General features: G+C 43.2%; 1 protein-coding gene and 1 pseudogene across 2 annotated transcripts; one reads left to right on the top strand and one right to left on the bottom strand.

The window, feature by feature from the left end:
* Nucleotides 1-10,022: 10,022 nt before the first annotated feature.
* CAV2 (caveolin 2) lies at nucleotides 10,023-18,337 on the bottom strand. Of its 2 annotated transcripts, XM_075558583.1 has the most exons (3): nucleotides 18,089-18,332; nucleotides 17,581-17,768; nucleotides 10,023-12,276 (listed from the first exon to the last, which is right to left on the bottom strand). In XM_075558583.1, the coding sequence occupies exons 1-3, from the start codon at nucleotides 18,236-18,238 to the stop codon at nucleotides 12,126-12,128; spliced, it is 489 nt and encodes a 162-aa protein (XP_075414698.1). In that variant the 5' UTR covers nucleotides 18,239-18,332; the 3' UTR covers nucleotides 10,023-12,125. The 2 variants fall into 2 exon arrangements, with proteins under 2 accessions (XP_075414698.1, XP_075414699.1); XM_075558584.1 differs by lacking the exon at nucleotides 17,581-17,768 and having other exon boundaries at nucleotides 18,089-18,337.
* Nucleotides 18,338-58,922: 40,585 nt separating this feature from the next.
* On the top strand, nucleotides 58,923-61,804 carry LOC142456158 (thymosin beta-15A pseudogene; annotated as a pseudogene).
* Nucleotides 61,805-68,096: the final 6,292 nt, after the last annotated feature.

Raw genomic sequence — 68,096 nt, 5'->3', positions numbered from 1 at the left:
TTCGCTAGTCTGAAAGGTCTGGCAAAGCCGAAAGCTGGACCGATAGTCTACTAAGGGCAGGCCTCGTCCCCACCATAAGCTGGCTTTCTGGCAGGTCTTCTACTGTTGGCTGGTCCTTAGTAATGTCCTTCCTCCTCTCGGGTTTGTATTTTCTGGTACCAGCTTCAGAAGGCTGTGCTTTGGTCTCAGACTCTCCCATCATTGTGGGCGTGGTGTGAACTTCCTGTCGTTCTCCCCCCCCCCCCCGCCCCCGCGGTTTTGTGATGTCCATTTTCTCTGGCCTCTTCCATGGACAAGGAAATGTGTCCTATTCTGCCTTCACCTTCCTTTGTGCTCAAGGGGTGTGAGTGGAACTGTGTCGCCACCGCTCTCTGTTTTCAAGATTCCTGCAAGTTTCCTTCCATTCTCACCCCTTCCCCCTTGGCCAGCCTCTAACTAGCACACAAGGATGTTACACCCAACTCAAGCCAAGGGTCTCCAATGGCCTCATCTGCATGTGGAAGTTGGGCTTTAAATAAGGAATTCCAAAGGAAAAGCGGTGCATTTGAATTGTGGTGCTGGAGAAGAATACCGAAAATACCATGGACAACTAGGAGCCCTGGTGCAGAGTGGTTACGCATTGGTCTGCAAGGTATGAATTTCGAAACCACGGGCCGCCCTGTGAGAGAATGATGGGGCTTCAACAGTTACAGTCCTTGAAACTCACAGGGACAGGTCTACTCTGACCTACAGGTCTCTCCGAGTCTGAATCAACTCGATGTGATGAGTTTGGTTTTTAATGATGGACTGCCAGAAGGACAACTATATCTGTCTTGGAGGAAGGAAGTCCAGAGGGCTCCTTAGAGGAAATGATAGCAGGACTTCATCTTACAGACTTTGCACATGTTGTCAGGAGAGACTAGTCCCTGGAGAAGGACATCGTGCTTGGTAGAGTAGAGGGGCAGCCAATAAGAAAAAGGCCCACAAGGAGATGGAGTGACATAGTTGTTGCAACAATCGTGAGGCTGGCACTGTGTGTTGTTCCGTCCCACAGGGCCGCTACTGGTCGGAACTGACTGGACGACCCTTAACAACAAGGACAAAATGACCCCATTCCACGAGTCTTATGTCCACATTGTTAATGACCAAACATGTTTCCTCTTGTCTTAATAACACATGTGTACATACGTGTGCTCAGTTGTTTCTTCTTTATTGATGACCATTTTAAAAATATTTTACTTCCAACAGTTTGTTTGTGTTCCCCACTTTAATTCCACCCACTGCATATCCTGTTCAAACATATGGAATTGACGGAATAGACAGGTCACGCTATCCGTTGTCCGGTAGTTACCGTCTGGAAACTCACAGAGTCCCCATCTCTGGACGGCAGTGCGTGGTTTGGTTGTTCTGTGATTGCCTTCTAAGTGTATGTCTAAGCTGGCAAGAAAGGATAAGTTAGTTGCATGCTGCACTTATTTTTAGATATTCTTAGTTTGAGAATGTCCATGTTTTTTATATTAATTAGTTTATCACTGGAATTTTGTGAGAAAATGTACATGTAAATTTTTTTCCCATTCTGGACATTCTTGTTTGGTGATCTATTGAATTTGGCTGTAGTTTACAATGTTCCAATCAGAAAGAATACTAAAAGATGTTAACTAATTTGAAGAAGACGAAGTTCTGAAGAAATCGAGATCCTATGATGTGGTCCAATTCTATTTTCTTCATCCTATAACAGATCAAAGGAGCTCTGGTGGTGTCGTGGTTAAGCGATGGCTGCCAACGTGAAGGCCAGCAGTTCAAAACCACCCGCCTTTTGTTCTCCCCTAAGCAGTTACAGCCTCGCAAACTCTTAGGGCAGTTCTACCCTGGTATGTGGAACTACGGGTCAGTAGGCACTCAATGGCAGTCGGTTTGTTTTTTGAACAACAAATCACAGAGCCTGGGTGTGGTAGTGTCAGTTCTTGGGACCCACCAAGACTATGACCTTTCTGCTCCAGTGAAAACTTACAGCTTCGAAAGCCCATTGGCAGCTCTGCTCTCTCCTCCACAGTGACGAGGAGTCAGAAACAGCTCAATGAAAGTGAGGTTGGTTTATCACAAAACCTTGGAAAGGCTCATGTGTCGAAGTGATCTCTGGACATGTTTCAATTCCCTGGACATGACGACGGAAAAAGGGGGAGAAGGCGTGGAAGAGAAAGAGAGATGAATCGACCTGTACTCTTGACTGCTGAGAGTGGAAAATATAAACTGCACGCCCAGTGCAGTCCAGTCACTGAGGAGCCCAGTGCATCATTGTGGCAAAGTAGAGCATTACCGTATTGGACGGGAAAGAAAAAAAAATGTGGAAAAAAATTAGCACGAGTATCACAATATTCATTATCATGATAGAAAAATGCTCCCCACGTGGTTATATGTGCAAAATAGACATAGTATCAATCTATGTTGTCATTGTTAAGCTCACCCCACTTGAGGGATTCTGGTTGCTTGCCTGGAGTAAGCCAATTCATGAGACAAGCATGGCGGGGTGGTGGTGGGGGGAGAAGAAAAGGGGGAAAGATAGAGAGTTTTGTTGAATATGCTATTTAAGGACACAGTTAATCTAGTTCAACAAACAGCTATCTTCCTGAATGAAGAAAAGAGGAGCTTTTATACATTAGGAGAGGAGGGTGTGGCGGGGTGGGAAATGGACTAGTAGTCATCTTTTAATTAAGTTAGAGAGTATCCGTTATGTTATTCCATGTCATCTCTCCCCTTTCATGCTGCTTTGTGCTCAGGTGGTCAGTAGTCATGAACTTTGGGTGGCGATGGGACAATGTGGGCAAGTTACCTTGCGTTTTCCCTGGCACTCAAAAGAATACATTTCAATCTAGTTAGTCTTCAACAAACTTTCCTTTTTGTGCTTCCCTGTAACTATAAATGGATCACTTCCATGCTTGCTACTGAAGAAACTAAACCCCACTGTATTTAAATCACAAAAGTCATAATTATTAGCTCACTCTTGACTTGTTTTACTATGTCTCATTTAATTCCCCTATATTTAAATCATTTGGATAAAAATTATCTTAATCTCTACCTTCCAAAGAACACAACAAAGACAGGTTAATTTACCACAAACTTCAACCCAAACCACACAAAGTTCGACTTCAAAGGAAAGCAAAATGCAGACTTGTAGCGGTTCGCCGAGTCCTGATTCGGTATCAGGTTCCTAGAGTGGGCTGCAATTCATGACAATCCAGTGTACAACAGAATGAAAGGAAATGCTGTTCTCTAAGACCACTGTGCTAGGCCAGTTTCCCTAGAGAAGAAAACCAGCAATTCCTGTATGTGTCTATATAGAGCTGCGTTGCTTTGTTTTAAGATCATTTTATTGGGGGCTTTTATAGGTCTTATAACTATCCTGTATGTAGAGATTTATATCAAGAAGTGGCTTATCCAGTTGTAGTATGTACTTTCAATGCAGTTCAAATCTGTAAGTCAGATGTAAGCTGGAGGCTTCTCCTGGTTCATGTAGCTGTAGCTGACAAACAGGAAGCAGCAGGGCCACAGGCTGGTGGAGGCAGAGGTAAATGAACCCAGGTTAGTTGAATGAAGTCAAGGTTGGCCATCCATTGATGGATCCTTAGATTGGCAGTTGACACAACAGGAGTTTGATGAACTAGACAAAGGATCCAGATTAAGATGAGAGAGAAAGAGCAAGAGAGAGTTTGGCTCTGCCCAGGGTCTCTCTCTTACACAAAAGGCCACACCCTCAAGGAAGAATTAGGCTTTGGCCTGATTGATAGATTGAGTTCCACTCAGCCTTCACCCTGGTATGTATACCTTACAGAACTGTTACTGTCACAACCACCCAGTACCTTAGCAACAATTACGTTGATACTAACTACAACTACTAATGTACATGTATATATACAATGTAGATAATGTGCATAGAAATCACCAGGTCGACACTACAGGTTTAATGGTAAACTCCACAACACTATTGAACATATCGGATGACAATATATAGCAAAGCAAATATGATTAGAGATTGCCTCTTTGGAGTTTTTCTGCTTTTAAATATTGGTGTTAAACAGATTAACCTTTAAAAGGAAAACATTTGTATATGGTTTCTGCCTGTGTCTTCCAAGGTAAAATGAGTGGCATTAAGGTTGGACAACAAATTTAAAAATATTCAAATGAACAAAAATTTCTAGCCAACTGAAAACTGATACAAAGCACGTGCTTTGTTGAAAAAAATCACGTTCGGTCTAGACAGAAATGACTGCTGTAATTACACAACTTTTATGTGCCAAAGTGTCTGGTAGAACACCGCTTTTGGACATTCTAGGGAGGACCTGGCTGAAGGTAATATAAGTTAATGAAATTTAGAGAAGATAGGCGTTCTGGCACTTTGAGAAGCACTTTATCCTGCCTTGTCTAAGTGCAGGTAGGGTCTATAGCATAGTTCGTAAGGGGAGGAGAGGGTGTCTCCAGGAAAGCAGGGTGTCGGGCTGGGGAGAGACTTGGGGCCTAGGAGAGGGCGGAGGGGGCCTGGAGAATAGAAGTTAGCTTCTGAGGAAATCTTACTACTGAGCATGCGAACTGACTTCATCGATGGGATCATTTTTTAAAAAAAGGAGTTACTGCTTTATAATGTAGATCAGGAAAACCGTTATGATACTAGGTGAATGACGGCTGGAAAGAAAGCATTTGGCTTGAAAGGGAGAAGCGCAGAGGAGCGCAGGTCTCATCGTTCCTAGGAGAACCTAGTCTAGGAGAAGGAGCAAGTCCTCTCTCGCGCCCTGTGGGCACAGTGGGCTACACAGGGGCTCTCAAGCCTCCAAACTCACTGCCATCAACTCAGGGCTGACTCAAAGCGACCTTCTGTGGGTTTCCCAGCCTGTAACCCTTCACGGGAGTAGCAAGCCCAGTCTTCCACCCACCGAGCTCCTGGGGGTTTCAAATCGCCCACCAGGCAGATTGCAGCCCAACGCATAACCACTACACCACAGGACCCCTTAGACATTGAGCCGCTCACCACAATTCAGGGATTCAGACCCACTCACCTTGGGAGAAAGAGGAAGCTGTCTCTTCGTTTAGGAAACCCGAGGGAGAAGTCCTAGTCTGTACTATGATTGGAGTCAACTCAATGGAAATGAGTGTGTGTGTGTGTGTGTGTGTGTGTGTAAGAGAGAGAGAGAGAGAGAGAGAGAGAGAGAGAGAGAGAGAGAGAGAGAGAGAGAGAGAGAGACTGATTGATTACAGGCCTTCTCATGGTGTCAAATTCTCTTGGTTCAAATCCTGGCTCCTCAAGGGACCTTGGGCAAGTTATTCAACTGCGGGGCATCAGTTTCCTCATCTGAAAAATGGGGTTAATAGAACTTGTAGTGTTAGGTGACAAGGTGTAGATTGAAAAGTGGTGAGCAGCTAAAAAGTGCTCCATAGGTGTAGATGCTACCGTGTTGTGTGAACTCCCCCACATCCCTCTTCAGAAAAGCCAGCCCTTGCCACTAGCCTCGCCGGAATGGTGTGTGCATCCCTGCCGCGTTCCCAGGCACTCCTGCTCCACTGGCCCGGTTAGCTGGGCAGCACTTGGCTAGCACTGCAGCCTCATTGAGCTGGAGAAGCCTGCCCTGCTCGCTGCTGCCCTTCTCTCTCCTTTTGTTACCCTGGTGCCTGAGGACGAGGCTCCCAGGCAGGGGGAGAAAAGAATGCTCTCGGGATGACCTGCTGCTCCGTCTCTTCCTGATCCATTTATGTCTGAGGGAAATATTTGCCCTTGGCTACGTGCTGTTTCCCACAATGAGTCATGCCTCTTCCTTTCTCTCCTAGTTCTCCACCCCTACCTTTTCCTATAATGGCAAAACGACTTCTCCAGCCGCCTCTGCACGGAGTGACCGAACACGGCCAAGAGCAGGCAGATAGGTGGCCCTGCCCTATTTTTAGATCATTGTTTAAGTAGTGTCCCCCGATTTCTCTTGACTGCTGCACGATCTTCTTCCCGAGCCACAGACGCCCCGTAGCCAGCAACAGGATAGGGGTAAGGCCCAAGAGGCACAAAAGGTCACAGATTATACTCAAGTGTTTCTTTCAACGATTTCTCTTCTGCACTGTCTGCAGGGTCCAGGGCTCCTGCCTGCCCCCAGGCCCCTCCCCAGGTGTCCTTTCACTCATTAAGAAGAGGGCAATTGTTCTTTGTGGAAAAAAGGAAAAGCAGGGAGCTGACCTCATCTCCCTTCACCCCTATTCAGTTTCCACTGCCTTCTGTGTTTTCACGGCCCCCCAGAGAAATTGTGAAGGGTAAATGCCTGTCCTTGAAACCTGCTTTCCGGAGGTCTCTTTTAATCAGTGTGTGATGCTCTCATCTGTTTCCAAGGCCCTGCATGTCCAATACCCACTTCTGGGAGTCTCCATTCACAGTCAAGCGAACAGATGCCAGCTCACAGATTAAACTGATCCCCCACCCAAGGAGATCAAAATGATCTCCCACCTAGATAGACCTCAAAGGTGTCAGGTTCCCAAGGCAACATTCCACAAGTCATCCAACGCAAGAAGCAAGGGAGTGAACGCAAAAATAATTTCAAATGACAAGGGGTGACTTCTTTTGATCATTTCACCATTCTTGGCTGAAAGGGAGAAGGAATTAGGATGACAGGTTCAATAAGCCTGGCAATGTTTAGTTCTAAAAACGATAAAGTGGAGACATAGTATATCCTCACCTTCTGCTCCATCTTCTTCCCGCTCTTCGTTTCCCCATCCACACATGCACTAGGGAGCTCCCAAAACTTCCTGGAATGAGTCTGTTATCTTTTAATCCCATTACCCCCATGAACTTTTGGAAGCCTCCTTGTACTTCTTGAAAGGAGGAAATCTTGATTTATGAAAAATTACCTTACTGGTAGTAATTTTTCATGGACTTCTTTGCTCGCTGTATGTGTTTTTTCCTAAAGTAAGTATAAACCTGTGAAAAATCTGTGAGCTCTTGTCTTAAATAAAGACATTCTAAAGTGAGGGAGATGCAGGTTAAAAAAGAGGACAAAACACGTGAGCTGCGTGCTTTGTATTGCTTTACCACAGTGCTATTTAGCCACCCGAGGACTCAGATAAAGTATGGGCCTAGGTTTTCTAAAATGTAAAATTCTATGAAAATAGTGTTTGGTTTTTACAAATGTGAAATGAGAAGCAGAAGAGTCAAAGAAATAGCACCATTTAAAAACACTTGAAAATTTGTTTCCAGCCAACTGGAAGATGTGAAAATACATGTCAGGTAAGAGAATTGGGACTTTAGACAGGCATTATGCCAGGGGAAGAAATATATCAGACTTGGTTTATGTACATCTTAATTTCATCAATTTAATAATTCATGCATGAATAATAAAATGGTGAGGTGAAAATTTTTATTGGTCAGTCCATTTCAAATCCCTCTTGCAAATGAAGAGAATTATGCAAAGTGATACCAAGCCTACTCCAATCTATCCAATCCAATGCAATCAAGGAGATTCCAATGAATAATGACTCAAAGGACAGGGTAGCGCTGCCCCACCGGGCTTTCACGGTTGTCGTCTTACGGAAGCTCTCTCCTAGAGAGGGGCCCATGGGTTTGAAACGCCACCTTGTTGGTTTGCAGCCAAGAGCTTTAACTCTTCTGTGTTCCTTATTCAAGTCCTAGTAAAAATATTGGTTTTTCCCTATTATTTATTCATGTAGTCATTCACCCCAAGTTATTGGTTGAGAGATCATCAAGGGCTGGGCACCATTTCTGAATCCCAGGAGACAATGGTGAACTCATGTTTTTTTCTCTTCAAATATGTAACTAGAAGTCTGGAGATTTAGTTAATAGGATCACATTTGCAGTGTACTAAGTAAAGGAGCCCTGCTCTGCTTTGTGGGATAAGTATTGGGCTGCTAACCAAAGGTCAGTGGTTCAAACCCACGAGTCATTCCACAGGGAGAAAGCTGGGGCTAGATGTTCCTATAAAGATTTACAGTCTCAGAACAGCTATTTGGGCCACGGTAGAGCCCCGGGGGCACAGTGGTTACACATCGGGCTGTGATATGAAAAGTAAGCGGTTCGAAACCACCAGACACTCCTAGGGAGACAGACAGGGGTTTTCCCTCCTGTAATGAGTGACAGTCTCGGGGATGCTCAGGGGCAGTTCTCCCTGTCTTCCAGGGTCACAAGGAGTTGGCATCGATTTGATGGCAGTGAGTCAATGGCAGTCCTTTGAGTTTGTGAATCAGAATAGATTCTATCTCATTGGGTTTTGAGTGGAAAGACTGCCCCAAAGTGTGTCGACTTGGCGTAAGAGGAGGGAGCTAGGCTGACCACTAGGGAAAGGGGAGTGACATTGTAGGGAGGGAGTCGAATGGCGAAAGTTTATGATGGCCAAATCTCCCAAATGAATACAAACTGATGAATTGAAAACAGGCGCAGCATACTATTTTGTAGAAATCATCATGGTAATAAAGACAGGCTTGAACTTGGAGGAATCCTTGTCATGAAGAGCCAAAGCCACATATACTGTCTCACAGCCAGGGAAAAGTGCAGGCGTTGGTTCCTGTGTTTATAGCATACCAACTCTCGAATCGATACTTTACTGGTTTTTAAAGACATCTGAACATGTCAGCTACACTGGCTTGCACATACCAGCCAGACATGTGTCCTAGTGAAGTTGCAGAAAACAATGTGATGGGAGGTGTCTTGGAGGTTCGTTGACTCAATCCTTTCCTTGGCAGGTGCTATTGACTTGGTTGAGACTCACAGCGACTCTGTAAAGAAGAAGCATTGCCGGGTCCAATACTATTCTCACAACTGTTCCTGTGTTTGAGCCCAGTGCAAACATTTTGTCAACTGAGCTCATTGTGGTCCCTTTTTTTATTTCTATTTTTGCTGACCCTCTACTGTACCGAGCACGATGTCCTCTTCAGGAGCTGGTGCTTCCTGGTAACACGTCCTAAGTGCAAGAGATGGAGCCGCCCCACCTTTGCTTCTAAGGATCATTCTCCTTCCTCCAACACAGATTTGTTTCCTGCTATTATTTAATATTCTTCACTAACACAATTCAAAGAAATCAATCCTTTGTTGGTCTTTCTTCATTTTTGTCCAACCTTGACATACATATGAGGCATTTGAAAATAATATAACCTGGGTCTGGAAGCACCTTAGTTCTCAAAGCGACGTCTTTGCTCATTAGCACCCTAATGAGGTCTCCTGCAGCAGGGTCCCCAATGCCATACATCATCTTATTTCTCGACTGGTGTTGAGTGATGATTCCGTGACAAGTCACTCTTCTTGTTTATCACAATGTTGCTTATCGGTCTAGTTGAAAAGATCCTTTCATTAAAGATAAGAAAACTAGGGCTTAGAGGTAAACCATTTTGTGGTGGTGACACCCTCAATTATGATATTACTGAGAGTAGAATCCAGATACGAGATCTAACAGATTTCTGAGAAAGGAAATCTGTATTTCCTTTTTTGTTTATTAAAAATAAACCAATGGGATATGGGTCAGTATCCAAAGAAGGACTTCAGTTCATTTTAAAAATATAGAAAAAAGACAACGACCTGCTTTAAATTATTTAAGGTTGGTCATTTTCCCAGATTTCACTGACTGAAGAAAATTTTTGCCAAAATCAGCAATAACTCTTCACATGCTCACTTTCCAAGAATAATTTTGGTTTCTCCTCTGGATTCATGGTAAAGGTATCCAAGTGCATGTGATTTATATTGTTATTGCTTTATTATTTCAAACACTGAAAACAAATAATAAGTTTATTTAGGATTAGCAAGCAGAGACTACTTCCAAAGAAGCTAGAGCTTTGTGGGTTTCTGAACTGGCTATTTCATACTAACCAACAACTGTCAGCAAGCGATGTAGTGAAGCTCTTTAAATGTTGAAAAGAGGACTTAAATTAGCAATAATGTCATTTTCCACTAATACATCCCAGGATTAGCATTCACTCATGCGTTTATTATGTATGATGAGTTTTTAAGATGGTAAAAACTCATTTCAAAAGGTTCTTCATGATTTGTTCTCCAAGTAATAAAAGCATACAACACATTTTATGGGGTTTTTGGAATGTTTATTATGAATACAGAGGAAGCCTCCTCATTACCTACCCCTCCCCTCAAACAGTAAAAAGACCCCACGTGAAACCTGGACCTTCTTGGTATCAACTTGAGTTTTTGAAGACGAACAGTTACTACAACATCTTAATAAAAATTCTTTGTGAAGAAATCAATACTGTTCAGATATAAGGAAATCATATGATCACTTGTTAAACGTTAGGAAGTTTTGTTAAGGTGAATATATTTAGACTTTAACACTTGCTGGAAGCTATTTGAAAAGACAGAGTCATGATTTATTACAGTAACTATTTGATTCATCAAATACTTTTGGCCAATCACCACATCCAAACTTTTCACAAACCATTTTAAATACAAGGTGTAGCTATAAAGTCATGACACTGATGGACCTTTTGAATTCACACAACAGAACCTATGTAACGAAATGAGAGGCATTGCTCAAGCAGTAAGTAGGTAACAAACGACCTTGTGAGTCTTTCTGAAGATGCCACAATGATCTAAAGCATTTCAAAGGTCTCTTTTATAACTACCTTTAAAAGCTTAGCTTCATAATTTAACCATGTGCAGCTTGGTCCCTAAGAGTATTCCAGTTCAATAAACTTTTATATTGACCACTTGGGATATTCTGAAAAATCAAACTAGTTTTCATTGGATGATGCTTTCTTACTAATGAAGATCTCCAAAGGAATGTGAGTTCAGATTCAGAAATTTGAGCATTTACAACGTACACACATTCAAGATGCTTACGTTATCGAAAACTTGTTTCAAAAACACATGCCTCAAAGACATTTTTGGTAGTTGCCCGTTATTTCATAATAATGGGCCTTTTAAAAAACAACAATGACTTGTAACACAGAAATAGAACTATGCCATTCAAAACGTGATAGGAATAACTTTACGCCATGTCACAAAACTCGTATCAGATAACATAGGAAAGTCTGTGGTTGTTAGTTTTTAATTTGGGGGTGTAGCTCAGTAGTGTGGATTTAGCAGTCTCTCCTTGTAGCTTACAATTGTACTAAATGCTAGAAAGAGCCTTTTTTGTTAAATGTTATTAGACAGCACCAAAATCACTTGTAGGTAAAGTGAGACATTAATAGGAATGCAAAAACACAGGTTTCATTTCTAACAAGAGAGAAAGCATCGCTTCAATGACAAAATACCAATCAGGTATGGGTTATTTTCAGATTATGACTGGATGCACATTAGTTCTAAAAGGCTCCAGGATTTATAAACGCAGTCAGGTAAAGTTATGCCAGACATCATTGGATAGTGACCTTTTACATTCTGTTCCCAAATAAGATATCCATGCTGACAAAATCAAGACAGTGTAATTTCACCAGTGAAGCTCCTTGAAGGAGACAGATTTACTTGTTTTATATATTATTTCAACAAGGTAAGAAATATAATAAAAGTGCTTTAGAGCAATCTGATTAGAGCAACATTTACATTAAATACAAAATATACAGTGAAACGAAAACCTTGTTAAATAGGCCTGTAGGTTAACAACAGCTTAAAGGATACATGCTCACGAATCTATTTTCTCATTCATTCATTTGGCTCCACTGATAGCCCTCGCCACCCGGGAATGCTGCTGCGTCTGTGATTCCTAGGACCTTCATACATTCTCGCTCTCACTGTCACCAGACTATCTGAAAATGTAATTTAAAAAGTTCTACTCAGCGAGTTAAAAGAGAAAAAAGAAAGGTCTCATGTTTTCATTAGCAATTGTGCAGAAAACAATTATGCCTGGAGAGAAATGTCCCTTGATCACAATAAAATTACCACCATAAAGATGGATACTTTTGTAGGAGAGCAAGAATGGTCTGCCTTTAACATCAGAGATTTGCCAACCTACTGGATGATTCTGGCTCTACAGTTGGGGAGGAAATTCTTGTCCATTAATTAGAAGAGCATTATTTGAGAGGATCTGCCTATAAATTTTTCTATGTGCCGTTGCCCCTCTTAATGGTTTTCTTAATTAGACAGTTGGGAAGTGAACAGAACAGGAGTGCTTCTGTGTGATTACAACAAAGAAGTATTAACAGTTTCCAACTCCAGACCGGGGTCCAAGTCCTCAGTCCTGGCTCAGCTGCAGGCTGACAGACGAGAAGCTCCGTCCCACGCTTGTGCACAATGGTGCAATGACAACATCGGTCACGCTCTTCCATACTGTCTGCACTGAAGGCAGCACCATTAGGCAGGTCTTTACAAAAGGCATTATAATCCTGGAATGGAGGGAGAGAGAGGCGTACGTTATTAGTGCCACCAAATAAAGCCACGGACGAGTGTTCACGCATGGACAGCTTTTACAATAACCACATTCACCTAAATGGGTTTGAACATTCAAACGAATAAATGAACAATTCTCCCCCAGTGATAAAACATACAGAAACCCGTATAGATGTTTCCAGCAGCCATGTAGATGACTAACACTATTCTTCCTCTTGACGCACATGATGTGAAACAGAAAAACACAACTCACTAAAATGACATGAACTAACCCTATCGCTAACCATGCTCCCTATCCCTCACCATCAAATTTGCCCAACTCGTCCATTTCCCCGAGAAGCTACTTCCTGGAAGCTCTTTTGGGTGCTTCGCTCCACTGCTCTCCCTTTGGGAGCACAATGGGGTAGACACTCCGTATTGGTGCTTCAGAAACACCAGCTCCAACTTAGTTCTCCCATTTGCCAGCGCCGATCGTAAACGGGTGCTTAGACGCCCACGTTCCTCCGAGCAGGTGAGGTCTTACAGTGAGGACAGCCTTGACCTGTATGCAGTTCAGGTTCGAGCTGAAAGGCAGTAGCATTGTGCTGGGCTCTATACCCATAGTCCTTCATTGCCGTCCTGCACACTGGAAGGGGCTGTGAGGTGGAGTGCACAGAGCCCTGAAGTTCATGTCAACGTTCTTAAACAAGACGAACTAGGTTTTCCTGCCATTCTTTTTCCTGTATGCCTTGTCCCAGGATAATTGCTTATACTTGTCTTCTCCTGTCCCGTTAATTTCTATGTAATCTTCTTAAAATTTTTACTTGATCTTAGGTGAAAGTTTACACGGCAGACTGGATGCCTACTCGGCAAGTCACACACCAATTGTCCTGTGACGTTGGTTGCCAGCCCGCAGTGTCAGCACTCTACCTCCACCCTACCTACCCCATTGTCATCCAACCCGTTTCCCTACCTCTCCTTGGCTTCTCGTCTTCATTTCTGGGTACATATTGACTGGGTGTATAGCTTATTGCTTAAAAGATCAGATGCCCCACAAGGGTTATTGTTTATTTTAGAAGTCAATGTATTATTTGGTTGAGAGGCAATCTTCAAGAGCGGCTAAATTCCAGGGCAAAAGGGTACCGCAGGGTGATAGTCTGGGGACTCCCCTAGTCTTTTTTCATCCAGTTAATCTGGCCTTTTGTACGAATTTGAGTTTTACTCTATTTCTTATTTTTGGGGTCTCTTGTACTGTGTGTCTGATCAGAATGGTAGGTAGTGGTAGCTGGGCACTCTCTAGCTCTTCTGGTCTCAGGCTAGAAGAGGCTATGGTTACAAAGGGTCACTAGCCTGCGTGCTAGCTTCCTCCTCGGGTCTTTGGTTCATTCTTTAGTAAACTTCTATGTGGGAAGACACCAAGCGTTGTAGCTCAGCTGGCCGCTGGCAAGCTCTTAAGACCCCAGATGCTACTCACTAAGCAAGGATGTAAACGTTTATGATCTAAGTTATGCTAATTGTCCTAGTTGTCCCATGAGACTATGATCTTGAGCCTTCTGACCCAATAAATCAATCCCATGAATTGTTTGGATGCTTCTAGGAAATAGCCCCGACTGTGCTCACTAAGTACTCGATTGTATATGTAAATAGATATGCAACACAATCAAGCGTGTATATTCACATTCCATCTATCTATGCACTAAACATACCTATATATGCACATGTGTGCACTTCCATATACTTCCCCATGCTCATATAGCACACATAGCTATCTAGGTAGCCACTCACATACTTTTTGTTTGCTTTTACTGTTGATGCAAAATTCTATGTTATAGCATTTACATAGTCGCCGTTGACTCCTGTGGACCTTTCGGTGTCTTCATTTACCTTGGCCAAGTTGTGCTGGGTTCCTCCATATTACGCACTGTCAGAATTACCCCCTGTCTACCTGATCACTCACTACCACCCACTTCTCATCCCTGGTAACTGCCAGAGAACATCGCTTTCTGCGTGTATACTCTTGGCTTTTTAGAAAAGTGTAACCCTCTTCATGTTCTCGGTTGTAGTGCTGTTTGAGCACAAATGTATTTGAGATTTTTCATGTAGTACTCCTGCCCTCACTGGCCCTCCCTGGGGCTGATCATCTGGTGTGTGTGTGGTTTGTGTGTGTGTGTGTGTGTGGAAAGCGTGGGCACAAGAGAGTAAGGTTGGTTTTCTAGGTTTGCTGTTAAATTGTGCCTTCAATAAGCATTGTACTGTGCATAGCCCACACTCAAGGAAAGATCAGGTAAAGTCTGATTGATTGATCTATTTTTCAGTACACTGAATTATTCATATTGGCTGTCTGCATAGACTATATTTATCTCATGTTTTGTTCTAGTGCTAGATCCGGTAAGCAGTCCTAAAAGCATGGGATGACTGGGTGTCTCAGGACTAACAGTCTGAACAAACAGAAATATGATCGATGGCAGCCTTTGCCTTCCCGGCTCATTGCGCTCTCACATGACATGTGGCCTCGGGCACATTAGTCCCAGTTACAGTGAAGGCAGGACAGCATACGGATGCTGGCGATCAGCGTTAATTTATCACGCACCCTCGCCCTGGCCCTGTGGTGCTGTCATTCTAATGAACGATAAATGGAACGATGTTGAGGTCCGACTACATCATGAAGATAATGAAATAAAATTATCGCAGATTGACGTTTGGAGAGACACAAGTTTAGAGGCGAGAGTTTCACAACCAAATCCACTCCAGTTCCAGGAGATGCCCTTTCTACTCTACCCGAGGCTCAGGCCTTTCCAAGCCCCGCAATCCCTCCCACCCCTGGGTTCTAAAAGGGAAGGAACACATCGCCAGGTGGTCTTCCCAGTTCAGCAAAGTGCAGCTGCTCACCTGGGAGGACTTCCGTTCAAGGGCTGCCTGTGGCGAACCCATTTTAATTTTGTTTGCTTCAGGGGGTTGTTCTCTCACTGTGGATCTGGGGATAGCAAACTCCAATTGTGTTGGCAATATCCAAAAGTTTTCCCTTCAGGCATCTTATCACCTAGAAGACTATAGGTGTACCTCTCGTGGATGACAAAGCTCTTAGGACAGAGATGATTTCAATTGGTGTCCCATTGATTTCACGGTCACAGCCATTTGCTGCATTAAAAAGCGATTTCTTATAGATATGAGTTTGTACCTGCTGCCTGTGTACCAGCAGTTTCTATATCTATGTGCACTAGGTCCCCCTCTAAATCAAATAAGGGGTGTGGGGGCTCCAGTCACATTTCTTTGGTATGATCCACTATGACCAATAGTCTGCAACTGACAACTGATAGCTAGCTCAGTCTGACTGTGGTACGGATCAGACCAATTTGTGGATCCCTCTAGAACCTGCACATCCAGCTTAAGATCCAATGCCATCAGATCAGCCTGGGCTCTGTTTTCGTGTTTTTTGTTTGTTGAAAGAGTTTCGAATCTGAAACATCATGCTGCTGTGGCTTGATTCAGTGTTCCCTTGGTTTGTGTTTTGATAGCTTTGATCATGAACTTCTTGGTAAAATAATAATAAACACCCTTCTGCCCATAAGCCCACCCCTCATACTGCAGCCTCACCAAATAACAACAACAATAATGATAATAATAGTTGAAAAACACAAAACAAGCTCTTTACCCAACTGGGTTGGTTTTTATAGACCTCCCCTTGAACTAGACTTCCTTTATCATGGGAATGCCAGCCATTAATGATATACCCATCTTATCAAGATTGAACTAACTGGGGGTTGGTTTATTTTGAATTAATCCCTCACTTGCAATAACTGATCACAAAGATGTGGCTGTTAAATATTAATGTTCCACATCAACGTAATTTGAACAACAGGCTGGAGTTCACCTTTGCTGTGGCTGAAAGCGAAGCGTTTGGTTAGTGAGCCATGAGAGTTCTGCATGAGACCACTCCCTAGCTTTCAGGAGAGCCAAGTGGAGATCAACATTTGGTGCATTACAGTTTTACTTCTATCTTTCCACTATTTGTTAATGTAATTTGCTCTGCCTTCCCCCTGCCCCCACCCCCAATTCTTCCACAAGAGCTGAAGGAAAGCCGGACACATTGATTCCAAGTACTGTGGTTTAGATTTCCAAATAGCTTCAGAGCCCGCATTTCACAACATGCTATGTGGTCATGCTCTGTTCTTCACATTGAATAGGAGAAAACCAGCACAGAGGCTAGGAGATTGGTTGCTAGTTAAAGTGGACTCTAACATTTTAATGTGCTGGCTTTGAAGAATGTGCGCAAATGTCAGGATTGGGGATAATTATAATTCCGACAAAACTATAGGGGCTTTGTGGACCTGTTCGTGTACATAGAAAAACACATTCATTTATCTGATAGTTGTTTGGCAGTTCAACATAGTTTAATTGCCAACAATCTTTAGTGATCTAGTTAAATCGGTGCACTTTATTTATCCTTAACTTATTTTTAAAATTGTTTAATTTTTATCCTTTTTGGTCCTTTGATTAAGTGATTAAGAAGGACACGGTGTTATTAGCTTGGTTGGGGATATGTGACTTTGAAAACAGCAACAAAAGCTTCCTAGAAAAATATGTCATTTTCCCTTTTAAAACATTGTTAATGCTGGAAAAGGTTCTCCAAATTTTATGATGTCTTCTGGGTGCAATAAAGTTATTAAAAAATGTGCTGATGTCCCATGAGTCTCCACGACCTTTTTCTCTGTAACTGAACACCACTGTCTTCAGCGCCTCCTTTAGAGGCCTCCTCAGACCCTGACCCAGCATGACCTGGGGTTCCATCCACCTGTGCTGGAGGCCCCCCAGCCTGAACTGCACACCTTGACACCCTCCCGTCTCCGCCCCTCCACAGCAGGCCTGAAGCAAGTCTGCCCTCCCTGCCCAATTAGTGCTGCCAGTGCCATTCTGCTTAGAGATCACTTTTGTTTTACCCCAAGCACAGGTGGTGACTGAATAAAAGGTGATGAGAGAACCCAGAGCCCTGCCCAGAACCGCTGGCACAAGTCACAACAGGAAGGTAGGAGACAGCAGGCTGTGTTGAGAGGCATGGCCTCCAGGTCTCTGCCTCCACACTCGGCTCCTCTTAAACCTCGGAGGGGAAACGACACCAGGGGAAAGACCAGTATTCCGAGCTTGGTCTCAATTCCCAATCGAATCTACTCTTCTAACACAGTTTATGGCCTTTCAAGACCTCCCCATACGTCTTCTCTCTCGGAGCTGAGACCTGCTGGAGGGAAGGGCGGGAGGGCAGGGGCAGGTGGCAAAGAACATCCGAACGGATCAGAAACCGACCCACCCAGCGTGCCCCTTCTCACCAGATGTGCAGACAGCTGAGGATGGCGAAGAGAATCCCTGCCGCGAAGGCCAGGGGGATGGCCAGGAAGAAGGTCAGGAACTTGTAGAGCACGTACTTGCTGATCTCAAAGAGGGCATGGCTGCAGATCCACACTTTGTCAAAGGAGTGCGTCGTCTCGGGCTCAGCGATCACATCCTCGAAGCCCAGCTGCCGAGACAAAGCGCGGGGAACCCCCCAAACGGTCACCCCACCTGCTGTCGCCGGAGCCAGCAGCCTTCATGAGGGAGAAGGAAGCAGGCAGGGATTGGACCAGGGCGTTGCCGCCTTCTTTAATGGTCAAGGCGGGCGCACCGGGATCTGGCTCAGGGTCCCTGGCGATGCAGGAGTCCCAGGGAGGGCGGTTTGGGAGTCCCGGCCCCGCGGGGTTGATCCGCGTTAGGGGCGCGGGTAGAGAGGACGGGACCAGGCGGCGGGGATTAGGGTCGGGCTCAGGCCCAGTGAGTTCCCGGCTAGGAGCCGCGCGTTACCTGGAGATGCGAGTTGAGCCGGTGGGGGTCCCGATCGGGGCCCGTGGCCGAGAACTTCTCCGCGTCCACGAAGTCCACGCCACTGTGACGGCTGTAGGCGTCGTCGTCCATGAAGAGCTGGACGTCCGCCTTCTCGCTTTCCAGCCCCATTGCGGCGCTCGGTGCGCGCGGCTGCAGCCCGGCTGGAGCGCACGGTCCCGGCCGGCGCGGCCGCCCCTTCCCTCCGCGCCGCGCCGCGCCCCGCCTCGCCCGGGCCCTCCCCGCCGCCGCTCGGGCCCCGCCCCCGGCGCGAGCCAGCCCCGCCCACCCGCTGGGCACCGCCCCTGGAGTCTCCGCTGGGCCCCGCCGCGCGGCTGGCAGGAGCCCCGCAGGACGAGGACCCACATCGCCCCGCAAAGGCGCCCAGAGAGCTGCTTAAACTTAGTGTTTGGGAGTCCACACGTGTGCCCCAGGGGTGGCGGACTCAAGAGGAGCCTTCGGCGTGGTAGTTAAGAGGGCGGGACAGAGACCCCGAAAAAAGCACAACCTGAAATCAAGGTCGTGGAGGAGTGGATTCCGACTCACAGCGACCCTAGGACAGGGTAGAACTGCCCCAGTGCGTTTCAGAGACTATAAATCCTCCCGGTGGTGGAAAGCCTTTATCTCCTGGCCCTCAGCTGACCATCACTCTGTGCCTGTGGGACCTTTAGCCGCCTGGTGTGGAAGGAGCTTCTGCTTCGGCGCTGTGTGGACACTGAAGGAGTGAATTCATGTTACACACTCACCTGGTCGCTAACCCACAGCAAGCTTCCAGCAGATGTTGCTGGTGCCTCTCCAGGGGAGAAGACACGACACCCCTAAAGGAACCAGTTCTCATAGCCAGGGGCACCTCCATCAGGTCTCCCAGCGCTGAGGGCAGTGGAGACAAGTTCTCAGTAAGAGAACTCCTGCCCCTGGGAGTCTGTACCTTTGACTAAAACAGAAAACCAAACCCTAACTGACTGCCATCAGGTGACTCATAGCCCTGACCCAAGCCACCCTGCAGAATAGGTGTCTGGGGTTTTTTGAAAAGGTAACTGTTTTTATTTTGATGTTACTGAAAACATGCTTTGTTTTTTCCCTCCATTTTATTGGGAGCTCTGCAGATATTATAGCGATCCACAGTTCAATTAGATCAGGCATGATGGCACAATTGCTGCAACTATCATTTTCAAAACATTTTCTTTTTTCTTCCACTCTTTGATAGCAGCTCCCCTGTACGCCCATCCTCCCCCACCCTAATCCCAGGAACTCTTGTTATTATGTTAAATATTATTGTTATCCATCCCCCAACCATTGTACCTTACACCATCCAATGTATCCAATTCACCTGCCATTCTGTGGTGTGTTCCCCTCGAGAGGGGTTATAGAGGCATCATTGCTATCAGCTCCCCCTACCCCCTGACCCCCTCCCTTTCTTTCTGTACCCTCAGAGAATCATTGCACCCATTACATTCCTGGACGGTTTGTCTCTCTTGGATTTCATGCATCGACTGATCTTAATTATACATACAAACATATGCACGTCTCACAGGATTAATGAGGTAAAACTAAGACCACACTGGCAGGGGGAGGGAATATTAAGGAACTAGAGGATGGTTATGTGTTTCATCAGTGCTATACTGCACCCTGTATATATCATCCCTTCCCTGTGGCCCTTGTGTGAGGGCCTGTCTAATTATCTCACAAGTGGTTTTTGGATCCCCACTTTGTCTATGCTCCTTCACGTCAAATTGATTGCTTGCTTTCAAACTTCTGATACCTCTTCCTGTCGACACCTCATGGTCTCACAGGCTGGGGTGATTCTTCCATGTGGGCTTTGCTGCTTCCCTGCTAGATGGCCACTCGATTAACTTCAAGCCTTTAAGACCCCAGATGCTATATCTTTAATAGCCAAGGATCATCAGCTTTCTTCACCACATTTGCTTTGGCACCCGTTTTGTCTTCAGGGGTCATGCCAGAAAGTTGAGTATCATACATTGCCACATAATTGGAACAAATCGTTCTTGTACTGAGGTAAGATTAACGTAGAGGCCTAAATTGCTTCCTTGTTTGTACACATACACACAGAGACAGATACTCCTATATTTATATATCTGTCCCTGAAACTGTAACTCTTTATGGGAGTAGAAAGCCTCATCTTTTTCCTGTGATCCAGCTGGTGGTTTGGAACTGCTGACCTAGTGGTTAACGGGCCAATCTACTATAATCACCACACCATCAGGGCTCTGTTAGACTCAAAGAGAGATCTGTTATTATTTTTTTAAAACATTTTTAATGTTCTTTGAAACAAACCTGCTTGAAAAATTCCAAACACCTCTGAGATGCCTCCCCATCTCCTACTGCCCTGGAGGGGCCCCTCTCCCCGTCACATCCACTTTGCAGGAGAACAGGCAGCCTGCGAAGGCATGCTCAAATGCTTCCAGAAGCGAGGGCTTTATAGATTCCCGACACATTTAGAGTCTGGTGAACTGAGAGTGTGCTGGGGGAGAAGGAGGGTCTTGTGAAAAAGCAAAATGATGCATCCCATGACTTGAGGGGCTGCTTGCAGCTTGCTGGACATCTAAGACGCAGTAAGCTTACAGTAGGCATTGCTGTGTGAAGTGTTTTGAATATGTGGGACTCCTTTGGGCATCGTGGATTAAGCGGTGGGCTGCTAACTGCAAGGTCAGCAGTGCAAGCCCTGCCAGCCCCTCTGCAGGAGAAAGACGAGGCTCTGTGCTCCTGTAAAGAGCTCCCCCCTTGGGGACCCCCAGGGCCAGTTCTGTCCTGTCCTGTCGGTTATGCTGGCCGAATTGACCCGTGGGAGTGCGTTTGTGTGTTTCTCAGCCAACCAGCGATGTCTCTTTAGGTTGGGACGTCTTGAGAGCAGTTGCCCAATGTCTGTTTTTCAAAAGGAATATCCACGGCCACTGCGGCCATTGTGATTCACAGCAAATCGACAGAGTGTGCCTGAGGCTGCAAATATTTACAGGAGCAATAGCCTGGTCTCTCTCCCCCCCATAGTGGCTTTTGAGTTTGATCTGCTGACCTTAGGGTTCACAGTTCAAACTTACTGGGCAGCCCTTCCCAGGGTTTCTTAGTAAAAAAATTAGAGAGCTGGCATCTTAAAGGAACCTTGTAAAACCAATTACACCCAGCCAAACCAAACCAAACCAAACCAAATTAAACCAAACCAAAGAAATAGAGAGCTGGCATCTTAAGGGAATCTTGTAAAACCAATTACACCCAGCCAAACCAAACCAAACCAAAGAAATAGAGAGCTGGCATCTTAAGGGAATCTTGTAAAACCAATTACACCAAACCAAACCCAAACCCAAACAACCAAAAACACCCTATGGGGATGGAGTTGATTCCAACTCATAGAACTTCCCCCCAGGGTTTATGTGGAGGCAGATTGTCCATGAAATGGATGTGTTTTAATGGCCAAACATTCTCTTAACAGTTGAGCACTTTAACCACTGCACTACCAATACATCTATTCAATTGTTAGGAAATGAAGAAGAGATATTTTACAGCCAGATGAAATTTTCCTTTCCTCCAAAATTATAACCGCCGATTTTAAGCTGCTAAAGAAGAAACCATTTGCCACAGTCAAGGAGGGAGCTTTCACAGTGGCTGAAAACCTGGCATTAGGGTTTCTTCCTTCATGTCGTTGTTTTTTCTCCCTGGTCACATTGATACATTCAGTAGCATTATTAAGATCATTGCAATAGTGATCACAAATCATGAATCCGCCTCCCCCTCCCCAGGCAGCAGAGCTGAATCAACATGGTCTTGATGGAAGGCTTTCACTCTAGATATACTGGAAAGGTGCCTCTAAGCCCACGCCAAGAGTAGCTTGTGGTTTGTGGCACAGAAAGCCCACGCCGAGAGCAGCCCACTTAGGCTTGTGGTTTGTGGCACAGAGCTAACATGAGGACCTTTCATTTCTTTGCAGATTTCCATTTATGGATTGATCTTATTCTGATAAAATTCTTGTCCTTGTCACCATTTCAACACATAGGATATTGTGAGAAAAGTTATAAAAATAATTTTATTTATCCTATTGGAAATCCTTAGGGGATGTTATCTGTATTTGTTTTTCCTAGGAGCAAAACCCAAGGTTGATTTCCACAACAAATGATCACCTTTCCCTTATTCCCCGGGGGGCTGATCTGCCTACCAAGGCCGCAGCAAGGAGGTGGATTGGTAGTGTGTGTTTGGAGTGATTTCCAATTTAGGGTTCTCATTTTCTAACCCTTCCTGCACAATATTCTGTTGGGATCAGTACGATAGTGTGGTAATACTTTCTTTTGTCATAATTATACTAGACTCGTTCCATGGAGTTGGAGATCAACATGTCCCAAATGTCCAACCGTTCCAAGATCCTACTTTGCTCCATTCCCCACCCCCTCCTCCCTTGATTGTATTCCCTTGGCCCTGGGTTCTGCTGTTCACGGCAACATCTCACGGAAACTCACAAAACTTTGAGGAAATGCCTCATGTGATGGTAGCGACTGTTTAGTCCAAAATCCAAGGGTCAGGCAGGGGCGAGCCAAATGCAGCATCCAGAACTAGAAATCAGAAAATGTTCAGAAGCCACAGTGGGTCTTCATGCTTCTACTGGAGCTCAGTCAGGACAACAGAGGCCCGCTTTCCAGGCGAGGTGACAGATGGACATGTGGAATTGTATGGCACATCATGGTGTCTCCAAACAAAGAGTGGGCCTGCTTCCCCTGGAATTCTCAGGAAGCTTAAAGGTACTATCAAGGAAGCAAAACAAAAAAACTGGCTGCCATTGAGTCAGTGCTGATTCATCGTGACCCCTGTGGGTTTCTGACACTAACTGCTTATGGGAGTAGAAAGCCCAGTCTTTGTCCTATTGAGATGCTGGTGGCTTCGAACTATCAAGTCCAAGGTGAAACCATTACACCACCAGGGCCCCACAGGTTCATTAGCAGAGAATGCCCTCCAAAGTGGGACTATAGCCACAGGTGTATAACGCCCGTGATAGTTCTAACAGATCACATAAGACATTATGGCTGGAAGGGCCATCTTCACGGACTATACTTCAAATAGCCATTGGCTAGTATTCAGAAATAGCTCTCCAGACCTTTCTTCTGAGTATGTTTTAGCCTGGACGCGCTGCTGAACCCTGTCCACCGTGGGTGTTGCAGCTGGTCATTTGAAATCCTGACAGTACAATGTCTTGCATCAGCACAATAACAGTCTGGCAAACTGACAGAAGGGGGCAGGGGTGCTTGCTTCCCAAGCCTTTTATATAGCCCTTCTGAAGCTTATTTGGGAGACCTGGTGATTACTAGTTATACTCTGGGCTCCACCCACAGGTCAGCAGTTCAAAACAACCAGCTACTCCGAGGGAGAAAGAAGGTTCTTTCCACTCCCATGAAGAGTTACAGTCTCAGAAACCCACAGGGCAGTTCTATCCTGTTCTGTAGTGTTGGCAGTGAGTGAATGAGTGAGTCTTGCTCATGATCAGCTCCCAGGAAGCTGAGTTCTGAAAGATCAAGGCTGCCTACACCATCTGCTGCCTCTTTCTCTCTAACACTTTGCATAACTCCCTGCCCCACCCCACCCCCATGGCCTTCTACTTGCTTATTCCACACCTCCCACCATTCAGGTAATTGTTTCCTAGATGTTTGAAGAAGCAGATAAAAATGCGTGCCCTTACAGCTAGTCAATAACCTGCAGAGCAGTACCAGAGTCTTGGAGGGCTTTGTTCACTCCCCAACCTCCCACGGCCCCTTGTCCTTTTGTCCACACGCTCTGTCAAATAAGCCCTGTACCTGTAGCCCAAGGGATATTTTTTGGCTCAATATTAAGATGCAGTGAAGAGTTTATTGTTAAGTGGACCCAGCTTTGTTGGCTATTTCAGATAGCGCCTCCTCTGGCTAAAAACTGCATGTCATGGATAAAAATCCCCAGAATTAATTTTGTTTGGGAAGACTGGGCTATTAGACATGTGAGGAAGAAGATGTACTCTTGAAAAGCTTGTACTCGTGATTGTAACTGATTGGGTAGACTAATTCATCCTAATTCAAAACAATGTATAGCAGTTAATTCTAGATTTATTTTACCCTGTTTTCCATAAGTACAAGATGTTCCTATTTAATGTTTTAAGTTTTCTATTGAGTTCGGGACTGCTACACACATAAATATGAAATCTACATAGGACTTTGATATTTTATCTTTTTTGGAACATGAAATAAGCAGTTAATGTTTTTTGAGAGCAAATTTTTCACGTAAAACTCTTAAGTGCAATTTCCTCTATATTCAAATAGAACAAAAGTATCTGCAAAGTTGTATAGTTAAATATTTCAAATACCAATTGAAGTAAAACAACGGATCAAGAGGTCATCTTATTGATTTGATGGTTTACAGTGGCAAAAAAAATTATTAGAGATGAATTTAAACCTTTTGTATCCTCTAGTATTTCCCCCCTATTTTCCAGGTGTGATTCTACTTTGATTTAGAGTTAGTCTTGATTAAAAAGCAATCAAATAAAAGACGAACATCACTACATTCCAAACCCGACTCACTGCTATTGAGTCGATGCCAACTCATTCTGACCCTAAAGAATAAGGCAGAACTGATCCTGCAGGTTTACAAGACTCTAATCCTTTACAGGAATAGTAAGCCTCATCTTTTTCCTGCGGAGCTGCTGGTGGTTTCGAACTGTGGACCTTGTGGCAGCAGCCCGATTTGTAACCCCTACGCCACGATTAGCCAAGTGCAAAAAGGTCAGGGAAAATGTTGACAAGTTTTAGCCCACTTGCATATTTCCGCTAGAAGAACCGGGCAAGATTATAAAACTCATCCCACCTGAATGCCCTGAAAGAATCCCTGGTAGCATGGGGGGGTTACACATTGAGCCACTCACTTCAGGGTCAGCAGTTTGAACCCACTAGCTTCAGAGATGATGGCTGAGATAGTTACAGTTTATTGTGCCAACCTGGCCGATAAACACAGGTGGGGTTAATTGAAGAGTAGAGAGATTAATGGCTCAGTGAGCCCTGCCTTTCTAGTTCTCGGGTCTCTTGTTTTGTGATAGTCAGACCAGGGTGCAACTGCTTTAGCCAGTTCCCTGCTTCAGCTGGCAAGGCTCACTTCCTGCAAGACATCCCTGAGGAGAAGCCACATGGATCTACCCCGATGCAGCCCTGGGTGCTGGAGCACGCTTGTGGAGACCCCTGGAGCAGCCATGTGGAGACCCCTGCCAGCGCTGAGTTGCTTACACAATCACGGATTTGGCATGTCTCCTGCAGTCAGCGTCATTGTGTGTTTTGTGAGATGGAGGAGGACTTTGTGGATTGGTGTCGGACATATGGATTAATGTTGGACTTGTGGGTTTGGGCAGCACTGGGTTTGGATTTTTTCTTGATGCGCACTTAACCTTTATATAAAACTCTCTCTTGTATATGAATCTCTGTGGATTTGTTTCTCTGAAATACCCAGGCTAACACAATGGCTTTCTGTTCCAGAGAAGATTTACAGTCTTGGAAATGTAAAGGGGCTGCTTTATTTGAACTAGAGGGTCCCTGTGAGTCATATTCAACATGGTGGTTGATGTGACTTTTGGGGTCTCTTGGAGTCTAACAGGTAGGTGACCTGCTAAGCTACCTGTAATGCTTCTGTGAGCCATTTGTAAGTCAAGAGCAGAGAGAGAAGCTACACAGAGCAGATGGAGGACCCGGTGCTGCCAAGGGGTTGGCCAGAGGAATTTTTAGACTCTATTTTCCTATCAATAAATACCTGTGAAGAATTTTTTTTGCCATAGAGCTTAATAAAAGAAGGTTTATCTATTTCTGTTCAGCGACAACACAAAAAGCCCAAGGCAGCTTTCTGCAGAACAGGAAGGCATAACATAAATTTAACAATCTAGGAGCCTACGTTCACTCTTCCTGGACCATCGTACATAGACCCTGCTGCCTGCCAACTGCTTGTTTAGAACAGCCCAAGGACTGGATGTAAAGGTAGATAATAACGAAGTCAATCTGTTAGCAACATTATAAACAGGACTGTTAGCATTCTTCAGTGTCTGCATGAGGTTGTTCTCACCTACTTAAACAACCAGTAAATGAGTACGTGGCGAATTTGAGAAGCAATTTTAGCATTTTCTTGAAAAAGAGTGAGAACATCCAAAACATTCTCATGAGGCTGACCTCAAGAGAAACAACAGGCTTTTCAGTGTTTCCTATAACACAATTTGTGTTGCTAACTTATTTTTGGAAACAACAATAATTTAATAAACAGACTCAAATGACTTACTATCCTTAATAATACTGAATCGATGCAAAGGTCTACCTGTCACTTAGTATCAGACATATGTACATTGACGTAATTACATCTTTTAACCAAATTGTTTTCCCCCTCTTTTGAAAGGTTAGGCTGGCCATTGAAAAGTCTTGGGTTAAACATGTCACTGAAAATAAGCTCAGATAGTAAATTCTGTGGTCCTGAAAAACTGCACACTACTTTATTAGGAAATAGTAGACTTTGCAAAATGCTTCTGCAAAGGGCATGCTACTCAGATTGCATGGTTCTGAAGACTCTCACTATGAACGCAAAGTATTTTCTGAAGGAGGAGAGCGCAAATAGCTAAATGTTTTGAGCCAAAAAAAAGTGGAGTTATATTTGATCATCTTGAAACAGCCTGTCCAATCTCACCGTGCACGTATTCCAAGATTTTGTGTCATTAAATACAGAGCAGAAGAGAAGAAATGACTGGGAGCCAATCATTGCTCAGTTGGAATTAGCTATCACTTTGGAGGCTGATGGTCTACCAGAGTCTGGGTGTCCATTAGGAAGCCTCTCTGTAGTGAGAACTGTCCTAGGTCTTAAAACCTACTTTGGTGCATCAATCGTCTGCCCTGGGGTTCTTTCCTCTGGTGTTACCTTGCCCATTGGTTTGTTTCTGCCAGACTGGATCATCATACTGAATTGTTTCCCGTTTGTTCCCCATTTCTCCTCTCTTCCTCTTTCACTTTTTCTTATTGAAAGTTACTTTTCCCAGTCTCAGTCTTGCCCACTCATAGTAGCTTAGAGTTTTGGATAATTTTTACAATTTCTGGATACCAGAGCTACCCATTCATGGATTTTTGTAAGTGGCCACTCAGTTCTGCTAGAGTATTTCATAAAACCAAAACCCATACCCACTGAGTCGATTGTGATTTCAAGATTGTAAAATTTTACAGAGAAGATAGACTGATCTTTTCCCCATAGAGTGGTTAGTGGAAGGGACCACGAAGCCAGTGGTTAGCGGCTCAATGTTTAACCCACTGAGCTACTAGGATCTTTAACTATTTCATAAAACAAACAAAATAGAATTACTTGAAAATACTTTATGCCAGAATTTGTCTATCTATAATTTTATTCAATTATATTAATCCTTCCTTCTGGAATCAAGGGACAAAAGTAAAAGTTGAATGTCAATCCTTGAAAGTGTGTGGAGCTAATTCTGAAACACTATTCTCTATCCCCTGGGGTACAGTCTTCCTTTTCTGCTTTAATAACTTAATTTCTTTCCATTGTTCTTCAGGTACCACCGTTTCCAAATGCTCCTGTCTTTCTCTCAGCCTGTGTCACTGTTTTAAGCATCTTTCTCTCCATGTGACACTGGATCTGAGATCTGAGCAATACTGAGTAAGCATGAATACAATCATAATTCCTTTGTATTGATCTCAAGAATGATTTTATTACTGTTTTATCCCAGTATTTTTCACATAAATCAAATTGGAAATGAGAATCTCTAATTCTATTTTTATTCCTTTGCTCTCTTGGTTGAGTCGCACCACTAGTATTGAGACACTGACGATGTATAATGATGTGACACTTTATAAATCCATGAATGCTGCTGCTGCTATTGGTTCCGTCGTGTTGCTTCCAACTTATAAAGACCTGTGTACAACAGAAAGAAACAGCGCCAGGTCTTACGCCATTTTCACAATTGTTTTAATGTTTCAACCCATTTTGTAGCCATTGTGTCAGTCCCCCTCACGGAGACTCTTCCTCTTTGTTGCTAACCCTTGACTTGATCAAGTATGTTGTCTTCTTCTAAGGCCTGATCGCTCCTGCTAACATCAAAGTCTCACCGTTCTTGCTTCTAAGGAGCATTCTGGCTGTATTTCTTGCAAGACAGACTTTGTTAATTTTTTTGGCCACTCATGATAATCTAAATATTCTTTGCCAACAACATCATGCAGATGTATCAAGTTTCTCTGATTCATTGTCCAATTTTCATAAGCATATGAGTCGATAGAAAATACCAGGGCTGGGGTCAGGGCCACCTTTGTTCTCCAATTGACATCTTTGTTGTGTAGCCCTTTAAAGAAGTCTTCTGCAGCAGATTTGTCCAATGCACTGCATCATTTCATTTATTGATTGTTGCTTCCATGAGTGTTGATTGTAGATCAAAGTAAAATGAAATCTTGGGCTTCAATCCTTCCTCCTTTTATCAGGATGTTTATTGCTCAAGGTGTGGGTGTTTTTGTTTTCTTTACATCGAGTTGTAACACTTACTGAAAGCTGAAGCCTTTGATCTTTATTTGTAACTGCTTTTCCCTTTCAGGGAACTAAGTAGCATTATTTGCATGAACCTTGTTAATAAGCCTCTCTCACACCGCATTCTTCGTCATGTAATTTAGCTTTAGAGATGAAATAAGTATAGTGACAGAGTGCAGTCCTGACACGCTCTTTCCCCAATTTTACCTCATTGTTCTGTGTGAAAGACTGCGTCTTAGTCTAGGCGCTGGTTCCTCATCACAATTAAGCATTCTAGAATGTTAGTCCTTCTCACTGCTTTCTATTATTTGTTATCTTTCACAGTCAAATACCTTCGCGTCGCCAATGAAACATGGGCAAGTCTGTTTCAGGGGCTCTCTGCTTTCAGCCAAGACCCATCTGATGCCAAACATGACGGCCTTTGCTCCACATCATCTTCTGCATCTGGTCTTGATTTCTGGAAGCTCACTAGCGATGTACCGATGCAATTAGGTTTTAATTATCCTCAGAAAAATGTTGCATGCACGTGATCCCGATAACACTGATAATTTCCACATTCTGTCCGGTCACTTTTCTTTGTATGGGGGACAAATACTGCTCTATTCCAGTCAGCTGGCCAAGTAGAATATTTTGAATTTCAAATAAGTGCATGAATACATTCCTTAAAATCTGATTTCATCTGCAAGATGCTGTATAATCAGTAGGCATCTTTATGCTTCTTTTGTCTTGTGGGGAGAGAATAGAGAGAGTGAGTTAGGCCGGGTTGACCAGAGAAACACATCCAGTGACACTCAGATATGTGTAAGGAGACTTTCTATCAAGAAGCAATTACATACCAAGAAACATTCCAGCCCAGTCCAACTCAACCCATAAGCCTGATGCCAGTCCCTACGTCCCTCTTCAGGCTCACGCAGCTGCAGGCAATGATGCAGGAGCCAGGAAGCAGAGTTACGTGGATCCAAGTTTGGTGGAAACGCAGCAGGGCTCTGGGTCAGTAGCAAAGATGGAAAATCAGAGAGAGGGGGACGTTCCCTGGGCCCTCTTTTTTTTTTTTTAATAAACATTTTATTAGAGACTCATACAACTCATCACAATCCATACATATGCATACATCAATTGTATAAAGCACATCTGTACATTCTTTGCCCTAATCATTTTCAAAGCATTTGCTCTCCACTTAAGCCCTTTGCATCAGGTCCTCTTTTTTCCCCTCCCTCCCCGTTCCCCCCTTCCTCATGAGCCCTTGATAATTTATAGATTGTTATTTTGTCATATCTTGCCCTATCCGGCGTCTCCCTTCATCCCCTTCTCTGTTGTCCGTCCCCCAGGGAGGAGATCACATGTAGATCCTTGTAATCGGTTCCCCCTTTCCAACCCACTCACCCTTTACTCTCCCGGTATCGCCCCTCACACCCCTGGTCCTGAAGGTATCATCCACCCTGGAGTCCCCGTGCCTCCAGCTCCTATATGCACCAGTGTACAACCTCTGCTCTATCCAGTCTTGCAAGGTAGAATTCAGATCATGGTAGTGGGGGAGGGGGGGGAGGAGGAAGCATCCAGGATCTGGGGGAAAGCTGTATTCTTTATCAGTACTACATCGCACCCTGACTGACTCATCTCCTCCCCTAGACCCCTCTGTGAGGGGATCTCCAGTGGCTGACAAATGGGCTTTGGGTCTCTACTCTGCACTTCCCCCTTCATTCACTATGGTATTTTTTTTTTTTGGATGATGCCTTATACCTGATCCTTTTGGCACCTCGTGATCGCACAGGCTGGTGTGCTTCTTCCATGTGGGCTTTGTTGCTTCTGAGCTAGATGGCCGCTTGTTCACCTTCAAGCCTTTAAGACCCCAGACGCTATCTCTTTTGATAGCCAGGCACCATCAGCTTTCTTCGCCACATTTGCTTATGCACCCGTTTGTCCTTGGCAACTGTATCATGGAGGTGTGCACCCAATGATATGATTTTTTTTTCTTTGATGCCTAATAACTGATCTATTCAGGACCACGTGATCACACAGGCTGGTGTGTTCTTCCATGTGGGCTTTGTTGCTTCTGAGATAGATGGCCGCTTGTTTATCTTCAATCCTTTAAGACCCCAGACGCTATCTCTTTTGATAGCTGGGCACCATCAGCTTTCTTCACCACATTTACTTGTTCACCCGCTTTGGCTTCAGCAGTTGTTTTGGGAGGGTGAGCATCATAGAATGCCAATTTAATAGAAGAAAGTATTCATGCATTGAGGGAATGCTTGAGTAGAGGCCCTGGGCCCTCTTTATGAATAGGCTACACCCACAAAGAGGCCCCGTCTTTTGACTGATTGACAGGTGGGATACCACCCCTACAGTTTTACATATCTTCAAGTTGACATAAAATTATCTAACTATCACAGAGAGGGAGTGAAAGATTTTTTTTTTAACTTCTAAAATAGAAAGTCAACATATAACACAAACAATAAATAATCTGATGAACAATAACACACTGTCCTATTTGGAGTGAAACTGTTAAATGTGATTGCTTTGGGGAAGCAGGAAATGTCCCTGAGGGAGTGGAAAATGGCAATAAACTGGATATGGTAACAGACATTGTAGAAATATTGGACTGTTGAAATCATATGCACATAGAACTGTGATTGGAAATAATTAATGTTAAGAAAAGCAAATCAGGTAATTCAACCAAGATAAAAGATAGCATTGAAGTTGGCCAGCTCAAAAGTAAAAGATAACAGATTCCGGCTGTCATCTTAAAATTCAGAGATAGAGAGAAAGCAAAATTGGGAACTGGTTAGAAGCCAATTTTCTTTCCAAGGAGCGGGTCACTGGCAAACATATAGGAAACAATGGTGACCAAAACAATCCATGTAGCAAAAATGTCCTGTGGGAATGAGCTGTGGTTCACTCTGGTTGCCTCTTTGGAGGAGATAATACCACGTCAGAAGAGAGACCTTCCTTTTACCACGTGCCATGTAAAGGGTTTTGTAATTAGCAGCGGATTATTTTCCTCTGGGTGCATAACCAGTCCCGTTTCTTCATTAAATGCCCCTGTCTTCTCCTCCTCCTTTTTCGTCATGTCCCTCGCATCTCCGCATGCATACTAACTGCACTCTGCCTTGAAGCAAAATAAAGACACGCACAGCATATTTTGAAGTCTATAACTTTGATGTGCAGTGTTAAAAGTTGAGAAGCACTGATGTGTGATTGTTCTAATAAACCCCCGGGCTAGGGAGTTATTAACATCTCACATCGGAAAAAAAATTGACAGTGAAGTGGGGCTTGGTTGATTGCGGCAATCAGCCATCTCCCCATTCCACTGGGGCAATCAAGCCCAGCTCAACACAATTCTGAGCAAACTGACATGCTCTCCTGATTTTACTTTTCAGACCACCTTCCTGATTTCCAGGGGCCCTAAGTGGTGGGCAAGATAATTTGGATGCCTAAAGGCCTAGAAATTGTTAAAAAAAAAAAAAACAACCTTAGGAAAGGAGAATTCTCCCCAGCAGTTTGATGTAGTTGAAATAAAAAAAAAAAGTTTAGAGTTAAGTTTTAATATATGTTCTAAATATTCACTAACTGTGTTGTTAGGTACCATTGAATAGCTTTCTCTTCATCCCCCTTATTCTATGTAATGTTTTCTTGGCTGTAGTTTTCACCAGAGAAGATCCCCAGGTTTTTCTTCTGTGTTCGAATGTTGAACCTTTTGGTTACAGCCAAGCACTAACCACCACACCACCAGCTTTGTTGTTGTTTGCTGCCTTGTCAGTTAGGACTCCTAGTGACTCTGTATACTGTTTGTTCATTGCTCAGTCTTTCTTATTTCTGGATGCTTCGTTGTCAAATACATGTCCAAGAAAGAAACAGAATTCCCAAGAAAGTGTTTAGCTTTGTGATTCCTAGAGAAGATATATTTTTATCTCCATCCAGGGTAATTAATTGCTGGCGACAAGATTGGGACCAAAGGAAGAGCAGATGACTCACAGAAAGTTCAATTCCCTTATCTAACTCATACTTCTCCATTTTTTTTACATGTCTTATGTTTTTCCCCAACTGAGTTCACATTTGTATCGTAGAGCCACTCTGTGGGAAAGGCAGGGCAATTGTAGTATCTATATTAAAAACAGAGAAATTGAGACTCAGAGAAGTTCATAGACTGCCACAGTTCCCACCTGGACTAGAGGCTAGATCTGAAACATGGCCTGTCTTTTAAGATATGGTCCAGGCATCCCCTTACAGAAGGGTCACGGGGAAGAGATGAGCCAGTCAGGGTATGATGTAGCAACGACGAAACATATAACTTTCCTCTAGTTCCTAAATGCTTCCTCCACTATCATCCCAATTTTACCTTACAAATCTGGCTAGACCAGAGGATGTACACTGGTACAGATAGGAACTGGAAACACAGGGAATCCAGGACAGATGATCCCTTCAGGACCAGTGCTGAGAGCTGCGATATTTTGAGGGGGGGAAGAGGAGGGGGTAGAAAGGGGGAACCAAGTATAAGGATCTACATATATAAACTCCTCCTTGGGGGATGGACAACAGAAAAGTGGTTGAAGGGAGGGAGACATCGGACAGGGTAAGACATGACAACATCATAATAATATATAAAGTATCAAAGGTTTATGAGGGAGGGGAGAGTGGGAAGGGAGTGGGAAAAATGAGGAGCTGATACCAAGGGCTTAAGTGGAGAGCAAATGTTTTGAGAATGATGAGGGCAATGAATGTACAAATGTGCATGACACATAAGTATGCATGTATGGATTGTGATAAGAGTTGTATGAGCCCCCAATAAAATGATTTTTTTAAAAACAGATAAGGTTCAGGACCATTTCCAACACACTAGACCCTCTTGCTCTTTCCAAGGGGATTGCATGGGGATTTAGTTAGCTCTACTCCTCAGGCTTAAGTTGTTCATGTAAGTCTCATTGTGGGAGATGTCACATTGGTTTGGAAGGAACCTTTTAGTAAAATATTCAAAGTTATCAGTGAATTGAGAAACATCACTTTATTTTGACACAGTTGAGATGTTGAATATAGTTTTAGAAGCAACCGAAGAATAAAATAATCAATTTTTCATTATTTGCTTATAACTTTCGTTAATGGCTATTTGAAAAGAGATGTACAATTCTGTAACGGCTTTCCCCGAAAGCTTAGAAATACCTTGGATAGTTTTCCTTCAGTTCTTTTTATTGAATGATAGGATTAAGTTCTGGGAGTGCTTATTTTGTATCCGAAATGAAATTGACATATTCAATCTGCTATAAACAGTATGTTCTTTCAAAGACAAAGGAAAAGTAAATTGTGGGCCAGTTAGTGTTTAGGATTCTTCCTGGCTGCTTGCTTTGGTTGATGGTGTAAGAAAGGTAGACTGAATCCAGAAAAGCTTGGCGTCCTGTGGTCAGAACTATAGAAATTCAGCAACAAGGGAAAGGGGTCAAGAACACTGGGAGGTGCTCCAAGGCCCTGGGAGTGGCACAGCCCTGTCCAAGGGCAGGGGGCTGACCCCGAGCACACGGGTGGAACCGGCCACCCACGTGCTGTTGGCTCATCCCGAATAGCTCTAGAGTGTTTCAAAAAATGCTGGATGGAAAGAGTAGAAAGAAAATCATGAACTTTACCACATAGAGGAGAATGGTCTCATCAAAAATTGCAATACATGTGGAAGCATTTTAATCATATTTACAGTTTACAAAAACCCTGTGGGGCTATAATTCACATACCATAAACCCCACACATTTAAAGTTCCTATCAATGATCTTTACGCTTAGTGAAAATACATTGCTAATGGTCAAGATAGAACGTTTCCCAACTTCTCAGACTTCTTTACTGCCACTTATTTCCTCCTGTCCTGTCCATTATGTGAGGGGGCTTTACAAAGTCCATGGGAAAATCCCAGCATCTCTTTATTTGTTTAAAAATCATTTTACTGGGGGCTCATATAGCTCTTACTACAATCCATACGTACATCCATGGTGTCAAGCACATTTGTACATTTGTTGCCCTCATTATTCTCAAAACATTTGCTCTCCACTTAAGCTGTTGGTATCAGTTCATTTTCCCCTCCCTCCCCACTCCCCCTCCCTCATGAACCTTTGATAATTTATAAATTATTATTATTTTGTCATATCTTACACTGTCCAACGTCTCCCTCACTTCACCCACTTTTTTGTTGTCTGTTCCCCAGGGAGGAGGTTATATGTAGATCCTTATAATTGGTTCTCCCTTTCTACCCCACCCTCTCTGCACCCAGCGGTATCGCCACTCTCACCACTGGTCTAGAGGGGTTCATCTGCCCTGGATTCCCTGTGTTTCCAGTTCCTATCTGTACCAGTGTGCATCCTCTTGTCTAGCCAGATTTGTAAGGTAGATTGGATCATGATAGTGGGGAGGGGGAGGAAGTATTTAAGAACTAGAGGAAATCTGTATGTTTCATTGTTGCTACATCACACCCTGACTGGCTCATCTCCTCCCCATGACCCTTCTGTAAGGGGATGTCCAGTTGCCTAGAGATGGGCTTTGGGTCCCCAGTCTGCACTCCCTCTCATTTACAATGATATGATTTTTTGTTCTTTGATGCCTGATCCCTGATCCCTTTGACCCTTCATGGTCACATAGGCTGGTGTGCTACTTCTACGTGGGCTTTGTTGCTTCTGAACTAGATGGCTGCTTGTTTACCTTCAAGTCTTTAAGACGCCAGATGCTATCTCTTTTGACAGCCGGGCACCATCAGCTTTCTTCACCACATTTGCTTTTGCACACATTTGTCTTCAGGGATCGTGTCAGAAGGTGAACATCATGGAATGCCAGTTTAATAGAAGAAAGTATTCTTGCATTGAGGGAGTACTTGAGTGGAGACCCAATGTCCATCTGCTGCCTTACTACTAAACCTAGAAATATATGCATGTAGCTCTATTTCCCCATCATTATATACAAATACATTTACAGATGTACATGTCTGTATTGAGACCTCTATAAATACCCTTTGCCTCCTAGTTTTTTCCTCTATTTTCCCTACTTTCCTCTTGTCCCACTATCATGCTCAGCCTTCATTTGGGTTTCAGTAATTTCTCTCGGTTACATTGCCCTTGCTAAATCCCTACCAGGTCTCTCACACTCTCCTTGCCACTGATTTTGGATCACTTGTTGTTCCCTTGTCCCTAGGTTGGTCAACACCACCTCCTTTCCCCAACTTCCCCCTCTCCCTTGTCCTCCCAGAACCATCAGTCCTATTGTTTTCTCCTCCAGACTATTCATCCAGCCTATCTTATCTAGATAGACCTGCAGAGATAATAATATGCACACAGAAAACAAGACAGAGCAAGACAAAGCAACAAAAGTAAACACAATGACAACAACAACAACAAAACCAATGACCAATAAATAAATAAATTTTTTAAAAAGGAAAAACCTGTAAGTAGTTCAAGGTCTATTTGTTGACCTCTAGGAGTATCCTCCAGGTGAGTCTGACAGGGTGCCATGCCCTGGCCCCAAAGTCTATCCTTTGCACTCCCCCAGGACCTCCGTGCTGTGCTCCCCCACTGTTCTACCCCCATCATCTCTTAATACCATTTTGTCCATGAACTCCCCTCCCACACCAGTTTGTATTTAAAAAAATTATTAATTGGGAGTTAATACATATATCATTCCATAGTTTAGTTATATCAAGCAGTGTTGTACAATTGCTGCCACAGTTTCCAAACATTCTTTTCCTTCTTGGATTGCTTGACATGGTCTCCTTTTTACCCCCCCCCCCCCACCACTATACACTCCCCCATCCAAAACCCTCATTCTACGATATACCCCTAGAGGTTAATCAATCCTGGGCTTCATATACCAAAAACCAGTAACAAACATAGACCACAAATTCAAGATGGAGACCCCCAATGACATAACATCTCTGAGATAAACCCTAATACAAACAAACAAGCAAACAAATAAAACAAAGCAAAACAAAAATACAGAATATGTTGAAAACCAGATCTGGTTCAGTGTTCATGAGAGAAGGGATGAGTTGATGGAATTTCCACTGTTCCAGGCAGGTTTTTCCCTGTGAACTTCTATACTCATCTCCCCAGGGCACTCTGCTTAGTAACCACTTTCCTCCCATCCCTCAATTACGGATACAGGGACATCACTGGAGGCTTATTTCCATGAACATTTTGAAGCAACTTTGTATTAATTTGTGTCTTGACTTGATCAGAAAAAAAGTTTTGGTTTGGAGGCTGGTGGGAAAGAAACCGAGGCCACAGCCCTCCAATCTCAGAGTCCATGCCGCCTCTGGAAGGAATCCCAGAAGACGCTCCTCCCGGGATCCCATCGAATGTGAAACAGCCTGGTCGCCAGAAATCCTCGATCATTCAGAAAAATATTTCTGTTGGTATATTGAAGGCATTTAAAAAACATTTCCAGGTTAAAAGGAGGTGGGAAAAAACCCAGTGATGTCTGAACTCTAGCAGGTAACGTTTCAGAAAAGTGGGTTTGTGTGAACCCCGTGAGCGGCGCCCGCCGGCCGGTGCACTGGGATGCTTGCTTCTGGGAAGTTTGCTTTGGCAGCTGGGAAGCACAGCTTTAACTGTGGCTCAGAGTTTCATCTTTTCAAGCCAAATAAGGTCAGCTTGTAACTCTTCATCATGTCCGTCCATATATAGGTCTCTGTTTATAGTTCCTTTTGGGTCCATCCCTCACGTGACTCACTTCTACATGTAGCCAGTGGAGTTTTTTTGAGTGAGACCATTTCTGTGCTTTGGGGCTTACGCCGACACTCCCCTGGGACCTGAGAAAAGTTAGGCTAAAAAAGAGGATCTTTGGTGAGATAGGGAAAGAGAGACAATCTCTCAGGGACTCCCTAGTAAATGGATGGGGTAATTGAGGAGAATGTTGGTGGTGATGGTGGTTATTTAGATGCCATGGTGACCCATGGCAGTAGAGCAAATGTTGATTGGTCCTTTGTCATCTTCACAGCATGGGGGGGACACTCAGACCCATTGTGGCTACCATGTATTTGGAGTGCCCTCGGACATGTGCATCTTCCAGCACGACACTGGACAGCCTCCTGTTGTAGCTTGGTAGGCCTTAGTTCATAGTCTCTTTCCGTCTGGAAACTCCACTGAAGCCTGCCCATCATGGTGATCCCGCTGACTTTTTAAAGACTGGTGGCATCGCTTCCAGCTTCACAGCAATGCACAAGCCACCTACTGCATAACATCCTGAGAGCCAGGGGCAAGAGGAGAATGTAACGAAGGACTATTTACCAAGGCTTAATCCGATAAAGTAGAACAAGGTGCCAAGAAGCCTTGGTACCACAGTGGCTAAGCACTCAACTGCTACTCCGAAGCTTGGTGGTTCAAACCCCCTGAGTGCCTTGTGAGAGAAAGATGTGGACGTCTATTTCCATAAAGACCACAACTTTGGAAACCCTGTGTACAGTTCTGCTTGGTCCTAGTGCGTTGCTCTAAGTCGGACAACAATAAGAGCATCCATGAACAACTCTCAGCCCTGACAGACAGGGAGAAGGGCTGGTACCCAGAACCTAGACGCTGCAAGAAGACGCAGCCTTTGTAGGAGGGATACCGCCACTGGTGATCCCCGAGGGAATAAATTCCAGATGGATTTTTCTCTCATATTCTGATCTTCTGCTGGTGCTCCCCATGAGTCCAATCCAGCTAGAAGACAGGAGGTGAGGGTACTCTAGAAGTAACTCATGAAGTCAGCTCCCAAGGTCACCGAGCAAGAGGGAAGCGGGCGGTCTAGGACGTCTGAATAGCGCCTGGAGAGATCTAGCGCGGAGAGGACTCAGCAGACGGGGGCTTTAAGAGGTTCTCTGTGTAAGAGAAAGGCGTTGCCTGGCTCCCGTGTTTTGAAAGGGATGGTGGGGTCTGGATGCTGAAAAGCTATAATTTCCTACACAGCACACACACATTTGCTGTCTCAAAGTCAGGACCCTGCAGGAGTGACAGCAGCCCAGATGTTGGTGTGGTGGGCTCAATTACCGGGGACTCTTCTCTGGTTAGTCAATACAACCCAGGAAATGGGGAGAGAAGACACTGGATGCCATTCAGTGCCTGGAGATGTTAGTGGAAATGCTGGGAATGCTAGAAATTACCAGAGAACATTCTGAATCAATAGGTATTGTTAACAGTCATCATAAATTGGATATTTATCTATGAACCTGTCTATCATACAGGCGAAGTGTGGCAGTAGGGTTGTAATCAATGAGGGTGTATATCTATAATCTGAAAAGATTTATTTTCTTGGAAATATTATTCACATGCAATAATGATAAAATACAACTTTAAATTACATTTAAATGGTAATAAATATGTTTTATAACATATGAAACCTTTGAGCTTCATGTTTATTTAAAGGTGGTTGGCCACAACCAGTTACAACATGACTAGCAAATGTCTTTGTTGACTTATTGGGGTTGTAATTACACAACGTTGTTTCAGGTAGCAATTTCTGAGTTGCAGTATAAATGCCACCTAGCCCGAATATATACTTAGTTATTCAGCCCCACCCAGGAAGAAATCCTGTAGCAGGGTTACATTTAGGGAGAAAAATGTGTCAACCACCAAAACTTCTCTATCGCTGAATCAACACTGACTCTTAGTGACAGAGTTGAATTGCTCCATAGAGCTACCAAGGCTGTAAAATCTTTTTCTTTTTTAAACTTATGATTATGAATTAAGCATAAGTGTACAGAGTAAATCAGTTCATCATCCAACTATTCCTACTCTTTTATTTTATATCACTGCTAGCAATCCTCACAGTGCTGGCCTCCCTTTAATGACACATTGTCTTTTCCTCCACCCAAGTCAATAGGTGTCCACCGTCCAGATTAAGTCACTTACACTCCCTTCCCTTCCCTTGAGGAGTCCCGGTGGTATAGAGGGTCATGTAGTGCAAGGTAAGCAGTTGAAAACCACCGGCTGCTCCTCTGTAGAAAGAGGAGGCTTCCTAACTATTTACAGTTTTGGAAACCCACAAGGTGTCTACTCTGTTCTAGAGGGTTGCTATGAGTCAGAATCAATTCACTGACAGCGAGTTTGGTTTTTCTTTTGCCCTCCCCACCTCTGGTAATTATCCCAGAGTGTTTTTTGAAAGGTGGAAACCTTTTTCTTGAGTTTTTATAGTAGTGATCTCACACAATAGGCATCATTTTGGGATTTGACGTCTTTCACGCTGCTTCATGTCCTCCAGGTTCATCCATGTTCTGAGATGCTTTGTAGACTCGTCATTGTTCTTCAGTATTGCACAGTATTCCATGGTGTGTATGTGCCATAGTCTGTTTGTCCATTTATTTGTTGACCATGGACACCGCTTGCATCTTTTTGCTATTGTGAATAGTGCCACAATGAACATGGGGGTGGATATATCTGTTTGTGTCTCAGCACTTATTTCTCCGTGAAATATACAAGTAAGGGGTTTCTGGATCACATAGAATATTCATTCCTGACTTTCTAAGGAAATGCCATGCTGTATTTCACAGTAGTTTCACCATTTTATAGTCCAATCAGCAACGCACGAGGATTCTGGTCTCTCTACATCCTTGCCAGCGTTTGCTGTGTTCTCTCTTACCCTTTTCTATTGACTCTGGGATAAGATGATACCTCATTGATGCTCTGCTTTGGCTAATGCTCACGGGCGTTTCTGGACATGGCTGCTGGCTGCTTGAATGTCTTCTCCGATTCTGTTCATGTCCTCTGTGGTTGCGGTGTTGAGGTTTTCGACATATGTTAGATATCTGTCCTTTGTGTGACCTGTCATTGCTAATCCCTCCCCCCCCCCCCCCGCCTACAGGCTCTATTTTTACTCTTTTGTGAAACCTTTTGATGTGTTTAAGTACCTAATTATTAGAAGGTCCCAGTCATCTAGTTTATCTTCTGGCATCTTTACTTTGCCATTATGTTTGATAGTCTATTTATGTCATATACTAACACAACATCAAGTGGATTCTGAGTCATGGTAACTGTAAGGATTTCTGAGGCTGTAACTCTTCATGGGAACAGAGAGCCTCAACTCTCTCCCGAGGGGAGGCTGGTGGGTTTGAACCACTCCACCTTGTGGTTAGATGTCCAATGCTTACTCGACAGTACTATCAAATCATGTTTTAGGCCCCTAAATCTGCCCCTATTTTTCATTGATGATTGTCATAGTTCTAGATTTTATATTTAGAACTTTGATCCAAAATGAGTTTGTTTTTGTATATGGTGTGAAATATGAACCATCTTTCAATATTCTACAAATGGATAAGCAGATTTTCCAGCACCATTAACACCACTACAAAATAACATTATACAGCTACTGATTGTCTGATCGATGATATCAAACTTTGGCCATTGGTTTTGAAAATACAACTGGTTAATTACTTTGGAAGGGTTGGATGTTTCTTTTAAAGTTAAACATACTCTCAACATATCATATAGAAAATCTATTTATAGGTTTTATGCAAGAGAAAATTAAAACTTAGGTTCCCACGGACTAACACATGAATGTTCACAGCAGTTTTATTAACAATTGCCAGAAAATGGAAACAACCCAACCATCCATCAACAGACATCGGATATTCATGACAATTGGTATATGTATAGCCTGGAATGTGTCTCAGCAATAGAAAGGAATAAAACACGAGTACATGCAACAGCATAGATGAATCTCAAAAATCTTCTGTTGAGTAAAAGGTCCCAGATCCCAAAGAGAATATGTTCTACAAATTCACTTATATGAAACCACAGAAAAACCAAACCAAATGTGGAGTAGCAGGAGGCAGGTCAGTGGCTGCCCACGGTGAAGGACTAGAAAACACAAAAGGGAACTTTCAGAGGTGAGAACCATCCATTATATTTGTAGTGGTGATATGACATATTCAATAGTCAAAACTCATTGAAATACGTACATATATACACATTAAACTGGTTGTTTTTGGATATATTTAAGTTATGCCTCAGTAAAGTGATTAAGATATATATCATCAAAAAAAGAGCAAGGCAAACAATGTGCTTCTCAGTTGGCTGAAGGGTGAAACATTTTGTAGAGTCCTGTGGTGGGACATCTCCAGACTTGCCTTAGGTATGTTTACTGCGAGAAACAGGATCCAAAATGATGTCATTATGGCAAGAAAATGTGTCCACTCACTAATTTATATCCTTGGTTTTGGATGTCCTCATTCTTGCTCATCCTAGAAACATGTCCCATCTCTGACAGTCTGTTTTAACTCAAGTGCCTAGTGCTCTCACCTGAATTAAACCAAATTACCCCAGGGAAGACAGAGTCGTCCAATGAGTAAGCCATGGAGTCTTAGGACAGTTGTTGCGAAATGTCTAGCTGATTCTGATTCGCAGAGACCCGGTGAGCGCAGTCCAACTTCTCCAGGGGGGTTTCAAGGCTCTGAAGGTGAGCGTAACCCATCACCTTCTTGGCCAGTCATTGAGTGCTTAACCATTCATGCCAACCAGGGCACTCCCCGAGGATAGCCAGTAACTAGCAATTGCTTTGTTCACTGTCCGAGGCCAAGGAAGATGAGGTGACTGTGCCGGTTCATAAAGCTATAAAGAGACACAGCCTCAATGTTATTCTGTAATCTCCACATTTTTTTCCTACTGGGTTTTAAGTTGTCATTTCCTTTCCTGTTCTTTTATTGCTGCTCCGCCCCAGGCTAGTCTGCCCCTATCTCTGCCTTGATGGGACTTCTTGCCTCTCTCAAGTGTATCTTTCCCGCTCCCACTTGGCTCCTATTCCTCACCCCCATCTAGAGTATCTTTCTGATTTGGAGCAAATACAGATGGTGAGAAAAAGCTGCTGTGGTGTTGGAGTAACACAATGCGCTTCCTTTCTGTCTCACAACGGAACTGTACTGTTTGTTGTTGTTAGCGATGCCGAGTGATTCCAACTCATGGGGACGCTAGGACACAACAGAAGGAAACGCGGCCGGTCCTGTGACACCCTCACTTGTTCCCATGTTAGAGCCCATTCTACAGCCATGGTGTCAATGCATCTTGTAAAAGCTCTTCCTCTTACTGTCAAGGGAAACAGAGGAAAGAGCTGGGAGGCAAAGGGCATTTATAGAGGTCTAGATAAAGACATGTGTATATGCAAATATATTTATATATGAGGATGGGGAAATAGATCTATGTGCATGTCTTTATAGGTTTAGTATTAAAGTAGCAGAAGGACATTGGGCCTCCACCCAAGTACTCCCTTAATGCAAGAATACTTTCTTCTATTAAATTGGCATTCTATGATGCTCACCTTCCCGACACAACTGCTGAAGACAAAGAGGGTGAACAATCAAATGTGGTGAAGAAAGCTGATGGTGCCCAGTTATCAAAAGATATAGCATCTGGGGTCTTAAAGGCTTAAAGGTAAACAAGTGTCCATCTAGCTCAAAAGCAACAAAGCCCACATGGAAGAACACACCAACCTGTGTGATAACAACATGCTGAAGGGATCAGTTATGAGGCATCAAAGAACAAAAAATCATATCATTGTGTGCTCACCTCCAGGACACGATCACTGAAGACAACTGGGTGCATAAAAAATATGGCAAAGAAAGCTGATGGTGCCTGGCTATCAAAAGATATAGCATCTGGGGTCTTAAAGGCTTGAAGGTAAACAAATGTCCATCTAGCTCAGAAGCAACAAAGCCCACATGGCAGAAGCACACCAGCCTGTGTGATCATGAGGTGTTGAAGGGATCAGGTATCAGGCATCATCAGAACAAAAAATCTTACCATAGTGAATGAGGGGGGTGTGTGGAGTGGAAACCCAAAGTCCATTTGTAGGCCACTGGAGTCTCTTGACAGCTGATTCCATGAGCATTGACTTGCATCCAAGCAAGATGAAATCTTTGATAATGTCTATCTTTCTCCATTTATCATGATGCTACCTAGTGGTTCAGTGGTGAGGGATTTTGTATTCTTTACATCGAGTTGTTATCCGCGGTGAGGGGTGTAATCCTTGATTGTCATCAGCAAGTGCTTCAAGTCCTTCTCATTTTCATCAAGTAAGATTGTATCAACTGCACATTGCTAATAAACCTTCCTCCAATCCGGATACCGCTATCTTCATATGACTCAGTTTCTCTGATTATTTGCTCAGCATATGGGTTGAAAAGTATGGTGAGAGGATACAATCTTTCCTGATTTTAAACCCTGCAGTGTGTCCTTGTTTTGTTCTCACAATGGGCACAGGGAAGGGTTCTGGAATTCCCATTCTTCTCATGGCTATCCATAGTTTGTTGTAACCCACACAGTCAAATGTCTGTGCATAGTGAATACAACACAAGTAAACATCTTTCTGATATTTTTGCTTGAGTAAAGTTCCATCTGACATCACCTATGATATTCCTTGTTCCACCTCCTCTTCTGAATCTGGTCGGAACCTCTAGCAGCTCCCTGCCGATGTACTTTTAAAACTGTTGTTGGATGATATTCAGCAAGGTTTGACTCACATATGATATCAAAGATATCACTGTTCTATAAGATAAGCATTCTGTTGATTCACTATTCTTTGGAATAGGTAGAAATATGCATCTCTTCCAGACTGTTGGCTAAGTAGCTGTCTTCCAAATGTCCTGTCATAGATGAGTAAGTGCCTCGAGTGCCGTGGTTCTCAACCTTCCTAACATCACAACCGTTTAATTCAGTGGCTCATGTTGTGGTGACCCCCAACCATAAAATTATTTTTGTTGAGACTTCATTCTGTAATTTTGCTACTATTATGAATCGGGCGACCCCTGTTTAAAAGTCATTCAACTTTCAAAGGGGTCATGACCCACAGGTTGAGAACCGCTGCTCTAGGGCTTCATCAACTTGTTGAAACATTTCAGCTGATGTTCCATGAATTCCGGGAGGCTTGTTTTTGGCTGAGTACCTCAGTGCAGCTTGCCCTTCTACCCACAGCACTGTCGGTTCTTGCTCAGATACTCTCTCTTGAAACGGTCGAACGTTCACTATTTCTTTTGGGCACAGGGCTCTGTGTCCTCGTTCCACCTCATTTTGATGCTCCCTGCAAGCACCGTTTCCCTAAGAGTACATCTAACCACGTGCATGAAGGATTTAGTCAATAAAATTACACATCCATTTATTTAAATCAATGGGAAGATGTTCTTGTGCTGGGACTGGAAGACTTAATATTATTAGGATGTCTTTGCTACCTAAACAATTTATAAATTCAACATAATTCTGATAAAAATTTCAACAGCCTGTTTACAAAAATAGTAAAAAAAAACCCTCAACTTTATATAAAATGGTAAGAATTGATGAATAGCTAACGCTATGATCAAAGGGAGGAACAAAGCAGGAGGCCCCACAATTCTGACATTAAAATACATCACAAAATTACCATAAGCAAAACAGTTGGGCACTGGTATAAAAATAAACAGGCCAATGGAATCGATTTGAGAGTTCCGGACATTTATGGTGAACTGATTTTTCAGAAAGGTGTTAAGTCTATTTGTCAGGGAATAAACAGTCTCTTCAACACTGTGGTTGGGAAAACTGGATTGTCATATGCAGAAAAGCGAAACCCTATTCATGACTTACATCATACATAACACAAATTTAAAGTATGTTATGGACCTAAATGTGCAAAGTAAAACTATCAGATTCTTAGAAACAAATGCAAGGACAGTCCTGCCGGGCCTAGCTTAAAGAACAGATTGTTTAACCATGCATAACCATATTCCCCTTTTATGCAATTTCTCAGCATCTCCTTGAAAAAGGAAGCCTCACATTGGCTGGAGGGAAGGGAGAATACTAGCTATTTGATGCCAAAAAACTTGGAGACAAGGCTGTGACAATTCAACAGACCCTCGACAGAAATTAGAGGAGAGCTTTCCTGGGAAATCAAGTAAAGATTAGGGGAGGGGACCAGCTACGTTTCACAGGAGGCATGAATATGTCTATTAGTGGGTATGGTAGGCAAATGGGGAGAAGCAACCTCGCATTGGGAAGGATGCTAAACAGAAATTAGAGGGGACCTCAGTGGAGCATAAATCAAGTTCCATGTTCCTGGGCAGACCCTTTGAATAAGTTTGTACTCGACCCTCTGTGAACCATGCCATGGACTAAGCACTACGACAGCCAAGGGAACACGCTGTCCCCAAGGGCCACCCCAGAAGGACTTGACATGGAAACCCTACTGAAGGAATTGGGCCCTAGCTCAAAACTACCCGTAGCCCTTGGATTTAGGAACGAAATTCCCTGCTGGGGAAGGAAGGAAAGGATGGCTGCTCCAAGACTGTGGAAATGTTGGCCGTTGGACCTTGGGTGGGACCCCTGAGCTAGTGGCCATCCAATGAAAGGGGACCCGGCACCACCAAGAGCCCCAGATATTTAGTATCTCAATGGTCCCCTTGCATTAATATGACAAGTAATCTGATGGGCAAGCATCTGCCCTTGTAAGGAATGTTACAGGAAACATTTCCTTAGTACCCGTCTCCATGCTTAAACAGAGCTCAATCAATTAAACAATCATTCTCTTCAAAGCAACAATTAATGGATTGCATTTTGCAGTTGGGCTATACTTATATAAACTCTTCATTTCAACAGTATCTTAAAATCTATGCTATTGGATACATTATTGTTATCAATCTGATGACATAGCCTAGGGGGACAATTGACAATGCCTTTCCTTTCTGTTTGTTTTGTTTTGTATTTGTTGTTGTTGATTCTAATCATATGATCACTAAAGTAAACCAGAGTCATTCATGACCCATGGATATGCAGATGGGTTCTGGGCTCCCACTTAATTCCAGTCCAATCTAAGAACAGTTAGTTCTTATAACATGACTAGCTCATAGCTCACCTTCATGAAGCGATCACTGAAGATAAGGGTACTACAGCAGATGTGATGAAGAAAGCAGGTGGTGCCCAGCTATCAGTTGAAATAGTGTCTGGGGTCTTAATGGCTTATATTCAAACAAGCAGCCATCTAAGTGAGGCGTCAACTAAATCCACATAGAAGAAGACATCAAGATGATGATAACAAAATCCAAATATGATGAAGGGAAAAGTATCAGAGGTTAAGTAGCGAACACTCAATTTGTAGAAACTTATGGAGGACAGTGGGAGCCCAAAATCCAGCTGCAGAGTGTCTAGTCAGATGAATCCTCTAGCAGATTCCCTGTAGCCACAGGCAAGGGGCTTTACTATCAGACAGAGACTATTTTACCCTTGATTATGGTGGATCAAGCTGTGGCATAATATGAGACGCGTCAGTTGACCTACCTCTTGACTCAATCTGAGTTTGTTCTAGGCTTAAATATTTCTCGCTTGTTCAATGACAGAAATTTCTTCTCTGGCTTTAAAAATATATTGCTGGTGGTCTTTTTTTCCTTACTCTTTATTTTAATTTTTATCTTTCTATTATTTTCTTTCATTTTGTTTCTTATTGTTTGTGTTACGTTCCCCAGTTTATGAAGAACAGGAGTAGTGGAAGCATACAGAGACTATTGAGGCTGTAGTTTATTGGGGACAGAGGTGGGATGGGAAGGGTGAGGGGAATTGAGGAGCAAATATCTTTACCTAAACATTTCCTCTGTTCCCTCAGCCTTAAACATCCCACTCTGCAATACATATTATTTGTTACTGAGAGCTCCATACAGGTTATTTATTACCCAAATCAGACAAAGGTGGCTTGTTCTCTCTGTCGTTTTCCATTTTTGATTCATGACCAGATCTAGCCAATTCAAGATCTCAAAACCTCCTTCAAGTTCAATCTCGCCTTCTGCATCCTCCCAAACACTCAACGTGTCTCCCTTGAATTGCCCAAATCCCACTCTAATGGGTTTCTTTTGCCAACACTCACACGGTCCTTTACACTACTAACAAGACTGACCTTCCTAGAAACAAAAACTACTCCCCCCCAGATCCCACCTGTTGTTCTGCATACAGTTATTTAATGTCCCTTTCTTTGTCTTTAGAATAAAACATAAGCCTCTTAGTACAGCTTCTAAATTTGAGTCTGTCCCTTACTAAAGAAACATTTAAAACAGGTGTGAGCGGAAATGAATTCCACACAACTCAGCAGAGGAGGACAGTGTCGCATCTTTACTGCAGTAAACCTGTCATCCTTTCCCCAGCAGCAGCACCGCTGTGAGCTTTCTCTTTAACCATCCACCTCTTCCCAGGCTTTGTGATCCCTGGTCTAGGAACTAAAGTGACAAATGAAGTCCATTGCTATTGAGTCTATGAATTCCCATTCACAGTCATTCCATGTGCTACAAGGTGCAACGAGTCCCTAAGGAGTCCTTGGCCCTTGTGGCTTCGAGGTTGGGCTGCGATCTACAAGGTCAGCCGTTTGAGAGCAAACTGAAGGAGAGAGACTGGGCTACTCCCATAAAGAGTTCCCGTCTCAAGAGTCCAACAGGGCAGTTCTACTCTGTCCTGCAGGATCGCCATAAGTCGGTATTGATTTGATGCAAGTGGGTTTGTTTATTTTTTAAAATTTTTATGGAAGCAGATTGCCAGGCCTTTCTTCCACGGCACTCCTGTATGAATTTGAACCACCAACCAAAAGTCAGCAGCCAATTGCAAACTCTTTGTGTCACCTAGACTTTTTCACCCTCAAACTTTATTTTGTAAACTTTATCAGAATATTCACATTTCTCTGGTCCTGAATTTTAAAACTTTGCATAAAGCAAAACTAACTAAATAAATGCCGTGAGCTTAATGGAAAACTCTTCGTAACCAAATTCACAATAGAAAATTGCATTTGATGAGATGCCAATGATTGAAGTTAAACAATTATTTTAGCTTAAGTATTTCCTCATTCCTAATCCTATAACTTGCTTCTGATGCTGTAAGAAATAATACGTTCTTATTTTGTGCTCTGAATGCTCTTTGATTCCCACACTATTGTTTTGGCTTTCCAGTTATTTATTTAGTTCATATATTTGTTTTCCACAAAAGATCAAAGTTTTTGTGGCAGGGTTATGAGTTCTGTGTGTGTGTGTGTGTGTGTGTGTGATTCACTCAAAATACTTCATGGAAAGTCTGACTCAAAGAAGGAGCTAATACATAGGAATTAACTGCCCCCTGCCCTGAAATCCAGAGTCTCCTGGCCTGATTTGAAGTGCAAATGCAAAACTATACAAAATCAGGCTCCTTGGTGTGTGTTCCTTAGGTCAATGTCCTTTTCCGTACATCACTAATTTTTTTCTGGGTTGTCCTAGAAGGATGCTCACATGGTACTAGCAAAGTCATCTTTGCCTTGGTCCAGCACCTTAGACGTCTGAGAGCTGGTCACTTTCTTGCTCTTCTTCGTCTTGACTTGATTTTGGTGAGAGAAAATAGGTTTTTCCATATTTTTCATTTTGTCTTGCAGTAATTGCTACGAGGCAATCTGAAGTGGAATGCTTTCCTCTGGGCGGAAAAGGGAATGGGCAATTTAGAGTACATCCTGCACAGGGCCTCCTATTTGAGACCTTTCTCTGCTGTTTAGTTCAATCTCAGATGAACCAAAAGCCTCATGGCAGTGGAGTCTCAGCAGATGCCTGATCTCCACAGGAGGTTTCCCAGCACGGATCACCAATGACTAATACTGAGTTGTTAATGGTTTCCATCCTTTGTGGAAACTTGGATGATTAGAAAGTTACATCAGACACAACTGAAGTTTCCCCCAAATTCAGCAACTTGTATTACAGAACATTTAAAAAGCAACGAGAAGAATTATAAAAAGATATGATCACATACCCCAAAAAGAACATTTAAAAAAAGCATGTAGAATTATTTGAGGCATATCACTATATTACACTTGTCTTGAATGCTTTTGTGTTTACATAGACCAAAATCCTCTTTCATAAATTCAATGTAGAAAGACAATAAAATGAAATCCCTGGTGCATACCAACCTAGCATATTAATCCAGAGTATGAGAATGCCAACTAAGTAGGATATTTACCCAGTATCAGGATGAAACTAGAAGATTGAAATGACCTAGTATACTTAGAAGAACATAGAGACCTTCCTGTGTGATGTTTGGGAAGTTGTGCGCCCATGTCTCTTCAGGAACATTTTCACTAGCCGTATGGTCTTGGTAATGTGTCTATATCATCTTGGTTCCTGTATCAGTTCTTAGCAGTGGAATGCAAAAATCCCAATGTCTGCTCCATCCAGTGAATATTTATTGTGCTCCTATCAGAGGACATATGCTGTTCTAGGTATCTGTGGTAAGAGGGCCAGTAAAATATGTAAAAAGAAAGTTAATAAACACAAATAATAAGCAAAGCACAGAGCAGACTAGAAGGAAAATGATGTTTGGGAGAACAGAGCAGGGCAAAGGCAGAAAATCTCTGGTGAAAGTGTGTTCTCAGCCATTTAAAATAGGGTAGTCGAGGTATACCCTTCTGAGAAGAGGGGACCTGAGAGAGGACTCAAAAGGAAGGGGCTTTTGGGTTGAGAGATTCTCTAGAGCAACGGTTCTCTTTCGGTTGTGACCTCTTTGGGGGGGGTGTCGAACGACCCTGTCACGGGGTCGCCTAAGACCATCAGAAAACACATATATCTGATGGTCTTAGGAACCAAGACATTCTTTCTCTGTCTGTCTCCAGGCGGGTCCGCCCACATGCAGATACACCCACAGACGAGTACCTCGCATGGAAGACTGTTACCCATGTTACACCATGCTTTAAGACAAAATTTCATTGATTTGTCATTAGAAATAAGTATTTCCCAATATATAATTACCTATTGTTTTGGGGATGAAGCACTATACTTTCATTATGTTCAATGTGTAACAATGAAAATACATCCTGCATATCAGATATTTCCATGACGACTTATAACAGTAGCAAAATGACAGTGATGAAGTAGCAATGAAAATCATTTTATGGTGGGGGGTGGTCACCACAACATGGGGAACTGTCTTAGAAGCTTGCAGCATCAGGAAGGTTGAGAACCACCGACCTAGAGCAAAGGCTTAAGGGAATGTTTGGTGAGTTGGTGGCAAAGCAGGGGGTCAGGGTAGCCCAAATGGAGTCAACGGTTGTGGTAGAAATCAGAGACAAATATACATTCGCATCGATTTGCTATTAGCTTTTTACAGCTTAACCTTGGAAAACATATAAGTCTCCAATCAGAAGTCCAACAGGAATCTGGCAAGCCAAACTCATTTGGAATGAAGATGTGGTCCATGCGTAGTCTCTTGTCATCCAGCGCTGTCTGGCTCAATCACTGCTGCAGAGAGGATGCTTTCCAGGGCAGCAGGTGGGGTGTGAAGGTTGCCCTGACTGTGATGCAAAGATGGGTTTGGAACTGAATGAGCTGGACTGCCTTTCTGTTGCCTGTGGCCAACAGTTAGAGACATCTGTTCTCCAATTACCACCCAGCATCACCATCGATCATCATGTCACAGTTATCCTCACATGTCAGTGACCTGGCTATCAGAAAATGTTTAGGAATACATGGGCCCCACCCCCAGGGAGCTTCTATATTCCAAACTATATGATTTATGTCTTTACCTTGCAATTTTTTACATTTTGATTTGCAATCATAATTTGTGGTTAGGTTGTTAGATTGCCAACGAGTCAGCGCCAACTCACCGTGCCCCTGTGCATAGCAGACTGAAGTCCTGGGCATTCCCGTGCCATCCTCATAATTCTTGCTACGGTTGAGCCCATTGTTGGAGCCACGGTGTCAGTCTGTCTTGATGAGGATCTTCCTCTCTTTCACTGATCCTCTACTTTACCAAATGTGATGCCACACCCCCGCTTCCAACCCCCCCAGATTGGTCCCTCATGTCCAAAGTAACGGAAATGAAGCTGGACAAGAAAGAAAGAAAACAGAAGAGGAATCGATGCATTTGAATTATGGCATTGGTAAAAAGCATGGAACGGACCACTGAAAGGAGTAACAAACCTGCCTGGGAAGGTGTTCAGTCAGAATGTTCCTTAGAAACTTGTATCACGAGACGTCCTCCTCAACTCATGATTAATCGCGTCTTGATATGTGGTCAAATTAACTCTCTCATCCCAAGATCTTGATAGGGAATTGTCACCTCTGTTTCCTTACCTATTGAAGTTCTAGTTCAAGTCCAGACTAGAACTTCCCGGTAGATTTCCCAAGGTTGCAACCTTTAAGGTCAAAGACTACCAGGTCTCTCTCCCTGGAGTGACCCGTCGGAGTGACCTATTGGCAAGCACCTGCATGTTTGAGCACTGCACTCCCAGGACTCGTTCTGTCGGCTGAGGGACCATCACCTACTTTGGGGACAAAACTGAAGAATGCAGAGATTTGTAACTATGAGTCAGAATCAATCTGTGGCAGAGTTTTTCTTTTTTGAGTCCGTGTATGCGCTTTCCTAATTAATTCAAATTAGCAATCATTAGACAATGAGGGTCGTGTGTGTAGCACTACAGTTTCTAATCTACAACCATCGTTAAGAATTGTTTTCTTTTTAACGGCACATAGTGTACCCTGAAGCTGCCATGGTTTAGAAAATGGCCGGGAAATGCTCTTCATCATAGAATAACAGACACATTCAGAGTTTTCCAGCACTTCAGATGTTTGCCCAGGAAAGGGCATGTAGAGGTTATGGGGACTCCCCTTGCCATGATCTGTACTGCCCGGGGTACCATTGGGTAAGGACGGACTGGACTGCTAACCACTGGCAGATGGATCAAACCCATCATTTGCCCCGAGGGAAAAAAAGATGAGGCTGGTTGCCCCTGGCAAGACTTACAGCCTTGATACCCTGGATAGGATCACTTTGTAAGGAATCGTCTCAACAGCCTTGAGTGTTTTTGCTTTGGTTATATTGCCCCAGCAGGCAAAGGACTGTCTGCTGTACCTGCCAGTGGAACAGCTCTCTAGTCTTATCAGCAAGTCCTTTATGAAAACACAATCCATTCGTTTTTCTCCTCCAGCCTTTTGACCAGGAGAGCGTTGGCCCGATGCCCGACTTCCATGGCTGGAATAGAAGTAGTCATCACAGTGTTACAGCAACAGTTCTGCTGCAGGTCTTGAAGGTTCTGAATACTCAGAACATTCTTATCCTGCATGCCGAACTTAAAGGGACATACCGACCACGCAGAAATATTCAAAACGTTTAACGTTTTTTGCTTATATGCATTTAAGGTGTCGATAAACGTAATCCTCAAACGAAAGTCCCGGCTATGGAGTCAGCGCTGACTCATGGCGAGCCCTCGGTGGGTTCTGAGACTCTAACTGTTGACAGACTAGAAATCCAGTGTTCCATCCCAGGGTGGTTTCGAATGGCTAACCATGCAGACCGCAGCCCAACACATGACCACGATGCCGGCAGGGCTCGATAAACGCAATACATGTTCACATTTAAAGAATAAAACACAAGGAAGTTCATAGGAGAGGCACCAGTTCCTTGCCCCATTTTTTTCCTATATGTAAATCTGTTTCCGAAGGTAACAACTTTTTTCTCTTCTAAGTACTTCCATCATTAGCTCTTTTTAGTAATTAAGTCTACCTATCTCTATATTGGAATCCCTGTGGGGTAGACAGTACCCATTGGGCTGCTAACCACAGGTCAGCAGTTTGAAATCATTCGCTGCTCCATGGGAGAGAGCTGATGCTTTCTACTCCCATACACAGGCATAGTCTCAGAGATGCACCAGGGCAGCTCCACCCTGCCCTATAATGTTGCTATAAAATGGAAGGGACTTGATGACAATGAACTAGGTTTGTTTTGGATTATGTATATATTGTTATATTATTTATTAATGTTGTGTTCAAATGAAGACCAAACTCATTGCCATCGAGTATATTTTGACCCATAGAGATTTTGTAGTTAGGACAGGCTAGAACTGCCAGGATTATAACTCTTTATGGGAGTAGACTGCCTCATCTTTCTCCCACAGAAAAGCAAGTGGCTTTGAACTCCTGACCTTGTGGCTGGCAGCCCCACATGTAGACACTATGTCACCCAGGCTTCCAGTAATTTTGCATTCAGATATTATTTATTGACCCTCTGATATATTACAATTCTGAGACAAATCGCTCACCACTGCCTTCCGGGCTTGTTACACTCCCCTGCGAATCTGTGTTATCAACCTATTTGTATCCCATGGTGCATTGATTATAGACACTATCTCTCGATTCTTCACTTGAAAGAAGGACATTAGTGTTCCTACCCTTGCTTTAAACTCTTCTTGTTGATAGGTCCCACGCTGGTTAAGCCTTCACTTCTACATCCCCAGCTTCCCTCTTCTTTGTGCTGCTCCGCAACCATAACTAACCTTCCTGGTGGATATGCAAGTTCATTCTAAAATCTTAAAAGCAACATTCTCTAGATTTTTAAAACAGAAACTTTTATTGGGACCTAATCTAAAAACGCAATTTAATAGTTGAGGCCTATCAAGAAGTGTTGTACAAGCATTACCACATCCATCTTGGAACAGTTTCTTTTTACTGGTATTCCTTTCAGTGGACCCCCTGTTTGTGCCCAGTCTTCCCTCTGTACTCCCGAGGAACCAATAACCCAGCTACTGTCCTATAGACTCACCCAACCTGGATTTCAACCCTTTCCCCCTGTAGTTTAACATTTCATTGTTGTTTTATGTTTAGAAAAGAAAAAAATTCTCATCCCAAACACTCGGCAAGTTATAAGAACAAACACAGATTTTGGAAATGTTACATGTAAAAACTGGACCATTGAGCAAAACAAAATGTTTTGTTTTTCAGAGCTGTTTTAAGCTTACAGGAGACTTGCACGAAACACAGCTAGCCCTGTAAATTCCTTCTCTCCCAGCATACAGTTTCTTCTATTAATATATTCCATTAGTATGGTACATTTTTATCACTGATGAACCCATACCAACACATTACTAACTAAGCTCGATAGTGCACCTTAGGGTTCACGCTGTGTGTTGCATGGTCTTTGAGTTTGACAAACACCAGTTTTAATTCAGCATTTTAACTTTGTAATCCTTAAAACAAATGGTTAAGTTTTCCTTGCAAGTATTGGTATTATAACTTGAGTCCTTATTTAGTCTCCTCCCGTTAGAGTTTACAATATGCCTTCCAGGCAATGGCCTCTTTTGCTGTCTTCTGTTGCCCTGCAGGATAAGATAGTAATGTGTTTTCCTCTCGCCTCTGCTTTCTGTAGAGCTTGGTTTACAATTTCCATAACTCTTTGGAACAAGATACTGTACAGTATAAACATATATTCCTGTTTATTCAGAGTGATCGTTTTGTTATTGCTATATTCTGAAAACAATTGGGATTCTGGAAAAATATCTACATAAATTAAAACCACGCGATCAATGTAACTATCACAACATACCGTTTAAGGGTCTATGGGTTTAGTTCCACAAAATGTGTCTAGTTTGAAACAGTAATCTGCAGGAAAGGCAGTGTATCTGCACGATTCTTCTCCTTTTATTGAAGGTATACAATTTCTCTCTCCCTGTTTTCTGCATCCACAGAAATAGTACAATCCTCTTGGATCGGCATGTTACCATTTTGTGAGGTGCAGGATGTGTCTTGCTTGATGAGCTAGAAGAACTGACTGCTTTGCCTTGGGTGGAAGAGGCATTTCTAAAAGCTGGCTTAGGAACCCAAAGGTGATGTGGTTTAGTGGTTATGGGGCTTGGCGTGAAGGCCAGGGAGTGAGTGCCAGCCTTGGCTCAGCCCATCCTGGCTTGGTCACTGGGCCTCTAGACTTGCTCTTTTGAAGTTTTGGAAATAGCAATAATGATATAAAACCAAACCAAGTGCTGCTAAGTCAGCTAGACTCATTGATTCTATGTGAACTAGAGTAGGACTGGGCTCCCCAAAGTTGACAAAGGCTGTATTTTGGGGGAGTAGATCATGGACTTTTCTTCCAAGGAACCTCTACATGGACTCAAACGGCCAACCTTTCAGTTAGTAGGTGACCACATTAACCACTTGCACCACCTAGAGCCTCAGAATAATAATAGGACTTGCCTTTGAGGAGCAGTGTTTCCCAAAGTGACACACCCCTGGGGTGTGGAACCATCCAAGGCGGGCTGCAACGGAAGATGCCTACACTCTCCTGGGCTCTGGGCGACAGGACACACATTTGTAATTGCTGGGTGGGTGGGGAAGGATAACTTAATTTTTCCCAAAAGGGGGCAACAGTCACATCAATTTGGGAACATGTAAGCGTGTGGGAAAATGGCCACACTTCTAAGTGTTTGTCGCATTAACATCACTTGTCACTATCCAAACGTTTTAATATTGCCCGTGCATGCGGAACTAACTGCATGTGTGCTTCTCAGGGTTTGAGGATCTGCCACGCATGCTGCAGCTAGCATGTCAATAACATGAACTTTCCCTGTTTCCATTTTATAAGCATTAGTAACAGATCCAAGAACCTCATAGACTTCTGCAGTGTTGAGACTCAAATAGTGAGTCTAACTCTTAGGTTTTCTGCAATGTAGTGGTTATGACTCTCATAGATGGCAGTTCAAAGCCACCAGCAGCTCTGCGGGAGAAGGACTGGGCTTTCTACTCCTATAAACAGTTATAGTCTCAGATACCCACAGGGGGTCTCCATGAGTCAGCACTGACTCAATAGCGGAGCGAGAGAGGTTGAAGTGGTATGCATTCACCACCATTGGACCCACAGGACTTGGCACACACCAGCTGGTGATCTTCCTGTGTTCTGCATCACTGCAGGTGGCTGAGTGAGTCTGAAGAGCGACTTAAGGACTAGTATCCGACTTATGGACTTGAGTTGGACTGAACAGGCTGGGTTGTTTTCCTGATATGTGATTACTTCTTGATATAAGACTCTTTCTTACACATGCATGTCGATTTGTTTCTTTAGTCAACCCTGCCTACGACCGCACCTAACAATAACTTTAGTGTGTTAGTCTGGGTACATCCCTGAGTTGTTGGATAATTGTCAGCAAAATTTGACCTGCATGTGGTATCAGTGATACTGTTTTATAATTTGAACATTCTGTTAGGTCGCCTTTCCTTGCAATGGGTACAGATATAGATCTCTTCCAGTCGGTTGGCCAAGTAGCTATCTTCCAAATTTCCTGACATAGATGAAATGAGTGCTTCCAGCGCTTCACCAGCTTGTTGAAATGTTTCAATTGGATTTCCATCAGTTCCTGGAGCCTTGCTTTTGGCTAATGCCTTCAGTACAGTTTGGACTTCTTCCTTCAGTACTGTTGGTGCTTGCTCATATGCTGCCACATGAAATATTGAGTGTCCACTGGTTCTCTTTGGTACAGCGATCTGTGTATCCTTCCCATCTTCTTCCCGCATCGTTCAATATTTTGACCACAATATCTTTCAGTATTGCAACTCAAGGTTTGCATTTTTCCCCTTTAGTTCTTTTAGTTTAAGATATCCTGAGCATGTTCTGCCCTTCTGGTTTTCTAACTGTAGATCTCTCTATACTTTATTATAATATTTATCTTTGTCTTCCTAAGCTCCCTTTTAGATTTTTTAAAAATCATCTTATTGGGGGCTCAGACAACTCTTATCACAATCCAAACATACATCAATTGTGTAAAGCACATTTGTATATTCGTTGCCCTCATCATTCTCAAAACATTTGTTCTCCACTTAAGCCTTTGGCATCAGCTCATTTTTCCCCTCTCTTCCTGTTTCCCCTCCCTTATGAACCCTTGATAATTTATAAATTATTCCTGTCATCATTTCTTCCATTTGCCTTATGGAAGCTGTCAAGTTAAACCTGTTAAATCCTTCACTGGCTGTAGCAAACACAGTCCTGCACTTGTAGGAGAGAAGCTTGTGTGCGTTTAACGAGGTAAAGGACAGGAAAGGAACAAAGCATTGTGGGTAAATGCTACCCACACTTTCAACATTAACTTCTTTCATGCTCACTGCTGATTCATAGCGACCCCTGTGGGTTTAAGAGACTGTTACCGGGGTAGAAAGGCTGATCTTTCTTGCTGTTGGCTTTGAACTGTTGGCCATGAAGACTGCAGCCCAACGCTAACCACTAGGCCACCAGGGCTCCTTTAACTCTTGAGTGTTTATCAAAGTATCACAAACTACAATAGAGCAGACAAACGAAACACCCTCTCCTCGGGAGACACGCAGCTGGATGTGGAAGGCAGACGGAGCACAACACCTGTGACAGGTGTGGCACATGGACAAGGGGAGGGGAAGGGTAGGTCTGGGTGCTGGCCTTTTGAGGCAGTATAAAAGCTTACCTAGGTGTGGGATCTATCTCCATTTTGTGGTTCATGAGTTGTATCCAATTTGCTCGAAAGAATTTGATCTAATTTGAAGGATTTTGTTTAAGAAAAAACAATAAGTCTGGCTTTGAATTGGAAATGTGAAGACCCTGTCTTTTCAGCTTCCCTGGCCCCACTGGAAATTGGACATAGTGCTGCGGTGGGGGAAGTGGAGAGTGACTGGGGCTGAGAGGCCTGATCAACGAGGTTGCCACCTGGGAACTTCAGGTCATTTGTTGTGGCTGAGCTGAGAGTGCAGGCTGGAGGAAGAGGGAAGCAGGGACAAGATTTCAATGAGTTTTAACCACCTAGGATTTATCTGAAGGTCCTTGGGAACAGAGGGAGAGTCAAGCAGGAGAGGGACTCCGTGCAAGGTTCCACCTTGGGGAGCGCACTGGAGCTGCAGTGCGGAGAGGGAAATGGAGCAGGGTCGGTTGAAAGCCCGGCTCTTGTCCCAGTGGCCCCAGGCAGTGTTCGAGGCTGAGTGCTACCACAGGGCTGACAGGGAGATTTGGAAAGCATTGCGAGAGTGCTTAGCGGAGAGAACGGGAGAAGAGAGAGGAAGGTGCAGTAGAATCAAAGGGGAGAAGAGGGTCATTCTTACCTTGATTCTGCCAGGCAGAGAGCGGTTGTGGCTTTTGTGGGTGGGGGTGGGAATTTAAGCAAGGAAGCAGAGAGTAGTCAGTAGATGCAAAGGTTGATTGAAAGAAATCGGATTGATGAGCAGCGGTGGATAGAGGAGTAAGGTGTTGGGTGATAGTAGAGTTGCGTTTGCTATGAGGGCCCACCATGAGCTGCACCCCTGCCAACCTCCTAAATATCTTCAAGTTCTAATGCCTGGTACCTTTGAATGCACCCCAATTTGGAGACTGCATACTTGCATTTGTCATTAGTTAAGTTCATGCGAGGTCATCCTTGAGAAGGGTAGGCCCTAACCCAACATGAGTGGTATCTTTTAAGAAGAGGAGAAGAATCGGAGAAAGATAGGACAGTCACGTGATGACTAGGGAGCTCTCTTTGCCTAGTGCAGTGGTTCTCAATCTATGCGTCCTGACCCTTTTGGGGCCAAATGACCCTTTAACAGGTTTCGCTTGATTCCTAACAGTAGCAAAATTATAGGTATGAAGTAGCAATGAAAATAATTTTATGGGGTGGGGCTCACCGTAACATGAGGAACTGTCTTAAATGGTCTCAGCAAGTTGAGAATCACTGGCCTAGTGCCTTCAGAGAGAACATGCCCCTGGTACGTGTGCTTTACACAATCGACGTATGTGTGGATTGTGATAAGAGTTGAGAAAGCCCCAATAAAATGATTTAAAAAAAAGAATTCAGATTTCTGCATTTGTCCTCCCAGAATCTCCATTATGAAATCTCTCATTACTTGATCTCCTCTAAATACAAATGATGCAGAGAAATGGGTGAGTACCATTGATCTTTGTATTTCAAGCTGTAATCAGAAAATGTTTAGAAGTGTTTAAACAGGATTAGTTTCTTCCCCGCCTTAGTCTCTTTTGTGTGTCTTTTGCCCTAGCGGCAAACTTGCACGGACTTGTGCGAACTCTGCCTTTATGCAGCGGCGCCACGGGTGCAGATACATTTGTTGATGAGACATATAAGAAGGGAAACGGTCAACCAATCACCCTGCTAAGGCAATTCCAAAGTTTAGATTAAGGTGACACAGTGGCTTTGGAGAAAGCGTTCCACGAGTTTTTGTAAGATTTTTTCCCCTGGTATAAAACCGAAGGAAGTTTTGTTTGTTTTTAACCCGATTCTTCAAAAGCACAGAATTTTTTTTCACTTAAAATTCCTCATCTCCAATGCAACATTCATTATGGTCACAGATGAGCACATTATTTCCATGTAGCAATACAGCCACCGCATCGAAGCGGTCTGGTAGAATGTCTTTCATGGATACACTTTAAAAGCCAAGTCATAGTGTTAAATCTTAAGGCTTGCACCATCAATTACGCCTTTCATATAACAGCGTTTTTGCTTTACACCCAAATGATTTAATTATGTGGTGTTTATTTGTAAAGTGTTCAACTAGTTAATGGAATGGGACGCTGACTGGAGCCAGCATTGTGAAATGGAATTCTGAGTCACCTTGCTTCCTCTTTGGATGCCTTCCTTCTTCACTCTCGCTCGGCTCCGGCTCCCTGGCGACCTCGGGGTTTTCCTTCTCCAAGTCCACCCTTCTCAGCTGTAGCCCGCACGGTACAATCCCTTCGGTCCTTCCTCTTAATAGACTACACCCATTCCGGACATTGTCTGCTGTCCACTACCTGTCAGGAAGGAAGTAGATACAGTGAATGTAACAGACCCATGGCTGTGCAATGTGTAACCCCGGTTGGTGTATTTATATTCTTATAATAGTGCCTGGAAAGGAAATGACTATCCATTCTAATGGAGAAATTTGCCACCAGACAAGAGGATATATTTTTAGCAGGAAGTAGTTCTGTTTATAATATTATATGGGCAACAAATAATTCCATGTGCAGAGCTTACCTTCTATGTCCTGTTTTTATTTTGATTTATTTTTATGTCGTTTTAAAATCTTGAGTTGTAGGTTATTATAAAAGGGTAAAAGGAACACACACATTATAAATGCCACTGCTGATCATACTTGTTTTGGGATTTAAAAAGAACTAGAAAGAAAATAATAAATTTAAGTGCTTCTAAGCTTTCTCCCTTCAGGTCATACCATAATATAATTCTGGTTTTGGTAGTGTGACTGTTTTAGTATCTAGGAAATGTATTCATGCTGACATCTTTGTTTCTGACTTTCTGTGCTACAGAAGGGGAAGCAAGAAAGACGATCTGTTCTGGAAGGATTTACTTAAGGGACACAAGTGTAAACGTGAACAGAAAGGAAAAGGTGCTAGAGTCAGAGGCCACACAGAGTTGGTTTGGGGCCTGAGTTTTAGTGGGAGCTGGGAGAAAAGGGAGAGTCAGGGCCATTTCAGTAGACCCAGGCTATGTGATATATGGGTAGAAATGCAGCAAGTGTATTATTAAATGCTCCTGTAGGCAATGGTCACACCCTCTTTAAAACCTAATGTTTTAGTTTAATTTGAACAAATGCAAGTGAATAGGTGCGTTATTTTTTGTAAGGTCACCATAGTTTCTCAATGCCATTTCAGGTCATGTGGAAGAAAGCCAGTGATCTATTCAAGGTAAATAAGACAGTGACTTTATAGTTTCAAAGCATATTTCATACCACTGAAAACCATCTAAATCTAGAATTGATGGAACGGCTAAACAGGGCATGTCACACTATTTGCTGCATTTTGAGCTAGGATGTGCCCCTCCTTTTCTCCAATTTCTATCCAAGCATTCTTACAGGGAAGAACACGCAAATGGGAAGTATCCCAAAGGCAGCATTGACGCAGTCGCTCTGTTTCCACCTTGGCTTGTCATTTTTATCTGGCTTTCCTTCTCGCTTCTTATCATTGTCCACCTCGTCTCCCTAGACCCCTGGCTCACTGATTAAGCATCAATTGTTTAGCCCCTGACTACTAGCTGGAAGGTTGGTCATTTGAACCTCCTTCCTCCCCGCTGCTCAGAGGTGCCTTGCAAGACTGAGCTGGTGACCTTGACTGACCTCGGACCCTCTGGAGCAGTTCTCTTCTGCACACGTGTGGTCATCATGAGTCAGAATGAACTAAGGCACCTAGCAACGCCATACCCATATCTTTCATCTAAATTCCTCTCTTCTTCTCTAACTGTTGCTCAGTGAGTGCAGGAAGATCTCCTTATTTAATCTGTTTAAGGATATTGATGGCAATGAATCTCAATCCGCATGAAGAAAAGCCATACATGAAAACATTGTTTTGAACTTCAACCTTGAGTGAGAGCCTGTGTCCATCCAGGGCTTATCCTTCAGCGGCTCTTCAAGCCTTTGGGCAAGAGGAGCGATCAGCCAGATTTATCCAAAGTGGAGAAGTTTGACACGTCGAAACGGATGAAGACTAATACTGAAGAAAAAAGAAAAAAACTCAACCCTGGAAGGAAACTATCCACCAGGAAAAAGAATGTGTTCAAACATCATAAAAGGGAGGCACCCTCCCCGAAGTGAATTTCAACATTGCTTGAGTGTTGTCTTAGTTTGATAGGCTTCACTTGTAGACCTCTGTGTTTGTAGAGAGCAGGAAACCTCTGAGGGCTTCTTCTCCATCCTCTGGCTAAGAGGACAGAGGTGGCCAACGTTCCATCACTCTTAGTGTGAAAACCATTGGTATGTAAATCTCACACGGCTGGTGCTGTCAATGATCCGCCATTTAAGACCTGTGTGTGTGTGGTACTTGCCTTCCCTCCAGGATAAGCCACTTTGAACCTTCTCCAATGGGTATCTCCATCACTCAAAAATCTTCATGAAATTGTATGCTTTTTCTGCTTCTCACAGTTTATTTTCATTGCTAATGTAGCACTAGGATAATAAAGATAATCATTAATGTATTTTATATTTTAAAATGCATAAACAGTGGCAAGATAGATCCAAGGATTGTCAACTCTCAAAATTCCTCATTTGTTAGTAGTTTACTTGTGCTCTTTTAATCCATCTTTATATATATTATTTTTCTAAAAAATTTGAGAATAAGTTATAGATATTTCCCCCTATACTTTATTTTTTTACTTATTTTTAAGAGGACAAACTCCCAGACGTAACCACAGTGCACCCTTTGGTAAGGAAATTAACATTACTATAGTGATAACATTGGTCAATCTAATTCATCAACTTTATTGAAATTTCAGGAATTAGCCCAATAAAATTTTGTAGATAAAAGAATCCTCATTCCTCATTCCTTTTCTGGTCTAGAATTATGTGTTGCATTCAGTTGACATGATGATTTGTTTCCTTCATCCAAGAGAATTTCTCAATCATTTTTTAAATGACTTTGCAATTTTACTGTTAGCTGTGTACACGACTCTTTTACTCTTGCATCTTCTCAAGTGATTCTTCCTTCTATTTCCCACTTTACTTTCCTACTTAGTGAGATTTGGCTTTCAGTTCAAGGATCCTTTTTGCCATCTTTGCGCAGTTTGAGCCTAGTGATTACTCACTTGCTGAGGCAAACGCCCACCTGGGCAGTTAGGGAAATAGCTTGCTCTCGCTGCACCTGTTCAGTGTAGATGACATATTTCTGACTGTAAACATGGACCACTTTAGCCAATTTCTGACCTTTGAAGTATCCTGAACTTCATCATCCTTGCGGATGGGCATGGACAGACATTGTTGTTTCTGTCTCAGTTCCATGGGAAGATGGGAAGACATAATCTTCCTGTGACTGTGGGAAGGTGCAGTGAAATGCCTTGTCCAGTTTTTGCTCCAGTCCGAAGTCACAAAGGGATTGAACCTCATTTTGGCCACTGCTGCTTCAGCGATCACCATAAAAGGGAAAAGAAAAGATGACGATACATTTTTTGAAGAGTTGAGACCATTGCTATAGAGAATGTGATTGGTTTTTTTGACGTTTCTTGTGATATGAGATTCAGATTACATGACTTGGTAAGAATAGCTCAGAAGTGATACATTTCAGTACATTATATCTGAACATGCATGACTTATTTTTGGGGATGGATACCTGTACTAAGTGAGTATTCTAGTAATATCTGCTAGATTTGGGCACTAAAAAGTTAGTTCATAACTCTTTTCTGGGGAGACACTTTGAAGCTTTGTAAAAACGGTGACTCTCATCAGCTTTCTCCCAATCATTCATATTTGAACTAATTGGTGATTCTGGCCTGGAAAGGACCCTGTGCTGACTACCTGATGATTTGTATATTGCAACCATTCTTTTCCAATTCTCAGTTGGCCTTCAACTATAAAATAGAGGTTTCCCTATTTATTTGTTATAATCTGCACATATGATGCAGAATAGTTAAGGGAGTGACTTCTCTCTGGAAGGTTGGTGGTTTGAACCTGCCAGCCAGCCAGTCCATGGGAGCAAAGACCCATTGATAAGCCCCCATTAGGATTAAACCTCTTACTGCCATTGAGTTGCTGCTAGTTCACAGTGACCTAGAGGACGAGGTAGAGCTGCCCTGTGGTTTTCAGAGACTGTAGCTCTTTAGTGGACTAGAAAGGCTGTCATTGTCCCGAGGAGTTGCTGAGTTTGCAGTTAGCAGCCAGCCACGTAACCACTACACCACCAGGACTCTGCATGAAGATGATAGCCTCTAGCTTCCTCTTATAGGGAAGTTCTACCTTGTCCTATGAAGTCATCATGATTTGAAATCTACTTGATACCCCATAAGAACAAGTTTCTTATCATTATTTATTTTAATTATTTAATTGTCCAGGATTAGGACATTTGGAGGCTTGCACACACCCCACCCCCAACCATCCAAGCTCACTTCTGTGTCCTTTACATATGTCTCCATCATTTTAAAAGCACTTCTTAACTTCTTGCACGACAAAATGTCCCAGCTTCAACTCATAGTTTTCCTGCTCCAACCTGAAATTAGCCTTTTCTCCAAGAAGCCATGTTTCCTTTAGGGGGAGAACTGATCATTAGACATGGGAACCTGAGAAATAAGGCGGTTCATGCTACTAGAGATGCCTTGCTTGTTTCAGCTGAAATTCTTTATGGGAGTAGACACCCCTATATTTCTTTCAAAAACATTTAAAGAAAAATTTTTTAAATATGACTGTTGTATGTGTGTGCATGTGTAAAAGTTATCTGTGGCAGACTCTGCATGTTCTGTACAGGCTTCAGTCAGAGATTTGGGTAGAGTTTTTGAACAGAATGTCAAACTCTCCTTCTTGCACTTTTCTTTCTGGAAGTTTCCACTTGCTTTCCACTAGGATTCTATCTTCTAGTGTTTCATATCAGCACAGAGATGTGAACCAGAGTTGTAGCCACATAGCACTGAACCAAAGGGGCCATCTTTGGTCCACTAGGGCCTCCTGAGCTAGCCCAGCAGTGAAACCCGATGTTCGTATTATCACCTACAAAGCTGGAGTAATCGATTTGCTTTGGTAATTAACATCATACTGATCACATAAATTGTAAGCTCTATGCGCTCAGCTTCTTTCATTTACAAGTGTGGAGATCATTGTTCAGGATTGGTCTGTTGTTTTAGACCTAGGAAGCAGGGAGCTCTGGTCAAGCTGTTAGGGAAGTGTTGGACTACTAACTGCAAGCTGGGTGGTTGTGTTAGACTGGGTTGTCTAGAGAAACAAATCCCTTGACACTCATAAGAAAGAGCAAGTAATTATATATCAAGAAGGCATCCAGTCCATTTCAATTCCGTAAGTCTGATACGAGTCCAGAAGCCCTCCTTCAGACTCTCCCAGCCACATGCCAGTGACACAGAATTATGATGTAGAAAGCAGCAGGATCACAGGCTGGTGGGTGCAGAGTCATGTGGATCCAAAGTCTATGGAAACGTGGCAGGACATCAACAGCTCTCTGGGTTAGTGTTAGTCAGAGTCCCCACAAGCAGGAAGGCAAGGGGCAGAAAGAGTTATAAGAATGTTATACTCCCAAGGAAGCATCATCAGGATGTGGCCTGATTGACAGGTTGGAACCCACCCTTACACGTGTAGACAATTCAACTTGACATAAAATCACCTAATTACTACTACTACTACAGCAATTCAAACCTACTGGCTGCTCCACAGCAGAAAGACGAGGCTGTCTGCTTCCTTTAAGATTTATAGTCTCAGAATCACTTTGGTGGCAGTGACTTTGGGTTATAGCTCTAGGAAGCATAGCTATACTGAGTTATGATTGATTGGATTAAATATCTAAGTCACCTACCTGTGGTGGGTTTTTATTGTATCCTGCAATTTAAGGGATAGGCAACTTGAACTTGTTTTTGCTTTCAATCTGGTAAGGTAGGGTGATGAAAGGAGCTGTTTGTTGTAAGTAAAATACTTTTCCCAAAATATAGACACATCTTTTATATTTTCTAGTCAACTGTGTCCTTCCCTGTGAGGAGTTTTGGTACATATGCTATGCTAAATTTTTAACATCAATATGTTTAGCATGTGTCTATGTGTCCCTCTGTAGCTGTGCTGTCTCTCACAGTAGGCACTAGCCAGTTGAGGCTATTTGATTTTAAATGAATTAAAATAAAATGAGTTCAATACCTCAATTACATTGACTACATTTCAAGTGCTTAATATTCACATGTATTTGGAAGACTATTGTACAAAACAGAATAGAATCGCCCCATAGTCCGGGAAAGTGCTATTAGACATCATTACCTCACAGAAGGCTGCTCTGTAAAACAAACATGGATATTTATTCAGAATGTTTTGTTGGTCATCAAAAATACACAGATGCACAAGTCTATTACTGGCTAAAGTCTACCGTGAAGGCCCTGAATGTTATAAATTGAAATGTGCCCTCCCTAACACATGTGTCAATATGACTGCACCATTCTTCTCAGTATTATCCTGCATTTTGTGGTAGGCTATCATGATTTTATGTGTTGTAGATTCACACCTATGGATTATTGATAAGGTCAGATTAGAGGCAGTCATGCTAGTGAGTCAGGATGCCATCTTCAGGTTTAGGTTGGATCTTGAATAAATCTACTTTTAATTATTTGTTTATTTATTTAATTATTTAAAAATAAATTTGCTTTGAGATACAAAAGAGATTAAACAAATTGACAGAGATCCGAGGGAGCTGTTTATCACCAAGAAAGAAAAGCTGGGAGTGTAGAATGTACTTTGGATACAGGGTCTGGGTGTTGAGAATCTTCAGGAATGGAGATCTTCAAGGAATGCCAGGTCCACAGATACCGAGAGAAGAACTTTTCTCCCAAGCCAATGCACTCAGAGCAAAAGTCTTCCCTGGGAGCTGGCCCTCTGAATTTGGACTTCCACCCTTCTCAACGATGAGGGGACGAAGCCAGCCACTCTTAAAGTGGCTCTAGAGAATGAAGTCACTGCTACCCACCCTCCCCACTTTTTTTGTCACCTGGAATATTTTTTCCCTTTGGTTATTTTTGACATTTACAGGTGGATATAATATGCAGACCATTCTTTGGATCTGTGATATATCTGTTGTTTAATGACGGCAATAGTCTTACTTGTTTTCCTTCATGCACCATAAAAATTAGCTGTGTTTTACTCTCTGTGATCAGAAATGTATCTGCATCATCTCATTTCATCTTTCTAACAGCTTGGTGGTACAGGCATTCTTAATGTCCCCAGTGGATTGGAGATGCTGGGAGTCTAAATAACTCACTCATTGTCCCATCGTGGGCAAAGGGGAAGCCAGGACTCAGCACAGAAGAGTAAGGGAAGTGCGAGACTGCAGTTGCTGTATTCATCATGGGAGCTTTCTGACAATTAAACCTAAGAGACTGAGCTGTTTTACTAAATATGGGGTCTTAAAGGCTTGAAGGCCAACAAGTGGCCATGTACAAGTGGCCATCTAGCTCAGAAGCAACAAAGCCCACAGAGAAGAAGCACACAGCCTAAACAAATACAAGGTGTTGAATGGACCAGGTAGCAGACACCAACGACCAAAAACAATCATTGTGTGATCACCTTCCTCACATAAACGCTGAAGACGAATGTGTGCATAAGCAAGTGTGGTGAAGAAGGCTGATGGTGCCCGACTATTGAGAGATATAGGGTCCGGGGACTTAAAGGCTTGAAAGAAAACAAGCGACCATCTAGCCCAGAAGCAACCAAGCCCACACGGAAGCAGCACACCAACATGTGTGATTGTGAAGGACAGAGGGGATCAGGTCTCAAACAACAAAGGCAGGGGTGGGGGTGGCGGGGAATCACATCACCGTGAATGAGGGGGAGTGCATGATGGAGAACCAATGCCCATCTGTAGACAGCTGGACTTCCCTTGCAGAGGGGTAGTGGGGAGGAGATGAGTCACTCAGGGTTCAGTGTAGCAACAATGAAACTCAAAACCTTCCTCTAGTTCTTGAAAGCTTCCTCCCCTCCCAATTATCATGACCCCAATTCTACCTTGCAGACCTGGTTAGACCAGAGGATGTACAGCGGTGCAGTAGGGATCTGGAAACACAGGGAATCTAGGACGGATGAACCCCTCAGGACCAGCGGAGGAAGTGGCGACACCAGGAGGGAAGGGGGTGTAGAAAGGGAGAACCTATCTTGGGGATCTATGTGTAACCTCCTCTCTGGGAGATGGGCAATGGGAAGGTGGGTGAGGGGAGACGCCGGGCAGTGTAAGATAAGATAAAATAATTATTCATAAACTATTAAGGGTGCAGGGGGAAGGGGGGAGCGGGGAGGGAGGGGGAGAGAATAAAAGGAAACCGAGCTGATTCCAGGAACCCAAGTGGAAGGCGAATTTTGAAAATGACGAGGGCAACGAATGCATAAGGGTGCTTTGCTCAATTG

This window comes from Tenrec ecaudatus, chromosome 9 (assembly GCF_050624435.1).
Source record: "Tenrec ecaudatus isolate mTenEca1 chromosome 9, mTenEca1.hap1, whole genome shotgun sequence".
In the NCBI taxonomy this organism is placed as follows: domain Eukaryota; kingdom Metazoa; phylum Chordata; class Mammalia; order Afrosoricida; family Tenrecidae; genus Tenrec; species Tenrec ecaudatus.
Note: the sequence above shows the minus strand (reverse complement) of the source record. Positions and strands in the feature narration are given on the sequence as shown.

Coding starts and splice junctions, on each gene's coding strand:
- CAV2 (XM_075558583.1), bottom strand. CDS start 18,238: ATGGGGCTGGAAAGCGAGAAGGCGGACGTCCAGCTCTTCATGGACGAC. Junction 17,769..18,088: donor GGCTCAACTCGCATCTCCAG/GTAACGCGCGGC, acceptor TTGTCTCGGCAG/CTGGGCTTCGAGGATGTGAT. Junction 12,277..17,580: donor CTCAGCTGTCTGCACATCTG/GTGAGAAGGGGC, acceptor CCTCCATTCCAG/GATTATAATGCCTTTTGTAA.